The 69,890-nt window shown below is 46.6% G+C and overlaps 2 protein-coding genes and 2 long non-coding RNA genes across 6 annotated transcripts; all 4 read right to left on the bottom strand.

Moving 5' to 3' along the window:
* Positions 1–14,670: 14,670 nt before the first annotated feature.
* On the bottom strand, positions 14,671–18,404 carry LOC148394743 (uncharacterized). Its single transcript, XR_015859585.1, has 4 exons — positions 18,338–18,404; positions 16,603–16,773; positions 16,402–16,479; positions 14,671–14,837 (listed from the first exon to the last, which is right to left on the bottom strand). It is a non-coding gene; the product is annotated as an uncharacterized LOC148394743 (long non-coding RNA).
* Positions 18,405–20,268: 1,864 nt separating this feature from the next.
* LOC148394742 (janus kinase and microtubule-interacting protein 3-like) lies at positions 20,269–25,481 on the bottom strand. Its single transcript, XM_088381851.1, has 16 exons — positions 25,280–25,481; positions 24,828–25,021; positions 24,590–24,703; positions 23,242–24,358; positions 23,087–23,157; positions 22,846–22,950; positions 22,588–22,701; positions 22,390–22,506; positions 22,107–22,169; positions 21,922–22,020; positions 21,595–21,828; positions 21,409–21,474; positions 21,279–21,347; positions 21,125–21,202; positions 20,835–21,068; positions 20,269–20,755 (listed from the first exon to the last, which is right to left on the bottom strand). Exons 8-16 carry the CDS (start codon positions 22,456–22,458, stop codon positions 20,639–20,641), a joined length of 1,029 nt encoding a protein of 342 aa, XP_088237977.1. The 5' UTR covers positions 22,459–22,506; positions 22,588–22,701; positions 22,846–22,950; positions 23,087–23,157; positions 23,242–24,358; positions 24,590–24,703; positions 24,828–25,021; positions 25,280–25,481; the 3' UTR covers positions 20,269–20,638.
* Positions 25,482–42,668: 17,187 nt separating this feature from the next.
* On the bottom strand, positions 42,669–47,237 carry LOC148394741 (uncharacterized). The gene is made up of 5 exons (XR_015859578.1): positions 46,537–47,237; positions 46,336–46,413; positions 44,601–44,771; positions 44,400–44,477; positions 42,669–42,835 (listed from the first exon to the last, which is right to left on the bottom strand). It is a non-coding gene; the product is annotated as an uncharacterized LOC148394741 (long non-coding RNA).
* Positions 47,238–48,266: 1,029 nt separating this feature from the next.
* Positions 48,267–51,163, bottom strand: LOC148394740 (janus kinase and microtubule-interacting protein 3-like). Of its 3 annotated transcripts, XM_088381871.1 has the most exons (11): positions 50,847–51,163; positions 50,589–50,702; positions 50,391–50,430; positions 50,109–50,171; positions 49,924–50,022; positions 49,593–49,826; positions 49,407–49,472; positions 49,277–49,345; positions 49,123–49,200; positions 48,833–49,066; positions 48,267–48,753 (listed from the first exon to the last, which is right to left on the bottom strand). In XM_088381871.1, exons 1-11 carry the CDS (start codon positions 51,041–51,043, stop codon positions 48,637–48,639), a joined length of 1,311 nt encoding a protein of 436 aa, XP_088237997.1. In that variant the 5' UTR covers positions 51,044–51,163; the 3' UTR covers positions 48,267–48,636. The 3 variants fall into 3 exon arrangements, with proteins under 3 accessions (XP_088237997.1, XP_088237999.1, XP_088237998.1); XM_088381873.1 differs by lacking the exon at positions 50,847–51,163 and having other exon boundaries at positions 49,587–49,826; positions 50,391–50,507; positions 50,589–50,701; XM_088381872.1 differs by lacking the exons at positions 50,589–50,702; positions 50,847–51,163 and having other exon boundaries at positions 49,587–49,826; positions 50,391–50,577.
* Positions 51,164–69,890: the final 18,727 nt, after the last annotated feature.

The following is a 69,890-nucleotide window of genomic DNA, read 5'->3' as shown; positions in this document are numbered from 1 at the left end:
CGCTCGTAGCGTTTGACGTACCTCCTCAGTCATCCAGGGTCGTTGGTTGCCCCGGGTGATGATATTCTAAGTGGTGCTGACGTCCTCGGTGCATTTGTTGATGTAGGCTGACACAGTCATGGCACACGCATGTCTAATCTACATCGGGAAAACTGGGAGGGAGGGAGGCAGGCAGGGAGGCAGGCAGGGAGGCAGGCAGGGAGGCAGGCAGTGTCTGTCTGTTGAGATTTTCATCTTGTTCTTCTCCTGCTGAAGTTCTAACTGGACGTCCATCAGTTTGGTTCTCAGCTCGTCATTGGCGGCCTGAAGGGCGTCCGTTCGCTCCGCCTTGGCCCGCCCTGCCGGAGCTCGTTTGGACATCTCTTACTCGAGTCTCGCCCGGTCGTCAGTCAGAGATCACAACATTTGTACCTGGAGAGCACAAACGCAGCGCTGTTTTCCACTGGCTTCGAACTCAACTTCAATCGGTACCGTAACTTACAACATCATAAACATAGAACTAGCTTGACTTATTCATTGAATAAATGCATTTGGTTCTTCAAAACTGCATCACGCAACATAGCGTGACCGAGACGGCCGTTATCCACCTGCGTGAAGTTATTTGGTGAAATGAATGAGATGTTTAAGACACCATCGTTCTGTCTCTATGTAGATGAAGGTAAATAATCGATTGCTGAAGGTCCAAAGGTGTTGTGATAAACAAATAAACATATTAGTGATTAGTGACATATTTGTGATAAACATATTAGGCAGGATAATCACATATGTTAACGTGACTGCCCACACTGTATTTATTTATGGTTATTTGTTAAATCGAGTACTGTTAGACATGAAATAGGAAGTGTTTAACATAAATGGAAGACGAAAGGGGTACTCACCATTGTAGCTCCTGCTGGTCAATGATACGAGCCTCTTCTTGCAGTGGAAAACATACAGCCAACAAACACCGTGGAACCTAAAGGAATGAAATTAAACATTAACATTTAGCCTCAACCAACATTCACAGATACAACGCAACGCAAACTACACAAACGTAAATCTTTTTAAACACAATGAGTTGTACTTACCGTGTACGCTCTAGACGGTCCACTTGCAAGCGGAAAATAAAGATATTTCTGTTGATAATCGTCGTGTTTGTATCCGGTGTCTCGCTCAAGGCCATTGCGCCCACAGATTTGAATTTTGGCGAGAGTTCAGCCTATTGACGTCATTTCCGCGGTGTAATACCCGCATATCTGAAACGGCAAAGTTAAGAGTAGAGTTAAATAAAGTTTTTAGTCAACGCAATAATTTACAACCGTTGACCAGTCGAAATAATCGTCGAAATTTGGCGTCTGTGGCTGGAAGCAGACGCCGAGTTCGACATTCCTCCCAAACGCCACACTCCCTTGCTTTTCAGGGCTAAAAAAAAACAGTTGTAATTACCTTGTACGCTCTAGACGGTCAAGTTGCAAGCTGAAAACAAAAATATTTGCCTTGTTAGTCATCGTGTTACTAACAGCTGTGTCTTGTTTGCCAGAACTGCCGCTTTCCTACTTCCTGTTGCAAGCCACGCCCACGGATTATAATTTTGCCGTGAGTTCCGCCTATTGACGTCATGTCCGCGTCACATGACTGCGACGTAATATTATCTAAAACTGTTTGTGCGGTATTGTGTTGTTCTGTGCGGTATTGTGTTATTCTGTGCGGCGTCGTGTTGTTCTGTGCGGCGTCGTGTTGTTCAGTGCGACGTCGTGTTGTTCAGTGCGGCATGGTGTTGTTCAGTGCGGCATGGTGTTGTTCAGTGCGGCATGGTGTTGTTCAGTGCGGCATAATGTTGTTCAGTGCGGCATAATGTTGTTCAGTGCGGCATGGTGTTGTTCAGTGCGGCATGGTGTTGTTCAGTGCGGCATGGTGTTGTTCAGTGCGGCATAATGTTGTTCAGTGCGCCATAATGTTGTTCAGTGCGGCATGGTGTTGTTCAGTGCGGGATGGTGTTGTTCAGTGCAGGATGGTGTTGTTCAGTGCGGCACGGTGTTGTTCAATGCGGCATGGTGTTGTTCAGTGCGGGATGGTGTTGTTCAGTGCGGCATGGTGTTGTTCAGTGCGGCATAATGTTGTTCAGTGCGGCATGGTGTTGTTCAGTGCCGCATGGTGTTGTTCAGTGCGGCATGGTGTTGTTCAGTGCGGCATGGTGTTGTTCAGTGCGGAATGGTGTTGTTCAGTGCGGCATGGTGTTGTTCAGTCCGGGATGGTGTTGTTCAATGCGGGATCGTGTTGTTCAGTGCGGGGTGGTGTTGTTCAGTGTGGGATGGTGTTGTTCAGTGCGGCATGGTGTTGTTCAATGCGGCATGGTGTTGTTCAGTGCGGGATGGTGTTGTTCATTGCGGCATGGTGTTGTTCAGTGCGGCATGGTGTTGTTCAGTGCGGCATGGTGTTGTTCAGTGCGGCATGGTGTTGTTCAGTGCGGCATAATGTTGTTCAGTGCGGCATGGTGTTGTTCAGTGTGGAAAGGTGTTGTTCAGTGCAGGATGGTGTTGTTCAGTGCGGCATGGTGTTGTTCAATGCAGGATCGTGTTGTTCAGTGCAGCATAATGTTGTTCAGTGCAGCATGGTGTTGTTCAGTGCGGCATGGTGTTGTTCAATGCGGCATGGTGTTGTTCACTGCGGGATGGTGTTGTTCAATGCGGGATCGTGTTGTTCAGTGCGGCATAATGTTGTTCAGTGCAGCATGGTGTTGTTCAGTGCGGCATGGTGTTGTTCAGTGCGACATAATGTTGTTTAGTGCGGCATAATGTTGTTCAGTGCGGCATAATGTTGTTCAGTGCGGCATGGTGTTGTTCAGTGCGGCATGGTGTTGTTCAGTGCGGCATGGTGTTGTTCAGTGCAGGATGGTGTTGTTCAGTGCGGCATGGTGTTGTTCAATGCGGCATGGTGTTGTTCAGTGCGGGATGGTGTTGTTCAGTGCAGGATGGTGTTGTTCAGTGCGGCATGGTGTTGTTCAGTGCGGAATGGTGTTGTTCAGTGCGGCATGGTGTTGTTCAGTGCGGCATGGTGTTGTTCAGTGCAGGATGGTGTTGTTCAATGCGGGATCGTGTTGTTCAGTGCGGCATGGTGTTGTTCAGTGCGGCATGGTGTTGTTCAGTGCGGCATAATGTTAGTCAGTGCGGCATGGTGTTGTTCAGTGCGGCATGGTGTTGTTCAGTGCGGCATGGTGTTGTTCAGTGCGGCATGGTGTTGTTCAGTGCGGCATAATGTTGTCCAGTGCGCCATAATGTTGTTCAGTGCGGCATGGTGTTGTTTAGTGCGGGATGGTGTTGTTCAGTGCAGGATGGTGTTGTTCAGTGCGGCATGGTGTTGTTCAATGCGGCATGGTGTTGTTCAGTGCGGGATGGTGTTGTTCAGTGCGGCATGGTGTTGTTCAGTGCGGCATAATGTTGTTCAGTGCGGCATGGTGTTGTTCAGTGCGGCATGGTGTTGTTCAGTGCGGCATGGTGTTGTTCAGTGCGGCATGGTGTTGTTCAGTGCGGAATGGTGTTGTTCAGTGCGGCATGGTGTTGTTCAGTGCGGGATGGTGTTGTTCAATGCGGGATCGTGTTGTTCAGTGCGGGGTGGTGTTGTTCAGTGCAGGATGGTGTTGTTCAGTGCAGGATGGTGTTGTTCAGTGCGGCATGGTGTTGTTCAATGCAGGATCGTGTTGTTCAGTGCAGCATAATGTTGTTCAGTGCAGCATGGTGTTGTTCAGTGCAGCATGGTGTTGTTCAGTGCGGCATGGTGTTGTTCAATGCGGCATGGTGTTGTTCAGTGCGGGATGGTGTTGTTCAGTGCGGCATGGTGTTTTTCAGTGCGGCATAATGTTGTTCAGTGCGGCATGGTGTTCAGTGCGGCATGGTGTTGTTCAGTGCAGGATGGTGTTGTTCAGTGCGGCATGGTGTTGTTCAATGCAGGATCGTGTTGTTCAGTGCAGCATAATGTTGTTCAGTGCAGCATGGTGTTGTTCAGTGCGGCATGGTGTTGTTCAATGCGGCATGGTGTTGTTCACTGCGGGATGGTGTTGTTCAATGCGGGATCGTGTTGTTCAGTGCGGCATAATGTTGTTCAGTGCAGCATGGTGTTGTTCAGTGCGGCATGGTGTTGTTCAGTGCGACATAATGTTGTTTAGTGCGGCATAATGTTGTTCAGTGCGGCATAATGTTGTTCAGTGCGGCATGGTGTTGTTCAGTGCGGCATGGTGTTGTTCAGTGCGGCATGGTGTTGTTCAGTGCAGGATGGTGTTGTTCAGTGCGGCATGGTGTTGTTTAATGCGGCATGGTGTTGTTCAGTGCGGGATGGTGTTGTTCAGTGCAGGATGGTGTCGTTCAAGATTCAAGATTCAAGAGTTTTTTATTCGCCACGTTTGAGCGTGCCAAACAAGGAATTTGACTTCGGTAAATCACAGCCTCTGTTCAACATTTAGGTGACTAACAACAACACTCAGCACATGTGAAGAACGAAAGATATTCTCAAGCATCCCCAGATCTTAAACTCCCAAGAGGGCAAGGGAAAACTCAAAACTCCAGCTATGGGAAATGAGAAACCTTGAGAAAAGTCCACAGATGGGAGGGTCCCTCTTCTAGGATGACCAGGCTGCAATGGATGCAGAGAGGACACATAGTACAAACAGTGTAAACAAAAAAGGTGTGGAAAGCAGGATGTTATTGCACAGTAATGACTCTGAGACTCTAAGAGTGGTGTGAGTTCATCAGAGCGACAGCCTGGGGGAAGAAGCTGTCTCTGTGTCTGCTGGTTTTAGTGTACAGAGCTCTATAACGGCGTCCGGAGGGGAGTAGTTCAAACAGGCTGCAACCTGGGTGCGAAGGGTCTGTTGAGATGTTACTTGCACGTTTCCTGGTCCTGGTCAGGTACAAGTCTTGAATAGATGGGAGGTTGATTCCAATTATCTTTTCTGCAGTCCTTATTGTCCGTTGCAGTCTGTGCTTGTCTTGTTTGGAGGCCGATCCAAACCAGACAGTGATGGAGGTGCAGAGGACAGACTGGATGATGGCAGTGTAGAAGGTCTTCAGCAGCTCCCGCGGCAGGTTGAACTTCTTGAGCTGTCTCAGGAAGTACAGCCTCTGCTGGGCCTTCTTCCGGACAGAGTCTATGTGGCCGGTCCATTTCAGGTCCCGAGAGATTGTGGTTCCCAGGAACTTGAAGGTGTCTGATGAGAGAATAGTATTACTGCGGATAGTGAGGGGTGAAAGTGGTGAAGGGCCTCGCCTGAAGTCCACTGTCATCTCCACGGTCTTGAGCGGGTTCAGGTCCAGGTGGTTTTGGCTGCACCAGTGGACCAGCTGCTCCACCTCCTGTCTGTATGCAGTCTCATCACCGTTCTGGATCAGTCCGATGAGAGTGGTGTCGTCTGCATACTTCAGGAGCTTCACAGAAGAGTCACTTGCGGAGAAATCGTTGGTGTAGAGGGAGAAGAGCAGTGGGGAGAGGACGCACCCCTGAGGGGCTCCAGTGTTGGTAGTCAGAGTGTCAGATGTGATGCTCCCCAGCCTCACACGCTGTCTCCTGTTGGTCAGGAAGCTGGTGATCCACTGACAGGTGGAGGCAGGCACCGCGAGCTGGATGAGCTTCTGTTGGAGGATGTCAGGAGCGATGGTGTTGAACGCCGAGCTGAAGTCCACAAACAGGATCCTGGCGTACTTTCCTGGGGTGTCCAGGTGTTGCAGGATGTAGTGCAGACCCATGTTGACCGCATCATCCACCGACCTGTTTGCCCGGTAGGCAAACTGGAGGGGGTCCAGCAGGGGGCCCGTGACATCCTTCAGGTGGTTCAGCACTAACCTCTCGAAAGATTTCATGACCACAGATGTCAGTGCAACAGGTCTATAGTCATTCAGACCTGTGATGGCGGGCTTCTTGGCCACTGGAACGATGGTGGAGCTCTTGAAGCACGCGGGCACCTCACACAGCTCCAGGGAACGATTGAAGATCCGTGCAAAGGTGGGTGCCAGCTGCTCAGCGCAAACTTTCAAGCAGGAAGGTGACACGCCGTCTGGGCCCGGTGCCTTCCTGATCTTTTGTCTTCGGAACATCTGGCGCACTTCCTCCTCGCGAATCTGGAGTGCGGGCGCGGCCTCTGCAAGAGAGAGAGTCGGTGACCACGGTGATGGAGGTGTGGACAGAGCAGTTGTGGGGGGAGGTGAGTATGTGGATTGTGCTGCAGGAAGTCCCGTTGTGTGGGAAGACCGATCAAACCTGCAGTAGAACCTGTTTAGCTGGTTAGCGAGCCTTGGGCTCTCCACAGGACGGGGGGTTCGTTTCTTGAAGCCCGTGATGCTCTGCAGGCCTTTCCACACTGTTGAGGGATCAGGATTGGCAGAGAGGTGTCTCTCCAGGCTCTCCCCGTAACACCTCCTGGCTTTCCTGACCTCTCGGTTCAGTGTGTTTCTGGTCTGCTTGAACAGGTCCCGGTCGCCGCTCCTGTAGGCCTCCTCCTTGACTTTGCGCAGCCTCCTAAGGTTCGGTGTAAACCAAGGTTTGTCGTTGTTGTACGTGCAGAAGGTCTTAGTCTGCACACACAGATCCTCACAAAAACTGATGTATGATGTGACAGTGTCAGTGAGTTCATGCAAGTCTGAATCTGCAGCTTCGAAAACTCTCCAATCGGTGCAGTCAAAGCAGGCTTGGAGGTTCTGCCTTGACTCCACTGTCCACTTCCTGACAGTCCTTACCACAGGCTTAGAAGTTTTTAGTTTCTGTCTGTAGGCAGGGATCAGATGAACTAGACAGTGGTCCGAGAGTCCTAAAGCTGCACGAGCCACAGAGTGGTATGCATCCTTAATTACGGTGTAGCAGTGGTCCAGTGTCTGTGCCCCTCTGGTGGGACACGTTATGTGCTGTCTGTATCTGGGGAGTTCGTGTGCGAGGTTCGCCCTGTTAAGATCACCCAGAACAATGATTAGTGAATTTGGTAGAAGTTTCTCCATGTCTGTCACCTGGTCAGCCAGCATCTGCGTGGCTTCACTCGCACGTGCGTGTGGTGGGATGTAAACAGCAGCCATGACGATCGAGGAGAACTCCCGTGGTGAATAGAACGGCCGGCAGTTTATGAAAAGTGTTTCTAGGAGAGGGCTGCAAAACTCTTTCAACACCATGACATCGGTACACCAACGTTCATTAATGTAGAAACAGAGACCACCTCCCTTTGATTTTCCGGAGAGCTCCGCGCTGCGATCTGCACGCGTTAGCCGAAACCCAGCTAACTCCATGGCGTGGTGGGGGGTTCGTTCGCTAAGCCACGTTTCAACAAAACACAGCGCGGCGGATCTGCTGAAGTCCGTGTTCCTTGAAGTGAGGAGCAGCAGTTCGTCCATCTTGTTCGCCAGGGAGCGGACATTCGCCAGATGAATTGACGGTAGGGCAGAACGGAACCCTTTCTGCCTCAGCTTTACGAGGGCTCCGGCTCGTTTTCCGCGTCGCCGCCGTCGCGCTAGCTTGTATAGCACCGCCGCTCCGGCTAAAATCTCCGACAAACAGTCTGAATCAGAGAAAACAGGAGAGAAAATACCAGAAGAAGACTGACCGATGTTTAACAGTACTTCTCTAGTAAAAGTGATCCGGGATGGACAGCAGAAGACGCAGAAAACACACAAAATAAGACAAAGAAACAGAGAGCGACTCACCGTGGCAGCCATCCGCGGCGCCATCAGATGACGTCCGGTGCGGCATGGTGTTGTTCAGTGCGGAATGGTGTTGTTCAGTGCGGCATGGTGTTGTTCAGTGCGGCATGGTGTTGTTCAGTGCAGGATGGTGTTGTTCAATGCGGGATCGTGTTGTTCAGTGCGGCATGGTGTTGTTCAGTGCGGCATGGTGTTGTTCAGTGCGGCATAATGTTGTTCAGTGCGGCATGGTGTTGTTCAGTGCGGCATGGTGTTCAGTGCGGCATGGTGTTGTTCAGTGCGGCATGGTGTTGTTCAGTGCGGCATAATGTTGTCCAGTGCGCCATAATGTTGTTCAGTGCGGCATGGTGTTGTTTAGTGCGGGATGGTGTTGTTCAGTGCAGGATGGTGTTGTTCAGTGCGGCATGGTGTTGTTCAATGCGGCATGGTGTTGTTCAGTGCGGGATGGTGTTGTTCAGTGCGGCATGGTGTTGTTCAGTGCGGCATAATGTTGTTCAGTGCGGCATGGTGTTGTTCAGTGCGGCATGGTGTTGTTCAGTGCGGCATGGTGTTGTTCAGTGCGGCATGGTGTTGTTCAGTGCGGAATGGTGTTGTTCAGTGCGGCATGGTGTTGTTCAGTGCGGGATGGTGTTCAATGCGGGATCGTGTTGTTCAGTGCGGGGTGGTGTTGTTCAGTGCAGGATGGTGTTGTTCAGTGCAGGATGGTGTTGTTCAGTGCGGCATGGTGTTGTTCAATGCAGGATCGTGTTGTTCAGTGCAGCATAATGTTGTTCAGTGCAGCATGGTGTTGTTCAGTGCGGCATGGTGTTGTTCAATGCGGCATGGTGTTGTTCAGTGCGGGATGGTGTTGTTCAGTGCGGCATGGTGTTTTTCAGTGCGGCATAATGTTGTTCAGTGCGGCATGGTGTTGTTCAGTGCGGCATGGTGTTGTTCAGTGCGACATAATGTTGTTCAGTGCGGCATAATGTTGTTCAGTGCGGCATGGTGTTGTTCAGTGCGGCATGGTGTTGTTCAGTGCGGCATGGTGTTGTTCAGTGCGGCATGGTGTTGTTCAGTGCAGGATGGTGTTGTTCAGTGCAGGATGGTGTTGTTCAATGCGGCATGGTGTTGTTCAGTGCGGGATGGTGTTGTTCAGTGCAGGATGGTGTTGTTCAGTGCGGCATGGTGTTGTTCAGTGCGGAATGGTGTTGTTCAGTGCGGCATGGTGTTGTTCAGTGCGGCATGGTGTTGTTCAGTGCAGGATGGTGTTGTTCAATGCGGGATGGTGTTGTTCAGTGCGGGATGGTGTTGTTCAGTGCAGGATGGTGTTGTTCAGTGCGGCATGGTGTTGTTCAATGCGGCATGGTGTTGTTCAGTGCAGGATGGTGTTGTTCAGTGCGGCATGGTGTTGTTCAATGCGGCATGGTGTTGTTCAATGCGGCATGGTGTTGTTCAGTGCGGCATGGTGTTGTTCAGTGCGGCATGGTGTTGTTCAGTGCAGCGTAATGTTGTTCAGTGCGGCATGGTGTTGTTCAGTGCGGAATGGTGTTGTTCAGTGCGGCATGGTGTTGTTCAGTGCAGGATGGTGTTGTTCAGTGCGGCATGGTGTTGCTCAGTGCGGCATGGTGTTGTTCAGTGCGGGATGGTGTTGTTCATTGCGGCATGGTGTTGTTCAGTGCGGCATGGTGTTGTTCAGTGCGGCATGGTGTTGTTCAGTGCGGCATAATGTTGTTCAGTGCGGCATGGTGTTGTTCAGTGCGGGATGGTGTTGTTCAGTGCGGGATGGTGTTGTTCAGTGCAGGATGGTGTTGTTCAGTGCGGCATGGTGTTGTTCAGTGCGGCATGGTGTTGTTCAGTGCGGCATAATGTTGTTCAGTGCGGCATAATGTTGTTCAGTGCGGGATGGTGTTGTTCATTGCGGCATGGTGTTGTTCAGTGCGGCATGGTGTTGTTCAGTGCGGCATGGTGTTGTTCAGTGCGGGATGGTGTTGTTCAGTGCAGGATGGTGTTGTTCAGTGCGGCATGGTGTTGTTCAGTGCGGCATGGTGTTGTTCATTTCGGCATAATGTTGTTCAGTGCGGCATAATGTTGTTTAGTGCGGCATGGTGTTGTTCAGTGCGGGATGGTGTTGTTCAGTGCGTTATAATGTTGTTCAGTGCGGCATGGTGTTGTTCAGTGCGGCATGGTGTTGTTCAGTGCGGCATGGTGTTGTTCAGTGCGGCATAATGTTGTTCAGTGCGGCATAATGTTGTTCAGTGCGGCATGGTGTTGTTCAGTGCGGGATGGTGTTGTTCAGTGCGGGATGGTGTTGTTCAGTGCGGCATGGTGTTCAATGCGGAATGGTGTTGTTCAGTGCAGGATGGTGTATTTCAGTGCGGCATGGTGTTGTTCAGTGCGGCATAATGTTGTTCAGTGCGGCATGGTGTTGTTCAGTGCGGCATGGTGTTGTTCAGTGCGGCATGGTGTTGTTCAGTGCGGCATAATGTTGTTCAGTGCGGCATGGTGTTGTTCAGTGCGGCATGGTGTTGTTCAGTGCGGGATGGTGTTGTTCAGTGCAGGATGGTGTTGTTCAGTGCGGCATGGTGTTCAGTGCGGGATGGTGTCTTTCAGTGCGGCATGGTGTCGTTCAGTGCGGCATGGTGTCTTTCAGTGCGGCATGGTGTCGTTCAGTGAGGCATGGTGTTGTTCAGTGCGGCATGGTGTTGTTTAGTGCGGCATGGTGTTGTTCAGTGCGGGATGGTGTTGTTCAGTGTGGCATGGTGTTCAGTGCGGCATGGTGTTGTTCAGTGCGGTATCGTGTTGTTCAGTGCGGTATCGTGTTTCTCAGTGCGGTATCGTGTTGTTCAGTGCAGTATCGTTGTGTTGTTCGTATTGTGTTTAACACTTAGCCTCTAACACTTAGCCTCTAACACTTAGCCTCTAGCATCTAGAAGGTAAATAAATAGGAAGGAAGGACTCACCGGTGATGTCTTCGCCCACGTCCAAGCGTTGTACTTTGTATTTTCATCCTTCTGACAGTGGAAAACATAGCCAACAAACACCGTGGAACCTAAACGAATGAAAGAAAACTATCATTTGGCCACAACCAACATTCACAGATACAACACAATGTGACGTGCGGGGTTGAGGTTAAAGGTTGAGTGAAGGGCCCTCGTTTTAAACTACTTTTTTGAAAAGGATTGGGAACAAGTAAGACGTATTTAATTTATTTAATGGGAAGTAGTAAGAGCTATTGAATTTAATCTATGTATTATATTCTATTGTATTGTATTCTGTTGTATTCTTTTGGATTGTATTCACACTAACCCCACTAAAACTTCAGCCCACAAAAACTCGCCTCTGGCGCCTAGCCTCTGGCACTTAGCCTCTAACACTTAGCCTTTAACACTTAGCCTTTAACACTTAGCCTTTAACACTTAGCCTAGAAGGTGAATAAATAGGGTTAAAGGTTGAGTGAAGGGCCCTCGTTTTAAACTACTTTTTTGTAAAGGAGTGGGAACAAGTAAGACGTATTTAATTTATTTAATGGGAAGTAGTAAGACTTATTAAATTTATTTAATCTACTTTTCTTCCCAGGCAAAATTTGATGTGCTGCAATTCCAAATTTCCAAAGTGAATGAAGGAATGAAGTCCTTTAAATTATGATTTTGTATAAATACTAGGCATTAACACAAAATCGACGGCACAAAATGGGCAGACTTTACTTGTTTGAAAAGGACTGGTTACAAGACAGACTTTTTTAATTTATTTAATGGGAAGAAGACTTATTTAGTTTAATTGATCTATTTTTGTTCCCTGGCAAAATTCGATTTGCTGCAATTCCAAATTTCCAAAGTGAATGAAGGAAAGAAGTCGTTTAAATTATGATTTTGTTTAAATACTAGGCATAGACACAAAATCTACGGCACAAAATGGGCAGACTTTACTTGTTTGAAGAGGACTGGTTACAAGACAGACCTTTCTGATTTATTTAATGGGAAGAAGACTTATTTAGTTTATTTAATCTATTTTTGTTCCCTGGCAAAATTGGATTTGCTGAAATTGTATTTTGCCAAATCTTCCCTTGAGACATGATAGGAAGTATTAAACGCTTAGTTAAATCAATACAAGTTGGTAATAAGAGCGAGTAATGTTGGTTGAACCGATGAATGAAGGTTGAAAGCAATTTAAATTATGACTTTGTATAAATACTAGATATTAACAGAACATCTACTGCGCGAAATGGGCAGAGTTTACTTGTTTGAGAAGGAGTGGCTTATTCAAAACTAAGATTTATTTAATCTGTTTGTTCCCAGGCAAAATTGGATGTGATGCAATTCCAAATTTCACCACATGATGGTGCCCAATTTTGACTTCATAGGACATATTAAACACTTAGCTTGTTATTATGTTCAAGGTAATCAGATTTGTTTATTATTCTAATGGCCTCTTCAAAACTATTCTGGATTACTACTTTGGATCTATTCTACATTACTTGGCAACAACATACTCTGTAACAGATTAGGCAGTATAATCATATCTGTTAACTTGAGAGTGCCCACACTCAATCTACTTATCGTGATGTGTTAAATCAATTACTGTTAGACATTATTTGTCTGATAATCTACCAAATCTTTGAATTGAAGAATTTGTGATTTAATTAATAGCTTGTTGTTATGTTAAGGGTAATCAGACTTGTATATAATTCTAATGGCCTTCTTTTGAAAACTATTCTGAATTACAACTTTGGATCTTATATTACTTTGCAACAATCTACTCCGTGACAGATTAGGCAGTATAATCACATATGTTAACTTCAGTGCCCACACTGTATTTATTTATGGTTATTTGTTAAATCAAGTACTGTTAGACATGAAATAGGAAGTGTTTAACATAAATGTTATGGCTACTCACCATTGTAGCTCGCTCCTGGTCAATGATACGAGCCTCTTCTTGCAGTGGAAAACTTGCAGCCAACAAACACCGTGGAACCTAAAGGAATGAAATTAAACATTAACATTTCGCCTCGACCAATTTTCACACGTACAACGCAACGCGGCTACACTTCTGCTATTACAAACGTAAATCTCCTTAAACACAATGAGTGTTACTTACCGTGTACGCTCTAGACGGTCCAGTTGCAAGCAGAAAATAAAGATATTTCTGTTGATAATCGTCGCTGCTCAGTGGCTCACGGCCATCGCGCCAACAGATTTGAATTTTGGCGGAGGTTCGGGCAATTACGTCATATCCACGGCACATGACTGCGACGTAATACCCGCTTATCTGAAACGGCAGTTAAAAGTAGAGTTACATCAAGTTTTCTTGGAACCTAAACGAATGAAAGAAAACTATCATTTGGCCACAACCAACATTCACAGATACAACACAACGTGCGGGGTTGGGGTTAAAGATTGAGTGAAGGGCCCTCGTTTTAAACTACTGTTTTGAAAAGGAGTGGGAACAAGTAAGACGTATTTAATTTATTTAATGGGAAGTAGTAAGACTTATTAAATTTATTTAATCTACTTTTCTTCCCAGGCAAAATTTGATGTGCTGCAATTCCAAATTTCCAAAGTGAATGAAGGAATGAAGTCCTTTAAATTATGATTTTGTATAAATACTAGGCATTAACACAAAATCGACGGCACAAAATGGGCAGACTTTACTTGTTTGAAAAGGACTGGTTACAAGACAGACTTTTTTAATTTATTTAATGGGAAGAAGACTTATTTAGTTTAATTGATCTATTTTTGTTCCCTGGCAAAATTCGATTTGCTGCAATTCCAAATTTCCAAAGTGAATGAAGGAAAGAAGTCGTTTAAATTATGATTTTGTTTAAATACTAGGCATAGACACAAAATCTACGGCACAAAATGGGCAGACTTTACTTGTTTGAAGAGGACTGGTTACAAGACAGACCTTTCTGATTTATTTAATGGGAAGAAGACTTATTTAGTTTATTTAATCTATTTTTGTTCCCTGGCAAAATTGGATTTGCTGAAATTGTATTTTGCCAAATCTTGCCTTGAGACATGATAGGAAGTATTAAACGCTTAGTTAAATCAATACAAGTTGGTAATAAGAGCGAGTAATGTTGGTTGAACCGATGAATGAAGGTTGAAAGCAATTTAAATTATGACTTTGTATAAATACTAGATATTAACAGAACATCTACTGCGCGAAATGGGCAGAGTTTACTTGTTTGAGAAGGAGTGGCTTATTCAAAACTAAGATTTATTTAATCTGTTTGTTCCCAGGCAAAATTGGATGTGATGCAATTCCAAATTTCACCACATGATGGTGCCCAATTTTGACTTCATAGGACATATTAAACACTTAGCTTGTTATTATGTTCAAGGTAATCAGATTTGTTTATTATTCTAATGGCCTCTTCAAAACTATTCTGGATTACTACTTTGGATCTATTCTACATTACTTGGCAACAACATACTCTGTAACAGATTAGGCAGTATAATCATATCTGTTAACTTGAGAGTGCCCACACTCAATCTACTTATCGTGATGTGTTAAATCAATTACTGTTAGACATTATTTGTCTGATAATCTACCAAATCTTTGAATTGAAGAATTTGTGATTTAATTAATAGCTTGTTGTTATGTTAAGGGTAATCAGACTTGTATATAATTCTAATGGCCTTCTTTTGAAAACTATTCTGAATTACAACTTTGGATCTTATATTACTTTGCAACAATCTACTCCGTGACAGATTAGGCAGTATAATCACATATGTTAACTTCAGTGCCCACACTGTATTTATTTATGGTTATTTGTTAAATCAAGTACTGTTAGACATGAAATAGGAAGTGTTTAACATAAATGTTATGGCTACTCACCATTGTAGCTCGCTCCTGGTCAATGATACGAGCCTCTTCTTGCAGTGGAAAACTTGCAGCCAACAAACACCGTGGAACCTAAAGGAATGAAATTAAACATTAACATTTCGCCTCGACCAATTTTCACACGTACAACGCAACGCGGCTACACTTCTGCTATTACAAACGTAAATCTCCTTAAACACAATGAGTGTTACTTACCGTGTACGCTCTAGACGGTCCAGTTGCAAGCAGAAAATAAAGATATTTCTGTTGATAATCGTCGCTGCTCAGTGGCTCACGGCCATCGCGCCAACAGATTTGAATTTTGGCGGAGGTTCGGGCAATTACGTCATATCCACGGCACATGACTGCGACGTAATACCCGCTTATCTGAAACGGCAGTTAAAAGTAGAGTTACATCAAGTTTTCTTGGAACCTAAACGAATGAAAGAAAACTATCATTTGGCCACAACCAACATTCACAGATACAACACAACGTGCGGGGTTGGGGTTAAAGATTGAGTGAAGGGCCCTCGTTTTAAACTACTGTTTTGAAAAGGAGTGGGAACAAGTAAGACGTATTTAATTTATTTAATGGGAAGTAGTAAGACTTATTAAATTTATTTAATCTACTTTTCTTCCCAGGCAAAATTTGATGTGCTGCAATTCCAAATTTCCAAAGTGAATGAAGGAATGAAGTCCTTTAAATTATGATTTTGTATAAATACTAGGCATTAACACAAAATCGACGGCACAAAATGGGCAGACTTTACTTGTTTGAAAAGGACTGGTTACAAGACAGACTTTTTTAATTTATTTAATGGGAAGAAGACTTATTTAGTTTAATTGATCTATTTTTGTTCCCTGCCAAAATTCGATTTGCTGCAATTCCAAATTTCCAAAGTGAATGAAGGAAAGAAGTCGTTTAAATTATGATTTTGTTTAAATACTAGGCATAGACACAAAATCTACGGCACAAAATGGGCAGACTTTACTTGTTTGAAGAGGACTGGTTACAAGACAGACTTTTCTGATTTATTTAATAGGAAGAGGACTTATTTAGTTTATTTAATCTATTTTTGTTCCCTGGCAAAATTGGATTTGCTGAAATTGTATTTTGCCAAATCTCGATTTGAGACCTGATAGGAAGTATTAAACGCTTAGTTAAATCAATACAAGTTGGTAATAAGAGCGAGTAATGTTGGTTGAACCGATGAATGAAGGTTGAAAGCAATTTAAATTATGACTTTGTATAAATACTAGATATTAACAGAACATCTACTGCGCAAAATGGGCAGAGTTTACTTGTTTGAGAAGGAGTGGCTTATTCAAAACTAAGATTTATGTAATCTGTTTGTTCCCAGGCAAAATTGGATGTGATGCAATTCCAAATTTCACCACATGATGGTGCCCAATTTTGACTTCATAGGACATATTAAACACTTAGCTTGTTATTATGTTCAAGGTAATTAGATTTGTTTATCATTCTAATGGCCTCTTCAAAACTATTCTGGATTACTACTTTGGATCTATTCTACATTACTTGGCAACAACATACTCTGTAACAGATTAGGCAGTATAATCACATATGTTAACTTGAGAGTGCCCACACTCAATCTACTTATCGTGATGTGTTAAATCAATTACTGTTAGACATTATTTGTCTGATAATCTACCAAATCTTTGAATTGAAGAATTTGTGATTTAATTAATAGCTTGTTCAGGGTAATCAGACTTGTATATAACTCTAATGGCCTTCTTTTGAAAACTATTCTGAATTACAACTTTGGATCTTATATTACTTTGCAACAATCTACTCCGTGACAGATTAGGCAGTATAATCACATATGTTAACTTCAGTGCCCACACTGTATTTATTTATGGTTATTTGTTAAATCAAGTACTGTTAGACATGAAATAGGAAGTGTTTAACATAAATGTTATGGCTACTCACCATTGTAGCTCGCTCCTGGTCAATGATACGAGCCTCCTCTTGCAGTGGAAAACTTGCAGCCAACAAACACCGTGGAACCTAAAGGAATGAAATTAAACATTAACATTTCGCCTCGACCAATTTTCACACGTACAACGCAACGCGGCTACACTTCTGCTATTACAAACGTAAATCTCCTTAAACACAATGAGTGTTACTTACCGTGTACGCTCTAGACGGTCCAGTTGCAAGCAGAAAATAAAGATATTTCTGTTGATAATCGTCGCTGCTCAGTGGCTCACGGCCATCGCGCCAACAGATTTGAATTTTGGCGGAGGTTCGGGCAATTACGTCATATCCGCGGCATTTGACTGCGACGTAATACCCGCTTATCTGAAACGGCAGTTAAAAGTAGAGTTACATCAAGTTTTCTTGGAACCTAAACGAATGAAAGAAAACTATCATTTGGCCACAACCAACATTCACAGATACAACACAACGTGCGGGGTTGAGGTTAAAGATTGAGTGAAGGGCCCTCGTTTTAAACTACTGTTTTGAAAAGGAGTGGGAACAAGTAAGACGTATTTAATTTATTTAATGGGAAGTAGTAAGACTTATTAAATTTATTTAATCTACTTTTCTTCCCAGGCAAAATTTGATGTGCTGCAATTCCAAATTTCCAAAGTGAATGAAGGAATGAAGTCCTTTAAATTATGATTTTGTATAAATACTAGGCATTAACACAAAATCGACGGCACAAAATGGGCAGACTTTACTTGTTTGAAAAGGACTGGTTACATGACAGACTTTTTTAATTTATTTAATGGGAAGAAGACTTATTTAGTTTAATTGATCTATTTTTGTTCCCTGCCAAAATTCGATTTGCTGCAATTCCAAATTTCCAAAGTGAATGAAGGAAAGAAGTCGTTTAAATTATGATTTTGTTTAAATACTAGGCATAGACACAAAATCTACGGCACAAAATGGGCAGACTTTACTTGTTTGAAGAGGACTGGTTACAAGACAGACTTTTCTGATTTATTTAATGGGAAGAGGACTTATTTAGTTTATTTAATCTATTTTTGTTCCCTGGCAAAATTGGATTTGCTGAAATTGTATTTTGCCAAATCTCGATTTGAGACCTGATAGGAAGTATTAAACGCTTAGTTAAATCAATACAAGTTGGTAAGAAGAGCGAGTAATGTTGGTTGAACCGATGAATGAAGGTTGAAAGCAATTTAAATTATGACTTTGTATAAATACTAGATATTAACAGAACATCTACTGCGCAAAATGGGCAGAGTTTACTTGTTTGAGAAGGAGTGGCTTATTCAAAACTAAGATTTATGTAATCTGTTTGTTCCCAGGCAAAATTGGATGTGATGCAATTCCAAATTTCACCACATGATGGTGCCCAATTTTGACTTCATAGGACATATTAAACACTTAGCTTGTTATTATGTTCAAGGTAATCAGATTTGTTTATCATTCTAATGGCCTCTTCAAAACTATTCTGGATTACTACTTTGGATCTATTCTACATTACTTGGCAACAACATACTCTGTAACAGATTAGGCAGTATAATCACATATGTTAACTTGAGAGTGCCCATACTCAATCTACTTATCGTGATGTGTTAAATCAATTACTGTTAGACATTATTTGTCTGATAATCTACCAAATCTTTGAATTGAAGAATTTGTGATTTAATTAATAGCTTGTTCGGGGTAATCAGACTTGTATATAATTCTAATGGCCTTCTTTTGAAAACTATTCTGAATTACAACTTTGGATCTTATATTACTTTGCAACAATCTACTCGGTGACAGATTAGGCAGTATAATCACATATGTTAACTTCAGTGCCCACACTGTATTTATTTATGGTTATTTGTTAAATCAAGTACTGTTAGACATGAAATAGGAAGTGTTTAACATAAATGTTATGGCTACTCACCATTGTAGCTCGCTCCTGGTCAATGATATGAGCCTCTTCTTGCAGTGGAAAACTTGCAGCCAACAAACACCGTGGAACCTAAAGGAATGAAATTAAACATTAACATTTCGCCCGGACCAACATTCACACGTACAACGCAACGCGGCTACACTTCTGCTATTACAAACGTAAATCTCCTTAAACACAACGAGTGTTACTTACCGTGTACGCTCTAGGCAAAATTGGATGTGATGCAATTCCAAATCTATCTGAAACGGCAGTTAAAAGTAGAGTTACATCAAGTTTTCTTTTTTAATCAACACAATCATTTACAACCGTTGACCAGAAAGAATCGTCGAAATTCGACGTCCCCCACAAACGCCACGCTCACTCGCTTTTCAGGGCAACAAAAGTACTTCTTTTTAAAAACGATGAGTTGTACTTACCGTGTACGCTCTGGACGGTCCAGTTGCAAGCAGAAAATAAAAATATTTCTCTTGTTAGTCGTATGTTACCATCCGCTGTGTCTTTGTCAACATCGCCGCCATTTTCCTACTTCCTGCTGCGAGCCACGCCCACGGATTTAAATTTGGGCGGAAGCTCTTTCCATTGGCGTCGTTTTCGCGTATAGCAAATCCGATTGGTTGGGAAGGGGGCACGGTTATGCAGCCGAGGAGTCCTGTGATCGGTGGGATGTAAAGTAGGCGTCGACGTCACGTCCGCGTCACGTGACCACGACGTGGCAGACGTCAAATAGCAACCGCTGTTTTGTTTAGTAGACTTACAGTTGTTATGCATTGACATAATGGCGCACACACCAAATAGATTTAAATAAATTAAATAATTCTTCTGCCCACTCTCTTTTAAACAAGTTAACTCTCCCCGCGGATTTGAATTCCGGCGAAAGTTACGCCCATCGACGTCACGTATGTCACGTGACCACGACGTGGCAGATGTCATATAGCAACCGCTGTTTTGTTTAGTAGATTTACAGTTGTTATGCATTGGCATAATGGTGTGCACTCAAAATAGATTTAAATAAATTAAATATTTCTTCTGCCTACTCCCTTTTAAACAAGTTAACTCTGCCCACGTCCATTGACGTCTTGTCTGCGTCACGTGACCACGACGTAGCGACGTCATATAGTAACCGCTGTTTTGACCAGTAGACTTAGTTATTATGCGTTGACATAATGGCGCACTGGTTAGCATGGCCACCTCTTAAGCATGATGATGCGGGTTCGACGCCTGATCAACGTTAGCATGGAGTGAGCTGAAGTGCATGGCGCTGAAGATTTGAATCTTTGAAATGCGCTGAGGTCTGACATATCAGGCAGAATGGTTTGCCATCACGTTCAACAAAAAATAGAAACTTTCCCACTCTGATTAAAACGTCCTGTGTTCATCTACGTATTTTCGTTTTGCTGTGCATCTTTTCCCTGCCATTTCGAGAGCCCAATTGACACTCATAGTTTAAAGAAATGTGTTTGCCCATCCTACTTTGTGGAATTTCACCACATGCGCTTTTGACCAAAATACCAAATTGAACTCAAGTGAAGCCAACACGCACAACCCCCCCCCCCCCCCCCCCCACACACACACACACAAATGTTGATATGAACATAAAAGAGCCGCATGCGGTTCGGGAGTTGCGGCTTGGCCAAACCTGTACTATACAACTTTATTTGTATAAAATTTTCACAACAGCTGTCACACAAACAAAGCGGGAAAAACCGAAGACGTGCGTGTTCCGCCCACGCTGGATTTATTTGCACCTTTGAAAAGACACCGTATTGCCGCAGATGTGGCAAAGAGTACTTTTGGGCATCTGAGACGGAAGGATGTCCAAAGCATCACGTCACCTGCTCTGGTAGGCATGGTGGTGGGACGTTGAGGTCAACCGCTTTGGGGTTGGCTGACTCTTTGATCGCAGGATGCCACACACTTGAAGACAGAAGCAGAAAAGCAGAGCTAAATGCAAAATGTACTCACCGGTGACTCCAATTTTTTTCCCCCCTGAAGAAACAGCTGGACGGGTGGCCCCGGCTGGCCAGTGGGACTCTTGTTATTCTGACCCTTTTTAGTGCGCGTTTGGGGCAACAACCGTTTTTTGTGGCGCTCTCTTCTGGTTCAAAAGTGCCCTGCATGTGAATTTGCTTTTCCTGCCTTCTGATTGGATGAGCGCCGGTGTGACGCGGTGCCTCTGTCACCGTGGCGGGGGGTATACGTTGGCATCGGAGCGTCTGCCAACGTCTGAGACCGGCTGGCAGTGTATCGGAGGTGTCGAGTGCGGTGCCGCTGGAGCTCACTCACCAGCTGGTGTTAGGGCCACAGAATGAAGGCCAAGGAGAAGAATAGAAAGAGAAACAGAAACTTCTCCTCCAATTGTTTGATTTGTCTCTTCTGAGCTTCGATGAATTCTTTCAGCTCTTTGTTCCTCTAGGACGGACAAATGGAAAGTGGCATTCAAAAGCCAGTAAGCGTGCAAGTAAGTGCCGGGCTGGCTTTGGGCCCTTACCTGTTGCGCGCTGTGCAGCAGATCCATTCTCTCTTGGAGGATGCAAGCGTCGCGCTCCCTCAACTCGCACATCAGGGCTCGCTTCCATTGGTCCACGGCGCTCCTAAGCTCTTCTCTCTGATCCGCCGTCAGCACGTCATTCACGCCAGCGTGGCTGGCTTTTTCGCCGTCCGTGGCGGGGCAGTCCCGCTGCGGTAGCGCCTCGTACAACATGGCCTCCAGCTCCAGGATCCTCTGGGCCGCAATCCTCGTCCATCAGTGGTCCGGCGGGAGATTTGAGGGCGGCTTACCTTATGAGCCTGGTCCATGGAACACTTCCTGAAGTCCAACTCTTCATCCAGGTAGCCCTTCTGCTTGCAGAACATATCCTAGCACAGCTCAAGGTCAGAATTGTTGGGGCACATTGCCGGAGTTCCCCTTGGCTGATGTCGCGTGTCTGTCTACCTTCTCACTTTCAATGTCCAACATCTTCTGTTGAAGTGCTGACTTGGTCACTTTGATGTATTCTAACCACTGAGGAAAGGCTGCTGTCACATAAGCAGAATGCGAGAGCGTGCGTGGACGTGCGCGTTACCTTCTCGGCTAGGGTGAGAAGGGTCCTGGCGTGAATCACGACCACCTGCTCCTCGTTGGTGAGATTCTGCAAGAGCCCAAAGGCACAGCGTCAACAAGCTTCTTTCAGCGCAAAGCCTTCCAAAAGTCACATTTGAGCCGCCGAGTCTCGTGGAGTGCGAACATAAGGAGTTCGACATACACTTACGGCGTTATAGCCCAGGATGTCCAGCTTCTTCATCAGATCACTGATGACGATGTCCGGGGGAAAGGCGCAAGGAGCAATGTAAGGTGTTCTGGGACCTCGGGTTAAGGTTAGGGTTGCGAGGGACGCCTTACGTACGCTCACGCCCTCGGCCTCGCAGTAGATCTGCAAAGGGCTGAGGCCGTCTGGGAAACGGACTTGCAGAAACTTCAAGACGGGGGAGCGCCACTCCCTCTCCTGAAAGGCAGAGGCATGCATCCGTCCGTCCGTCCGTCCGTCCGTCCGTCCGTCACATCTCTGGCCTCAACACGCTTGTGCGAGTCTTCCCACCTCCAGCTCCAGGATGCGGAACTCAAGCAGTTCGTTTTGGTCTCGGATATCCTGGATGTGCTCTTTCAGACGCGCTTCTTCCGCCTCCATCCGCCTGACCTGAAAAGACAGTCAGACCTCATCTGCGGGGCTTCCCGACAGGTGTGACGCCAAGCGACTCCGCCCAGCGCCTTTCTTTCCGTCACCTTTTCGGCCAACTGCTGATTGCTCTGACGCAGCAGCTGCTTCTCCTCCACCCACTTGACATTCTAGAAGAGACAAACGCGTGGACAGCTTTGGAATGTTGTGTCATTTTCATCCACAAATTCTTTGGTTGACTGGAAAATGACATTTGCTTTTCTCCGCATTTTCCCAGCCACGTTCGGGGGGGGGGGGGTGGGGGGTTGGTCCAGTAATGCCAGACGGATGAGTGACTGAAGAATGTAGCTATTTTGTCTGAGAAAAAGGTGTGCTCATTGATGAGCTTACCTGTCCTTGTTGCTTCAGCGCTGACTCCAGATCTGCTACTCTGCTTTGATAGTGACCCATTTCTACCATCAGCTTTTCTCTGGTCTGAAAGGAGGAGGAGGGAGGCTCCTCCTCCTCCTTTCAGACCAGAGAACACCCGAGGCTGGGTGAGAACGGGGAGGCTGCGACCCGGCCGGGGGTTGCGGGAAGGGGCGCCACCTTGATCTCCTTCTCGGCGTCGTAGTCCCCTTTCGCTGGTCTGGGCTAGCAGAGCGTAGGCTCGTTGCAGCGCTTGATATTCTTGCGTCAGCTGGCGGTAGCGAAGCTCCGCCTCTTCATGCACACACCAATGCAACACAGCACTAGTACCAGAATCAGTCAGACCGGCGACAAAGCACCCGCGACGCAAAGACGAGTCCGATTCCAGGCTGAAGAGGAATGTTTGGTGTCAATACGCTGGCAGAAATGGCGGGCTACCTCTTCGGGTTCCGTGTCGGGGGTTCTGTCGGTGTGAAAAGACAAGGACGATCCGTCCGAGTCCACCAACACGTCTTCGTCGTAGCCGTAAAATGTTTCGATGACCTGCGGGCGCGGAAGCAAACATCTCTCTGAACAAACTGAAGCGACACCTCACGATGAATCGACGAGAGGAACGATAGCGAGAAAAAGGCCATTTCATTTTGCGCAACACCAAGCAGCCGCAAACAAACAGACTCACCTTGCAGGACCTCACGCTTTGTTCCTCCTCAGAGATTCTCGACGTCGGTATCGTAGCAGCAAATCTCTCTCCTGTCGACACAAATAATCCGCCTTTGAGATTCTTTGGATGCAAAGGGAACGAACGGCTCCGGCGCAGAAACAAACGCGACTCACAATGACATTTCTGACATGAGCTCCTGTCTCCAGAGCCTGAAAAACACGTCACCGGCGATGATTGGAGGGACGCTCGTCTTTTCCAAAAGTGACAACTACAGGGTGTGTCAGGGTTTTCCAGATTATCTTTATCGTATCATTGTGTTGCTTTGACTTTGACTGCGACCTGTAATAAATAATATTATTTATCCCTTATTTATCCCTATCGCTTATCCCTTCCTACACAAAGTCGTAAAACACCCCTTGCTATGTTTTGACTAGAGGTCAAGGGCTTCCTCTATTCAATCCACTCTTACACCCACCCTGTTTCTCTTAATTAAAATGCTCGTGCAGGAGCCGAGAGTCAGACTTCATTCGTACAACGGATGGACTCTCCACCTGCAGGTGTCCAAAAGAACTTACTTGTCTCCCGTGTGGTTCTTGCAAAATAAGTTGGAGCGAGCGCAACTCTAACAGGGTGCATTTTGCCACTAGCTGCCTACGGACAATGACGTCGCGCTCGCGGCTCATGGTTGACGGGCTGAGCAGCCGGGCAAGTCCGTTGTTTTCAGCGCACAGCGAGTGGCAAAGGCGCTGACAAAACGGGAGCTTTGAGCTGCTGAAAACGGCAAAACAAGTCTAAAGCGTGTTCAAACGCGTGCGCACAATGCTCCTGCTTGAAAGGTCGGAATTTAAGGGGCCAATTTTTTGGATGGCGGCCGCCGGCCAAGCTTTGGACGGAAAAGGTTTCCTGGCGACAGCGAGCGAGCGCGGCGCTGCCGTACGTGCATCGAGTCGCCTGCCTGAAGACCTTGGACAAGTCGTCGATGATGTGCCGCTGCTCCACAACTTGAAGGAACTCCATTTCACCGTCCTGCTGGCCGCAACCGCGGTCCAGGTCATTGAGCGAACTAGGCCTTCTCTGTGGAACACAAATGCAGTGGACTCTGTTGGCACGCCGCCGTTGTCCGCGTCGACTTACCAAGCTTGCCATCTCCTCGTTCTCCTGGGTGACAAAGCGCACTTTGTTTTCAAGGCGACACAGCACCAGCGAGAGTTCTTCATTCTTCCTGCTCAGGCGTTTGTTTTTGTACAGGAGTGGCAGAAACTGGCTTTCTGTTTCTCTCAGTCGCTTTAGCTGCAAGCATGAAGTGCGGGATGTGAAAGACGCACAACACGCGGGCCAGAACGTATCCATTCCTTTTGCATCGGTTTGAACGGAATCGTGGCTTTGGCTCCCAATAAAAGACATCTACCAGGCAACCGACTCGCTGCGCCGCTCAACTAATAAGCAAGCGCAATGGGTGCCTCGCTGGATGGCGCGCATCAAACGTAGCGCAAACCTTCAAGCGTGCCGTCAATAAATTACCAGTTCATTGCGCTCTTCAGAAAGCAGGGCGTTTCGATCCTCCAGTTTCCTGATGACTGCGCTGAGCTCAGCGATTTTCAGATGAAACCGTCGCGTGTCCCGATCCTCCTGAGACTGAAAACGCCCCGCAACACACACACACAAGCACTCGTTCAAAGTTCAAAACTGTTTTTGTGCTACCTTCCTCCAGCAACGAACTAAGTCATGCGTACTGCAAGTGTGTGATGAGGTGGCTTACGCAATGAAGAGGATTGCTAGTAGCGGCGTTGACCCCACTTCCAGGGTAGTTTAGGCCCGCCCTTTGGGAATCCCTCAGGGCAGCGATCTGCTGCTCGGCAGCCTGAGTCTGCAGCTGAAGGCGGTGGACGTGGCCGGCCCCAGGGCTTCATCCAAAACACTAACCGCTCTGTCTTTCAGCTTGATCTCATCCGTCTGGATGTACAAACGGGGAGCGCTCAGGCAGGCGGGCAAACTCATTTGCCAGAATTGTGACAAAAACAAAGAGAGCAACCGGCCAATTTTTTTCTTGAATCGACTAGAACACCTTTGCTGTGACAAAAGCGAAGCGAGCAACCGGACATTTTCTTCTTGTGAAATAGAATAGAATAGAATGCCTTAGGTGTCATTGCACTGCAGGTATACAACGAAATTGGGAACATAGCCACGCACCGCGCATCTGATCAGTCCTACCAGTCGGCGGATCTCCCTCTCGCAGTCTCTCTTGGTTCGGCTCAGCTCCTCCCGATGCTGGTGATGAGCCGATCGGAGCTCGGCCGCTCGGGACTGCCAGGCCTGCTGGGCCGCTGCCAGGGCTTCTTCCGCGCTCCTGGTGGAGGCGACACCGCTCGGTCTCCCGACACCGCCGCGTCTCCTCCACCTCCGCCAGCAAAGCGCCCCCCCTCCTCACCTGAGCAGACATTGCGCCACACCGGGCCGTTGAGACCGCAACGGAGCGCCGCGACGCTTACTGGGGACAAGCTACACAATACGGTAGCGGCCGCATCGAAGCCCGACGTGGCGTGCGGATAGTCAGACACGGATAGAGCGGATCACCTTGTCCATGGAGCCGTCCCTCAGGCTGAGGACCAAGGCATTCAGTCGCTGGATCTCTCCATCTTTGATTTTGATCACTCTCATCAGCTCCATTTCATGCTGCCGCAGTAATGTCTCCCTGGTAATGGCTAACTCTTTCTGCTTCTCCTCATGGAGTTTGCTTTTGAGTTCCGTCATGGCGGCGGTGGCACGGTGGTGCTCCGCCCGCAGGTCCTGACTTCTCTCTCTCTCCAGACAGCTGACCTGACATGACTTAGACTTAGACAAACTTTATTGTCATCTTGTCTGCACATGGTGCATACAAAACGAAATTCCGTTGCATACGTCTTACAACAAAGTAGTGATATTGCAGTTGAATAGAAGTAACATATCCTATGAAAATATATATATATACATATATACTATATATATATATATATATATATATATATATTAAAAATAAGTATAAAGTGCAGCAGTGATAATTATGCAATAGTGCAAGTAGGCAAAACAGTATTCAAGAGTGTGCAGAGGAATGCTAAACCATGTATTAAACTTCTATTTAAAGGGTTTATACAAGTTCAGTAAAGTTGGTAGTGCGAGATAGTGCAAGATAGAGGTCCGTAGTGTCATAAAGTACAGTTCTGTGAATGTGTGATGCAGAGTTCAGTTTAGAGCTCAACAGTTCTAGTGTTCAACAGTCTGATGACAGCAGGGAAAAAGCTGTTGCAGAACCTGGTGGACCTGCAGCGGATGCTGCAAACCTCTTCCCAGAGGGCAGCAGGGAGAACAGTCCATGGTGGGGGTGTGATGGGTCATTGATGATGTTACGGGCACGGGACATGCAGCGCTGAGATGAAATGTCCTGAATGGAGGGAAGAGGAGCCCCTATGATCCTCTCTGCTGTCCTCACCACTCTCCTCACGTTCTTCCAATCGGAGGCGGTGCAGCCTCCACACCACACAGAGAGACAGCTTGTCAGAATGCTCTCTATGGTGCTCCTGTAGAACGTCCTCATGATGGGTGGGGGCAGGTGGGCTCTCCTCATCCTCCGCAGGAAGTACAAGCGCTTCTGTGCCCTCTTGACCAGTGCCGTAGTGTTCATAGTCCAGGTGAGGTCTTCTGTGATGTGGACCCCCAGGAATTTGGTGGTGCTGACCACCTCCACAGCTGAGCTGTTGATGATCAGTGGAGCGTGGTGAGGCTGTTTTTTCCTGAAGTCGACGATGATCTCCTTCATCTTCTCCTCATTCAGGATCAGGCTGTTTTCTCTGCACCAGCCCACCAGCTGCTCCACCTCCTCTCTGTAGTCCAGGTCGTTGTTGTCTCTGATGAGCCCCACCACCGTTGTGTCGTCTGCTGACTTCACGATGTGATTGGTGGTGAACCTGAGGACGCAGTCGTGTGTCATCAGGGTGCACAGCAGGGGGCTCAGGACGCAGCCCTGAAGGGAGCCTGTGCTGAGGGTGATGACATCAGAGGTGTTCTGTCCGACCCGGACTGACTGAGGTCTGTTGGTGAGGAAGTCTAGCAGCCAGTTGCGAAGGGGGGTGTTGAAGCCCAGGTGTTCCAATTTTCCTACCAGATGCTGTGGGATGATGGTGTTAAACGCTGAGCTGAAGTCCAGGAACAGCCTCCGCACATGGGTGTTCTTCTCCTCCAGGTGAGCCAGGCTCAGGTGAAGAACGGAGGAGATGGCGTCCTGAGTGGAGCGGTTTTGCCGGTCGGCAAACTGGAACGGGTCAAATAATAGGGGGAGTCTGGAAACGATGTGACCTTTAAGCAGCCTTTCGAAGCACTTCATCATAACCGGAGTCAGTGCAACAGGCCGGTAATCATTAAATGAGGTGATTTGAGGTTTCTTCGGCACCGGAATGATGGAGGCAGTCTTAAAGCACGCCGGCACTGTGGCTTGGCCCAGCGAGGTGTTAAAAATGTCTGTGATGACCCCAGCCAGATGACTTGCACATTCCCTGAACACACGCCCAGGAATGTTGTCGGGGCCAGGGGCCTTACAGGGGTTGACTCTCCTCAGGGTCTTCAACTCATCGGCGGAGTCAAGGCAGAGTACCTCCTCTTCCTGATGGGGGACAGTTTTAACTGCTGGAGTGCCGTTTAGTGCCTCGAACCTCCCAAAGAAGTTATTTAGACCATTTAGAAAGTCAGCATCAACTACACCCACCGGGGGGGGGGAGGGTGAGTTGTAGTCTGTAATCGCCCGTATGCCTTGCCACATACTCCTGATGTTTTTGACGTCGTGGAAACGATCCTGAAATTTTCGACTGCGGTCTCGCTTCGCTATCCTGATGGCACGGTTCAAGTTGGCTCTCGCTGTCCTCAGTGTCTCCTTGTCGCCAGACTTGAAGGCAGAGTTCCGCGCTCGTAGCGTTTGACGTACCTCCTCAGTCATCCAGGGTCGTTGGTTGCCCCGGGTGATGATATTCTAAGTGGTGCTGACGTCCTCGGTGCATTTGTTGATGTAGGCTGACACAGTCATGGCACACGCATGTCTAATCTACATCGGGAAAACTGGGAGGGAGGGAGGCAGGCAGGGAGGCAGGCAGGGAGGCAGGCAGGGAGGCAGGCAGTGTCTGTCTGTTGAGATTTTCATCTTGTTCTTCTCCTGCTGAAGTTCTAACTGGACGTCCATCAGTTTGGTTCTCAGCTCGTCATTGGCGGCCTGAAGGGCGTCCGTTCGCTCCGCCTTGGCCCGCCCTGCCGGAGCTCGTTTGGACATCTCTTACTCGAGTCTCGCCCGGTCGTCAGTCAGAGATCACAACATTTGTACCTGGAGAGCACAAACGCAGCGCTGTTTTCCACTGGCTTCGAACTCAACTTCAATCGGTACCGTAACTTACAACATCATAAACATAGAACTAGCTTGACTTATTCATTGAATAAATGCATTTGGTTCTTCAAAACTGCATCACGCAACATAGCGTGACCGAGACGGCCGTTATCCACCTGCGTGAAGTTATTTGGTGAAATGAATGAGATGTTTAAGACACCATCGTTCTGTCTCTATGTAGATGAAGGTAAATAATCGATTGCTGAAGGTCCAAAGGTGTTGTGATAAACAAATAAACATATTAGTGATTAGTGACATATTTGTGATAAACATATTAGGCAGGATAATCACATATGTTAACGTGACTGCCCACACTGTATTTATTTATGGTTATTTGTTAAATCGAGTACTGTTAGACATGAAATAGGAAGTGTTTAACATAAATGGAAGACGAAAGGGGTACTCACCATTGTAGCTCCTGCTGGTCAATGATACGAGCCTCTTCTTGCAGTGGAAAACATACAGCCAACAAACACCGTGGAACCTAAAGGAATGAAATTAAACATTAACATTTAGCCTCAACCAACATTCACAGATACAACGCAACGCAAACTACACAAACGTAAATCTTTTTAAACACAATGAGTTGTACTTACCGTGTACGCTCTAGACGGTCCACTTGCAAGCGGAAAATAAAGATATTTCTGTTGATAATCGTCGTGTTTGTATCCGGTGTCTCGCTCAAGGCCATTGCGCCCACAGATTTGAATTTTGGCGAGAGTTCAGCCTATTGACGTCATTTCCGCGGTGTAATACCCGCATATCTGAAACGGCAAAGTTAAGAGTAGAGTTAAATAAAGTTTTTAGTCAACGCAATAATTTACAACCGTTGACCAGTCGAAATAATCGTCGAAATTTGGCGTCTGTGGCTGGAAGCAGACGCCGAGTTCGACATTCCTCCCAAACGCCACACTCCCTTGCTTTTCAGGGCTAAAAAAAAACAGTTGTAATTACCTTGTACGCTCTAGACGGTCAAGTTGCAAGCTGAAAACAAAAATATTTGCCTTGTTAGTCATCGTGTTACTAACAGCTGTGTCTTGTTTGCCAGAACTGCCGCTTTCCTACTTCCTGTTGCAAGCCACGCCCACGGATTATAATTTTGCCGTGAGTTCCGCCTATTGACGTCATGTCCGCGTCACATGACTGCGACGTAATATTATCTAAAACTGTTTGTGCGGTATTGTGTTGTTCTGTGCGGTATTGTGTTATTCTGTGCGGCGTCGTGTTGTTCTGTGCGGCGTCGTGTTGTTCAGTGCGACGTCGTGTTGTTCAGTGCGGCATGGTGTTGTTCAGTGCGGCATGGTGTTGTTCAGTGCGGCATGGTGTTGTTCAGTGCGGCATAATGTTGTTCAGTGCGGCATAATGTTGTTCAGTGCGGCATGGTGTTGTTCAGTGCGGCATGGTGTTGTTCAGTGCGGCATGGTGTTGTTCAGTGCGGCATAATGTTGTTCAGTGCGCCATAATGTTGTTCAGTGCGGCATGGTGTTGTTCAGTGCGGGATGGTGTTGTTCAGTGCAGGATGGTGTTGTTCAGTGCGGCACGGTGTTGTTCAATGCGGCATGGTGTTGTTCAGTGCGGGATGGTGTTGTTCAGTGCGGCATGGTGTTGTTCAGTGCGGCATAATGTTGTTCAGTGCGGCATGGTGTTGTTCAGTGCCGCATGGTGTTGTTCAGTGCGGCATGGTGTTGTTCAGTGCGGCATGGTGTTGTTCAGTGCGGAATGGTGTTGTTCAGTGCGGCATGGTGTTGTTCAGTCCGGGATGGTGTTGTTCAATGCGGGATCGTGTTGTTCAGTGCGGGGTGGTGTTGTTCAGTGTGGGATGGTGTTGTTCAGTGCGGCATGGTGTTGTTCAATGCGGCATGGTGTTGTTCAGTGCGGGATGGTGTTGTTCATTGCGGCATGGTGTTGTTCAGTGCGGCATGGTGTTGTTCAGTGCGGCATGGTGTTGTTCAGTGCGGCATGGTGTTGTTCAGTGCGGCATAATGTTGTTCAGTGCGGCATGGTGTTGTTCAGTGTGGAAAGGTGTTGTTCAGTGCAGGATGGTGTTGTTCAGTGCGGCATGGTGTTGTTCAATGCAGGATCGTGTTGTTCAGTGCAGCATAATGTTGTTCAGTGCAGCATGGTGTTGTTCAGTGCGGCATGGTGTTGTTCAATGCGGCATGGTGTTGTTCACTGCGGGATGGTGTTGTTCAATGCGGGATCGTGTTGTTCAGTGCGGCATAATGTTGTTCAGTGCAGCATGGTGTTGTTCAGTGCGGCATGGTGTTGTTCAGTGCGACATAATGTTGTTTAGTGCGGCATAATGTTGTTCAGTGCGGCATAATGTTGTTCAGTGCGGCATGGTGTTGTTCAGTGCGGCATGGTGTTGTTCAGTGCGGCATGGTGTTGTTCAGTGCAGGATGGTGTTGTTCAGTGCGGCATGGTGTTGTTCAATGCGGCATGGTGTTGTTCAGTGCGGGATGGTGTTGTTCAGTGCAGGATGGTGTTGTTCAGTGCGGCATGGTGTTGTTCAGTGCGGAATGGTGTTGTTCAGTGCGGCATGGTGTTGTTCAGTGCGGCATGGTGTTGTTCAGTGCAGGATGGTGTTGTTCAATGCGGGATCGTGTTGTTCAGTGCGGCATGGTGTTGTTCAGTGCGGCATGGTGTTGTTCAGTGCGGCATAATGTTAGTCAGTGCGGCATGGTGTTGTTCAGTGCGGCATGGTGTTGTTCAGTGCGGCATGGTGTTGTTCAGTGCGGCATGGTGTTGTTCAGTGCGGCATAATGTTGTCCAGTGCGCCATAATGTTGTTCAGTGCGGCATGGTGTTGTTTAGTGCGGGATGGTGTTGTTCAGTGCAGGATAGTGTTGTTCAGTGCGGCATGGTGTTGTTCAATGCGGCATGGTGTTGTTCAGTGCGGGATGGTGTTGTTCAGTGCGGCATGGTGTTGTTCAGTGCGGCATAATGTTGTTCAGTGCGGCATGGTGTTGTTCAGTGCGGCATGGTGTTGTTCAGTGCGGCATGGTGTTGTTCAGTGCGGCATGGTGTTGTTCAGTGCGGAATGGTGTTGTTCAGTGCGGCATGGTGTTGTTCAGTGCGGGATGGTGTTGTTCAATGCGGGATCGTGTTGTTCAGTGCGGGGTGGTGTTGTTCAGTGCAGGATGGTGTTGTTCAGTGCAGGATGGTGTTGTTCAGTGCGGCATGGTGTTGTTCAATGCAGGATCGTGTTGTTCAGTGCAGCATAATGTTGTTCAGTGCAGCATGGTGTTGTTCAGTGCAGCATGGTGTTGTTCAGTGCGGCATGGTGTTGTTCAATGCGGCATGGTGTTGTTCAGTGCGGGATGGTGTTGTTCAGTGCGGCATGGTGTTTTTCAGTGCGGCATAATGTTGTTCAGTGCGGCATGGTGTTCAGTGCGGCATGGTGTTGTTCAGTGCAGGATGGTGTTGTTCAGTGCGGCATGGTGTTGTTCAATGCAGGATCGTGTTGTTCAGTGCAGCATAATGTTGTTCAGTGCAGCATGGTGTTGTTCAGTGCGGCATGGTGTTGTTCAATGCGGCATGGTGTTGTTCACTGCGGGATGGTGTTGTTCAATGCGGGATCGTGTTGTTCAGTGCGGCATAATGTTGTTCAGTGCAGCATGGTGTTGTTCAGTGCGGCATGGTGTTGTTCAGTGCGACATAATGTTGTTTAGTGCGGCATAATGTTGTTCAGTGCGGCATAATGTTGTTCAGTGCGGCATGGTGTTGTTCAGTGCGGCATGGTGTTGTTCAGTGCGGCATGGTGTTGTTCAGTGCAGGATGGTGTTGTTCAGTGCGGCATGGTGTTGTTTAATGCGGCATGGTGTTGTTCAGTGCGGGATGGTGTTGTTCAGTGCAGGATGGTGTCGTTCAAGATTCAAGATTCAAGAGTTTTTTATTCGCCATGTTTGAGCGTGCCAAACAAGGAATTTGACTTCGGTAAATCACAGCCTCTGTTCAACATTTAGGTGACTAACAACAACACTCAGCACATGTGAAGAACGAAAGATATTCTCAAGCATCCCCAGATCTTAAACTCCCAAGAGGGCAAGGGAAAACTCAAAACTCCAGCTATGGGAAATGAGAAACCTTGAGAAAAGTCCACAGATGGGAGGGTCCCTCTTCTAGGATGACCAGGCTGCAATGGATGCAGAGAGGACACATAGTACAAACAGTGTAAACAAAAAAGGTGTGGAAAGCAGGATGTTATTGCACAGTAATGACTCTGAGACTCTAAGAGTGGTGTGAGTTCATCAGAGCGACAGCCTGGGGGAAGAAGCTGTCTCTGTGTCTGCTGGTTTTAGTGTACAGAGCTCTATAACGGCGTCCGGAGGGGAGTAGTTCAAACAGGCTGCAACCTGGGTGCGAAGGGTCTGTTGAGATGTTACTTGCACGTTTCCTGGTCCTGGTCAGGTACAAGTCTTGAATAGATGGGAGGTTGATTCCAATTATCTTTTCTGCAGTCCTTATTGTCCGTTGCAGTCTGTGCTTGTCTTGTTTGGAGGCCGATCCAAACCAGACAGTGATGGAGGTGCAGAGGACAGACTGGATGATGGCAGTGTAGAAGGTCTTCAGCAGCTCCCGCGGCAGGTTGAACTTCTTGAGCTGTCTCAGGAAGTACAGCCTCTGCTGGGCCTTCTTCCGGACAGAGTCTATGTGGCCGGTCCATTTCAGGTCCCGAGAGATTGTGGTTCCCAGGAACTTGAAGGTGTCTGATGAGAGAATAGTATTACTGCGGATAGTGAGGGGTGAAAGTGGTGAAGGGCCTCGCCTGAAGTCCACTGTCATCTCCACGGTCTTGAGCGGGTTCAGGTCCAGGTGGTTTTGGCTGCACCAGTGGACCAGCTGCTCCACCTCCTGTCTGTATGCAGTCTCATCACCGTTCTGGATCAGTCCGATGAGAGTGGTGTCGTCTGCATACTTCAGGAGCTTCACAGAAGAGTCACTTGCGGAGAAATCGTTGGTGTAGAGGGAGAAGAGCAGTGGGGAGAGGACGCACCCCTGAGGGGCTCCAGTGTTGGTAGTCAGAGTGTCAGATGTGATGCTCCCCAGCCTCACACGCTGTCTCCTGTTGGTCAGGAAGCTGGTGATCCACTGACAGGTGGAGGCAGGCACCGCGAGCTGGATGAGCTTCTGTTGGAGGATGTCAGGAGCGATGGTGTTGAACGCCGAGCTGAAGTCCACAAACAGGATCCTGGCGTACTTTCCTGGGGTGTCCAGGTGTTGCAGGATGTAGTGCAGACCCATGTTGACCGCATCATCCACCGACCTGTTTGCCCGGTAGGCAAACTGGAGGGGGTCCAGCAGGGGGCCCGTGACATCCTTCAGGTGGTTCAGCACTAACCTCTCGAAAGATTTCATGACCACAGATGTCAGTGCAACAGGTCTATAGTCATTCAGACCTGTGATGGCGGGCTTCTTGGCCACTGGAACGATGGTGGAGCTCTTGAAGCACGCGGGCACCTCACACAGCTCCAGGGAACGATTGAAGATCCGTGCAAAGGTGGGTGCCAGCTGCTCAGCGCAAACTTTCAAGCAGGAAGGTGACACGCCGTCTGGGCCCGGTGCCTTCCTGATCTTTTGTCTTCGGAACATCTGGCGCACTTCCTCCTCGCGAATCTGGAGTGCGGGCGCGGCCTCTGCAAGAGAGAGAGTCGGTGACCACGGTGATGGAGGTGTGGACAGAGCAGTTGTGGGGGGAGGTGAGTATGTGGATTGTGCTGCAGGAAGTCCCGTTGTGTGGGAAGACCGATCAAACCTGCAGTAGAACCTGTTTAGCTGGTTAGCGAGCCTTGGGCTCTCCACAGGACGGGGGGTTCGTTTCTTGAAGCCCGTGATGCTCTGCAGGCCTTTCCACACTGTTGAGGGATCAGGATTGGCAGAGAGGTGTCTCTCCAGGCTCTCCCCGTAACACCTCCTGGCTTTCCTGACCTCTCGGTTCAGTGTGTTTCTGGTCTGCTTGAACAGGTCCCGGTCGCCGCTCCTGTAGGCCTCCTCCTTGACTTTGCGCAGCCTCCTAAGGTTCGGTGTAAACCAAGGTTTGTCGTTGTTGTACGTGCAGAAGGTCTTAGTCTGCACACACAGATCCTCACAAAAACTGATGTATGATGTGACAGTGTCAGTGAGTTCATGCAAGTCTGAATCTGCAGCTTCGAAAACTCTCCAATCGGTGCAGTCAAAGCAGGCTTGGAGGTTCTGCCTTGACTCCACTGTCCACTTCCTGACAGTCCTTACCACAGGCTTAGAAGTTTTTAGTTTCTGTCTGTAGGCAGGGATCAGATGAACTAGACAGTGGTCCGAGAGTCCTAAAGCTGCACGAGCCACAGAGTGGTATGCATCCTTAATTACGGTGTAGCAGTGGTCCAGTGTCTGTGCCCCTCTGGTGGGACACGTTATGTGCTGTCTGTATCTGGGGAGTTCGTGTGCGAGGTTCGCCCTGTTAAGATCACCCAGAACAATGATTAGTGAATTTGGTAGAAGTTTCTCCATGTCTGTCACCTGGTCAGCCAGCATCTGCGTGGCTTCACTCGCACGTGCGTGTGGTGGGATGTAAACAGCAGCCATGACGATCGAGGAGAACTCCCGTGGTGAATAGAACGGCCGGCAGTTTATGAAAAGTGTTTCTAGGAGAGGGCTGCAAAACTCTTTCAACACCATGACATCGGTACACCAACGTTCATTAATGTAGAAACAGAGACCACCTCCCTTTGATTTTCCGGAGAGCTCCGCGCTGCGATCTGCACGCGTTAGCCGAAACCCAGCTAACTCCATGGCGTGGTGGGGGGTTCGTTCGCTAAGCCACGTTTCAACAAAACACAGCGCGGCGGATCTGCTGAAGTCCGTGTTCCTTGAAGTGAGGAGCAGCAGTTCGTCCATCTTGTTCGCCAGGGAGCGGACATTCGCCAGATGAATTGACGGTAGGGCAGAACGGAACCCTTTCTGCCTCAGCTTTACGAGGGCTCCGGCTCGTTTTCCGCGTCGCCGCCGTCGCGCTAGCTTGTATAGCACCGCCGCTCCGGCTAAAATCTCCGACAAACAGTCTGAATCAGAGAAAACAGGAGAGAAAATACCAGAAGAAGACTGACCGATGTTTAACAGTACTTCTCTAGTAAAAGTGATCCGGGATGGACAGCAGAAGACGCAGAAAACACACAAAATAAGACAAAGAAACAGAGAGCGACTCACCGTGGCAGCCATCCGCGGCGCCATCAGATGACGTCCGGTGCGGCATGGTGTTGTTCAGTGCGGAATGGTGTTGTTCAGTGCGGCATGGTGTTGTTCAGTGCGGCATGGTGTTGTTCAGTGCAGGATGGTGTTGTTCAATGCGGGATCGTGTTGTTCAGTGCGGCATGGTGTTGTTCAGTGCGGCATGGTGTTGTTCAGTGCGGCATAATGTTGTTCAGTGCGGCATGGTGTTGTTCAGTGCGGCATGGTGTTCAGTGCGGCATGGTGTTGTTCAGTGCGGCATGGTGTTGTTCAGTGCGGCATAATGTTGTCCAGTGCGCCATAATGTTGTTCAGTGCGGCATGGTGTTGTTTAGTGCGGGATGGTGTTGTTCAGTGCAGGATGGTGTTGTTCAGTGCGGCATGGTGTTGTTCAATGCGGCATGGTGTTGTTCAGTGCGGGATGGTGTTGTTCAGTGCGGCATGGTGTTGTTCAGTGCGGCATAATGTTGTTCAGTGCGGCATGGTGTTGTTCAGTGCGGCATGGTGTTGTTCAGTGCGGCATGGTGTTGTTCAGTGCGGCATGGTGTTGTTCAGTGCGGAATGGTGTTGTTCAGTGCGGCATGGTGTTGTTCAGTGCGGGATGGTGTTCAATGCGGGATCGTGTTGTTCAGTGCGGGGTGGTGTTGTTCAGTGCAGGATGGTGTTGTTCAGTGCAGGATGGTGTTGTTCAGTGCGGCATGGTGTTGTTCAATGCAGGATCGTGTTGTTCAGTGCAGCATAATGTTGTTCAGTGCAGCATGGTGTTGTTCAGTGCGGCATGGTGTTGTTCAATGCGGCATGGTGTTGTTCAGTGCGGGATGGTGTTGTTCAGTGCGGCATGGTGTTTTTCAGTGCGGCATAATGTTGTTCAGTGCGGCATGGTGTTGTTCAGTGCGGCATGGTGTTGTTCAGTGCGACATAATGTTGTTCAGTGCGGCATAATGTTGTTCAGTGCGGCATGGTGTTGTTCAGTGCGGCATGGTGTTGTTCAGTGCGGCATGGTGTTGTTCAGTGCGGCATGGTGTTGTTCAGTGCAGGATGGTGTTGTTCAGTGCAGGATGGTGTTGTTCAATGCGGCATGGTGTTGTTCAGTGCGGGATGGTGTTGTTCAGTGCAGGATGGTGTTGTTCAGTGCGGCATGGTGTTGTTCAGTGCGGAATGGTGTTGTTCAGTGCGGCATGGTGTTGTTCAGTGCGGCATGGTGTTGTTCAGTGCAGGATGGTGTTGTTCAATGCGGGATGGTGTTGTTCAGTGCGGGATGGTGTTGTTCAGTGCAGGATGGTGTTGTTCAGTGCGGCATGGTGTTGTTCAATGCGGCATGGTGTTGTTCAGTGCAGGATGGTGTTGTTCAGTGCGGCATGGTGTTGTTCAATGCGGCATGGTGTTGTTCAATGCGGCATGGTGTTGTTCAGTGCGGCATGGTGTTGTTCAGTGCGGCATGGTGTTGTTCAGTGCAGCGTAATGTTGTTCAGTGCGGCATGGTGTTGTTCAGTGCGGAATGGTGTTGTTCAGTGCGGCATGGTGTTGTTCAGTGCAGGATGGTGTTGTTCAGTGCGGCATGGTGTTGCTCAGTGCGGCATGGTGTTGTTCAGTGCGGGATGGTGTTGTTCATTGCGGCATGGTGTTGTTCAGTGCGGCATGGTGTTGTTCAGTGCGGCATGGTGTTGTTCAGTGCGGCATAATGTTGTTCAGTGCGGCATGGTGTTGTTCAGTGCGGGATGGTGTTGTTCAGTGCGGGATGGTGTTGTTCAGTGCAGGATGGTGTTGTTCAGTGCGGCATGGTGTTGTTCAGTGCGGCATGGTGTTGTTCAGTGCGGCATAATGTTGTTCAGTGCGGCATAATGTTGTTCAGTGCGGGATGGTGTTGTTCATTGCGGCATGGTGTTGTTCAGTGCGGCATGGTGTTGTTCAGTGCGGCATGGTGTTGTTCAGTGCGGGATGGTGTTGTTCAGTGCAGGATGGTGTTGTTCAGTGCGGCATGGTGTTGTTCAGTGCGGCATGGTGTTGTTCATTTCGGCATAATGTTGTTCAGTGCGGCATAATGTTGTTTAGTGCGGCATGGTGTTGTTCAGTGCGGGATGGTGTTGTTCAGTGCGTTATAATGTTGTTCAGTGCGGCATGGTGTTGTTCAGTGCGGCATGGTGTTGTTCAGTGCGGCATGGTGTTGTTCAGTGCGGCATAATGTTGTTCAGTGCGGCATAATGTTGTTCAGTGCGGCATGGTGTTGTTCAGTGCGGGATGGTGTTGTTCAGTGCGGGATGGTGTTGTTCAGTGCGGCATGGTGTTCAATGCGGAATGGTGTTGTTCAGTGCAGGATGGTGTATTTCAGTGCGGCATGGTGTTGTTCAGTGCGGCATAATGTTGTTCAGTGCGGCATGGTGTTGTTCAGTGCGGCATGGTGTTGTTCAGTGCGGCATGGTGTTGTTCAGTGCGGCATAATGTTGTTCAGTGCGGCATGGTGTTGTTCAGTGCGGCATGGTGTTGTTCAGTGCGGGATGGTGTTGTTCAGTGCAGGATGGTGTTGTTCAGTGCGGCATGGTGTTCAGTGCGGGATGGTGTCTTTCAGTGCGGCATGGTGTCGTTCAGTGCGGCATGGTGTCTTTCAGTGCGGCATGGTGTCGTTCAGTGAGGCATGGTGTTGTTCAGTGCGGCATGGTGTTGTTTAGTGCGGCATGGTGTTGTTCAGTGCGGGATGGTGTTGTTCAGTGTGGCATGGTGTTCAGTGCGGCATGGTGTTGTTCAGTGCGGTATCGTGTTGTTCAGTGCGGTATCGTGTTTCTCAGTGCGGTATCGTGTTGTTCAGTGCAGTATCGTTGTGTTGTTCGTATTGTGTTTAACACTTAGCCTCTAACACTTAGCCTCTAACACTTAGCCTCTAGCATCTAGAAGGTAAATAAATAGGAAGGAAGGACTCACCGGTGATGTCTTCGCCCACGTCCAAGCGTTGTACTTTGTATTTTCATCCTTCTGACAGTGGAAAACATAGCCAACAAACACCGTGGAACCTAAACGAATGAAAGAAAACTATCATTTGGCCACAACCAACATTCACAGATACAACACAATGTGACGTGCGGGGTTGAGGTTAAAGGTTGAGTGAAGGGCCCTCGTTTTAAACTACTTTTTTGAAAAGGATTGGGAACAAGTAAGACGTATTTAATTTATTTAATGGGAAGTAGTAAGAGCTATTGAATTTAATCTATGTATTATATTCTATTGTATTGTATTCTGTTGTATTCTTTTGGATTGTATTCACACTAACCCCACTAAAACTTCAGCCCACAAAAACTCGCCTCTGGCGCCTAGCCTCTGGCACTTAGCCTCTAACACTTAGCCTTTAACACTTAGCCTTTAACACTTAGCCTTTAACACTTAGCCTAGAAGGTGAATAAATAGGGTTAAAGGTTGAGTGAAGGGCCCTCGTTTTAAACTACTTTTTTGTAAAGGAGTGGGAACAAGTAAGACGTATTTAATTTATTTAATGGGAAGTAGTAAGACTTATTAAATTTATTTAATCTACTTTTCTTCCCAGGCAAAATTTGATGTGCTGCAATTCCAAATTTCCAAAGTGAATGAAGGAATGAAGTCCTTTAAATTATGATTTTGTATAAATACTAGGCATTAACACAAAATCGACGGCACAAAATGGGCAGACTTTACTTGTTTGAAAAGGACTGGTTACAAGACAGACTTTTTTAATTTATTTAATGGGAAGAAGACTTATTTAGTTTAATTGATCTATTTTTGTTCCCTGGCAAAATTCGATTTGCTGCAATTCCAAATTTCCAAAGTGAATGAAGGAAAGAAGTCGTTTAAATTATGATTTTGTTTAAATACTAGGCATAGACACAAAATCTACGGCACAAAATGGGCAGACTTTACTTGTTTGAAGAGGACTGGTTACAAGACAGACCTTTCTGATTTATTTAATGGGAAGAAGACTTATTTAGTTTATTTAATCTATTTTTGTTCCCTGGCAAAATTGGATTTGCTGAAATTGTATTTTGCCAAATCTTCCCTTGAGACATGATAGGAAGTATTAAACGCTTAGTTAAATCAATACAAGTTGGTAATAAGAGCGAGTAATGTTGGTTGAACCGATGAATGAAGGTTGAAAGCAATTTAAATTATGACTTTGTATAAATACTAGATATTAACAGAACATCTACTGCGCGAAATGGGCAGAGTTTACTTGTTTGAGAAGGAGTGGCTTATTCAAAACTAAGATTTATTTAATCTGTTTGTTCCCAGGCAAAATTGGATGTGATGCAATTCCAAATTTCACCACATGATGGTGCCCAATTTTGACTTCATAGGACATATTAAACACTTAGCTTGTTATTATGTTCAAGGTAATCAGATTTGTTTATTATTCTAATGGCCTCTTCAAAACTATTCTGGATTACTACTTTGGATCTATTCTACATTACTTGGCAACAACATACTCTGTAACAGATTAGGCAGTATAATCATATCTGTTAACTTGAGAGTGCCCACACTCAATCTACTTATCGTGATGTGTTAAATCAATTACTGTTAGACATTATTTGTCTGATAATCTACCAAATCTTTGAATTGAAGAATTTGTGATTTAATTAATAGCTTGTTGTTATGTTAAGGGTAATCAGACTTGTATATAATTCTAATGGCCTTCTTTTGAAAACTATTCTGAATTACAACTTTGGATCTTATATTACTTTGCAACAATCTACTCCGTGACAGATTAGGCAGTATAATCACATATGTTAACTTCAGTGCCCACACTGTATTTATTTATGGTTATTTGTTAAATCAAGTACTGTTAGACATGAAATAGGAAGTGTTTAACATAAATGTTATGGCTACTCACCATTGTAGCTCGCTCCTGGTCAATGATACGAGCCTCTTCTTGCAGTGGAAAACTTGCAGCCAACAAACACCGTGGAACCTAAAGGAATGAAATTAAACATTAACATTTCGCCTCGACCAATTTTCACACGTACAACGCAACGCGGCTACACTTCTGCTATTACAAACGTAAATCTCCTTAAACACAATGAGTGTTACTTACCGTGTACGCTCTAGACGGTCCAGTTGCAAGCAGAAAATAAAGATATTTCTGTTGATAATCGTCGCTGCTCAGTGGCTCACGGCCATCGCGCCAACAGATTTGAATTTTGGCGGAGGTTCGGGCAATTACGTCATATCCACGGCACATGACTGCGACGTAATACCCGCTTATCTGAAACGGCAGTTAAAAGTAGAGTTACATCAAGTTTTCTTGGAACCTAAACGAATGAAAGAAAACTATCATTTGGCCACAACCAACATTCACAGATACAACACAACGTGCGGGGTTGGGGTTAAAGATTGAGTGAAGGGCCCTCGTTTTAAACTACTGTTTTGAAAAGGAGTGGGAACAAGTAAGACGTATTTAATTTATTTAATGGGAAGTAGTAAGACTTATTAAATTTATTTAATCTACTTTTCTTCCCAGGCAAAATTTGATGTGCTGCAATTCCAAATTTCCAAAGTGAATGAAGGAATGAAGTCCTTTAAATTATGATTTTGTATAAATACTAGGCATTAACACAAAATCGACGGCACAAAATGGGCAGACTTTACTTGTTTGAAAAGGACTGGTTACAAGACAGACTTTTTTAATTTATTTAATGGGAAGAAGACTTATTTAGTTTAATTGATCTATTTTTGTTCCCTGGCAAAATTCGATTTGCTGCAATTCCAAATTTCCAAAGTGAATGAAGGAAAGAAGTCGTTTAAATTATGATTTTGTTTAAATACTAGGCATAGACACAAAATCTACGGCACAAAATGGGCAGACTTTACTTGTTTGAAGAGGACTGGTTACAAGACAGACCTTTCTGATTTATTTAATGGGAAGAAGACTTATTTAGTTTATTTAATCTATTTTTGTTCCCTGGCAAAATTGGATTTGCTGAAATTGTATTTTGCCAAATCTTGCCTTGAGACATGATAGGAAGTATTAAACGCTTAGTTAAATCAATACAAGTTGGTAATAAGAGCGAGTAATGTTGGTTGAACCGATGAATGAAGGTTGAAAGCAATTTAAATTATGACTTTGTATAAATACTAGATATTAACAGAACATCTACTGCGCGAAATGGGCAGAGTTTACTTGTTTGAGAAGGAGTGGCTTATTCAAAACTAAGATTTATTTAATCTGTTTGTTCCCAGGCAAAATTGGATGTGATGCAATTCCAAATTTCACCACATGATGGTGCCCAATTTTGACTTCATAGGACATATTAAACACTTAGCTTGTTATTATGTTCAAGGTAATCAGATTTGTTTATTATTCTAATGGCCTCTTCAAAACTATTCTGGATTACTACTTTGGATCTATTCTACATTACTTGGCAACAACATACTCTGTAACAGATTAGGCAGTATAATCATATCTGTTAACTTGAGAGTGCCCACACTCAATCTACTTATCGTGATGTGTTAAATCAATTACTGTTAGACATTATTTGTCTGATAATCTACCAAATCTTTGAATTGAAGAATTTGTGATTTAATTAATAGCTTGTTGTTATGTTAAGGGTAATCAGACTTGTATATAATTCTAATGGCCTTCTTTTGAAAACTATTCTGAATTACAACTTTGGATCTTATATTACTTTGCAACAATCTACTCCGTGACAGATTAGGCAGTATAATCACATATGTTAACTTCAGTGCCCACACTGTATTTATTTATGGTTATTTGTTAAATCAAGTACTGTTAGACATGAAATAGGAAGTGTTTAACATAAATGTTATGGCTACTCACCATTGTAGCTCGCTCCTGGTCAATGATACGAGCCTCTTCTTGCAGTGGAAAACTTGCAGCCAACAAACACCGTGGAACCTAAAGGAATGAAATTAAACATTAACATTTCGCCTCGACCAATTTTCACACGTACAACGCAACGCGGCTACACTTCTGCTATTACAAACGTAAATCTCCTTAAACACAATGAGTGTTACTTACCGTGTACGCTCTAGACGGTCCAGTTGCAAGCAGAAAATAAAGATATTTCTGTTGATAATCGTCGCTGCTCAGTGGCTCACGGCCATCGCGCCAACAGATTTGAATTTTGGCGGAGGTTCGGGCAATTACGTCATATCCACGGCACATGACTGCGACGTAATACCCGCTTATCTGAAACGGCAGTTAAAAGTAGAGTTACATCAAGTTTTCTTGGAACCTAAACGAATGAAAGAAAACTATCATTTGGCCACAACCAACATTCACAGATACAACACAACGTGCGGGGTTGGGGTTAAAGATTGAGTGAAGGGCCCTCGTTTTAAACTACTGTTTTGAAAAGGAGTGGGAACAAGTAAGACGTATTTAATTTATTTAATGGGAAGTAGTAAGACTTATTAAATTTATTTAATCTACTTTTCTTCCCAGGCAAAATTTGATGTGCTGCAATTCCAAATTTCCAAAGTGAATGAAGGAATGAAGTCCTTTAAATTATGATTTTGTATAAATACTAGGCATTAACACAAAATCGACGGCACAAAATGGGCAGACTTTACTTGTTTGAAAAGGACTGGTTACAAGACAGACTTTTTTAATTTATTTAATGGGAAGAAGACTTATTTAGTTTAATTGATCTATTTTTGTTCCCTGGCAAAATTCGATTTGCTGCAATTCCAAATTTCCAAAGTGAATGAAGGAAAGAAGTCGTTTAAATTATGATTTTGTTTAAATACTAGGCATAGACACAAAATCTACGGCACAAAATGGGCAGACTTTACTTGTTTGAAGAGGACTGGTTACAAGACAGACTTTTCTGATTTATTTAATAGGAAGAGGACTTATTTAGTTTATTTAATCTATTTTTGTTCCCTGGCAAAATTGGATTTGCTGAAATTGTATTTTGCCAAATCTCGATTTGAGACCTGATAGGAAGTATTAAACGCTTAGTTAAATCAATACAAGTTGGTAATAAGAGCGAGTAATGTTGGTTGAACCGATGAATGAAGGTTGAAAGCAATTTAAATTATGACTTTGTATAAATACTAGATATTAACAGAACATCTACTGCGCAAAATGGGCAGAGTTTACTTGTTTGAGAAGGAGTGGCTTATTCAAAACTAAGATTTATGTAATCTGTTTGTTCCCAGGCAAAATTGGATGTGATGCAATTCCAAATTTCACCACATGATGGTGCCCAATTTTGACTTCATAGGACATATTAAACACTTAGCTTGTTATTATGTTCAAGGTAATCAGATTTGTTTATCATTCTAATGGCCTCTTCAAAACTATTCTGGATTACTACTTTGGATCTATTCTACATTACTTGGCAACAACATACTCTGTAACAGATTAGGCAGTATAATCACATATGTTAACTTGAGAGTGCCCACACTCAATCTACTTATCGTGATGTGTTAAATCAATTACTGTTAGACATTATTTGTCTGATAATCTACCAAATCTTTGAATTGAAGAATTTGTGATTTAATTAATAGCTTGTTCAGGGTAATCAGACTTGTATATAACTCTAATGGCCTTCTTTTGAAAACTATTCTGAATTACAACTTTGGATCTTATATTACTTTGCAACAATCTACTCCGTGACAGATTAGGCAGTATAATCACATATGTTAACTTCAGTGCCCACACTGTATTTATTTATGGTTATTTGTTAAATCAAGTACTGTTAGACATGAAATAGGAAGTGTTTAACATAAATGTTATGGCTACTCACCATTGTAGCTCGCTCCTGGTCAATGATACGAGCCTCCTCTTGCAGTGGAAAACTTGCAGCCAACAAACACCGTGGAACCTAAAGGAATGAAATTAAACATTAACATTTCGCCTCGACCAATTTTCACACGTACAACGCAACGCGGCTACACTTCTGCTATTACAAACGTAAATCTCCTTAAACACAATGAGTGTTACTTACCGTGTACGCTCTAGACGGTCCAGTTGCAAGCAGAAAATAAAGATATTTCTGTTGATAATCGTCGCTGCTCAGTGGCTCACGGCCATCGCGCCAACAGATTTGAATTTTGGCGGAGGTTCGGGCAATTACGTCATATCCGCGGCATTTGACTGCGACGTAATACCCGCTTATCTGAAACGGCAGTTAAAAGTAGAGTTACATCAAGTTTTCTTGGAACCTAAACGAATGAAAGAAAACTATCATTTGGCCACAACCAACATTCACAGATACAACACAACGTGCGGGGTTGAGGTTAAAGATTGAGTGAAGGGCCCTCGTTTTAAACTACTGTTTTGAAAAGGAGTGGGAACAAGTAAGACGTATTTAATTTATTTAATGGGAAGTAGTAAGACTTATTAAATTTATTTAATCTACTTTTCTTCCCAGGCAAAATTTGATGTGCTGCAATTCCAAATTTCCAAAGTGAATGAAGGAATGAAGTCCTTTAAATTATGATTTTGTATAAATACTAGGCATTAACACAAAATCGACGGCACAAAATGGGCAGACTTTACTTGTTTGAAAAGGACTGGTTACATGACAGACTTTTTTAATTTATTTAATGGGAAGAAGACTTATTTAGTTTAATTGATCTATTTTTGTTCCCTGCCAAAATTCGATTTGCTGCAATTCCAAATTTCCAAAGTGAATGAAGGAAAGAAGTCGTTTAAATTATGATTTTGTTTAAATACTAGGCATAGACACAAAATCTACGGCACAAAATGGGCAGACTTTACTTGTTTGAAGAGGACTGGTTACAAGACAGACTTTTCTGATTTATTTAATGGGAAGAGGACTTATTTAGTTTATTTAATCTATTTTTGTTCCCTGGCAAAATTGGATTTGCTGAAATTGTATTTTGCCAAATCTCGATTTGAGACCTGATAGGAAGTATTAAACGCTTAGTTAAATCAATACAAGTTGGTAAGAAGAGCGAGTAATGTTGGTTGAACCGATGAATGAAGGTTGAAAGCAATTTAAATTATGACTTTGTATAAATACTAGATATTAACAGAACATCTACTGCGCAAAATGGGCAGAGTTTACTTGTTTGAGAAGGAGTGGCTTATTCAAAACTAAGATTTATGTAATCTGTTTGTTCCCAGGCAAAATTGGATGTGATGCAATTCCAAATTTCACCACATGATGGTGCCCAATTTTGACTTCATAGGACATATTAAACACTTAGCTTGTTATTATGTTCAAGGTAATCAGATTTGTTTATCATTCTAATGGCCTCTTCAAAACTATTCTGGATTACTACTTTGGATCTATTCTACATTACTTGGCAACAACATACTCTGTAACAGATTAGGCAGTATAATCACATAGGTTAACTTGAGAGTGCCCACACTCAATCTACTTATCGTGATGTGTTAAATCAATTACTGTTAGACATTATTTGTCTGATAATCTACCAAATCTTTGAATTGAAGAATTTGTGATTTAATTAATAGCTTGTTCGGGGTAATCAGACTTGTATATAATTCTAATGGCCTTCTTTTGAAAACTATTCTGAATTACAACTTTGGATCTTATATTACTTTGCAACAATCTACTCGGTGACAGATTAGGCAGTATAATCACATATGTTAACTTCAGTGCCCACACTGTATTTATTTATGGTTATTTGTTAAATCAAGTACTGTTAGACATGAAATAGGAAGTGTTTAACATAAATGTTATGGCTACTCACCATTGTAGCTCGCTCCTGGTCAATGATTTGAGCCTCTTCTTGCAGTGGAAAACTTGCAGCCAACAAACACCGTGGAACCTAAAGGAATGAAATTAAACATTAACATTTCGCCCGGACCAACATTCACACGTACAACGCAACGCGGCTACACTTCTGCTATTACAAACGTAAATCTCCTTAAACACAACGAGTGTTACTTACCGTGTACGCTCTAGGCAAAATTGGATGTGATGCAATTCCAAATCTATCTGAAACGGCAGTTAAAAGTAGAGTTACATCAAGTTTTCTTTTTTAATCAACACAATCATTTACAACCGTTGACCAGAAAGAATCGTCGAAATTCGACGTCCCCCACAAACGCCACGCTCACTCGCTTTTCAGGGCAACAAAAGTACTTCTTTTTAAAAACGATGAGTTGTACTTACCGTGTACGCTCTGGACGGTCCAGTTGCAAGCAGAAAATAAAAATATTTCTCTTGTTAGTCGTATGTTACCATCCGCTGTGTCTTTGTCAACATCGCCGCCATTTTCCTACTTCCTGCTGCGAGCCACGCCCACGGATTTAAATTTGGGCGGAAGCTCTTTCCATTGGCGTCGTTTTCGCGTATAGCAAATCCGATTGGTTGGGAAGGGGGCACGGTTATGCAGCCGAGGAGTCCTGTGATCGGTGGGATGTAAAGTAGGCGTCGACGTCACGTCCGCGTCACGTGACCACGACGTGGCAGACGTCAAATAGCAACCGCTGTTTTGTTTAGTAGACTTACAGTTGTTATGCATTGACATAATGGCGCACACACCAAATAGATTTAAATAAATTAAATAATTCTTCTGCCCACTCTCTTTTAAACAAGTTAACTCTCCCCGCGGATTTGAATTCCGGCGAAAGTTACGCCCATCGACGTCACGTATGTCACGTGACCACGACGTGGCAGATGTCATATAGCAACCGCTGTTTTGTTTAGTAGATTTACAGTTGTTATGCATTGGCATAATGGTGTGCACTCAAAATAGATTTAAATAAATTAAATATTTCTTCTGCCTACTCCCTTTTAAACAAGTTAACTCTGCCCACGTCCATTGACGTCTTGTCTGCGTCACGTGACCACGACGTAGCGACGTCATATAGTAACCGCTGTTTTGACCAGTAGACTTAGTTATTATGCGTTGACATAATGGCGCACTGGTTAGCATGGCCACCTCTTAAGCATGATGATGCGGGTTCGACGCCTGATCAACGTTAGCATGGAGTGAGCTGAAGTGCATGGCGCTGAAGATTTGAATCTTTGAAATGCGCTGAGGTCTGACATATCAGGCAGAATGGTTTGCCATCACGTTCAACAAAAAATAGAAACTTTCCCACTCTGATTAAAACGTCCTGTGTTCATCTACGTATTTTTGTTTTGCTGTGCATCTTTTCCCTGCCATTTCGAGAGCCCAATTGACACTCATAGTTTAAAGAAATGTGTTTGCCCATCCTACTTTGTGGAATTTCACCACATGCGCTTTTGACCAAAATACCAAATTGAACTCAAGTGAAGCCAACACGCACAACCCCCCCCCCCCCCCCCCCCACACACACACACACAAATGTTGATATGAACATAAAAGAGCCGCATGCGGTTCGGGAGTTGCGGCTTGGCCAAACCTGTACTATACAACTTTATTTGTATAAAATTTTCACAACAGCTGTCACACAAACAAAGCGGGAAAAACCGAAGACGTGCGTGTTCCGCCCACGCTGGATTTATTTGCACCTTTGAAAAGACACCGTATTGCCGCAGATGTGGCAAAGAGTACTTTTGGGCATCTGAGACGGAAGGATGTCCAAAGCATCACGTCACCTGCTCTGGTAGGCATGGTGGTGGGACGTTGAGGTCAACCGCTTTGGGGTTGGCTGACTCTTTGATCGCAGGATGCCACACACTTGAAGACAGAAGCAGAAAAGCAGAGCTAAATGCAAAATGTACTCACCGGTGACTCCAATTTTTTTCCCCCCTGAAGAAACAGCTGGACGGGTGGCCCCGGCTGGCCAGTGGGACTCTTGTTATTCTGACCCTTTTTAGTGCGCGTTTGGGGCAACAACCGTTTTTTGTGGCGCTCTCTTCTGGTTCAAAAGTGCCCTGCATGTGAATTTGCTTTTCCTGCCTTCTGATTGGATGAGCGCCGGTGTGACGCGGTGCCTCTGTCACCGTGGCGGGGGGTATACGTTGGCATCGGAGCGTCTGCCAACGTCTGAGACCGGCTGGCAGTGTATCGGAGGTGTCGAGTGCGGTGCCGCTGGAGCTCACTCACCAGCTGGTGTTAGGGCCACAGAATGAAGGCCAAGGAGAAGAATAGAAAGAGAAACAGAAACTTCTCCTCCAATTGTTTGATTTGTCTCTTCTGAGCTTCGATGAATTCTTTCAGCTCTTTGTTCCTCTAGGACGGACAAATGGAAAGTGGCATTCAAAAGCCAGTAAGCGTGCAAGTAAGTGCCGGGCTGGCTTTGGGCCCTTACCTGTTGCGCGCTGTGCAGCAGATCCATTCTCTCTTGGAGGATGCAAGCGTCGCGCTCCCTCAACTCGCACATCAGGGCTCGCTTCCATTGGTCCACGGCGCTCCTAAGCTCTTCTCTCTGATCCGCCGTCAGCACGTCATTCACGCCAGCGTGGCTGGCTTTTTCGCCGTCCGTGGCGGGGCAGTCCCGCTGCGGTAGCGCCTCGTACAACATGGCCTCCAGCTCCAGGATCCTCTGGGCCGCAATCCTCGTCCATCAGTGGTCCGGCGGGAGATTTGAGGGCGGCTTACCTTATGAGCCTGGTCCATGGAACACTTCCTGAAGTCCAACTCTTCATCCAGGTAGCCCTTCTGCTTGCAGAACATATCCTAGCACAGCTCAAGGTCAGAATTGTTGGGGCACATTGCCGGAGTTCCCCTTGGCTGATGTCGCGTGTCTGTCTACCTTCTCACTTTCAATGTCCAACATCTTCTGTTGAAGTGCTGACTTGGTCACTTTGATGTATTCTAACCACTGAGGAAAGGCTGCTGTCACATAAGCAGAATGCGAGAGCGTGCGTGGACGTGCGCGTTACCTTCTCGGCTAGGGTGAGAAGGGTCCTGGCGTGAATCACGACCACCTGCTCCTCGTTGGTGAGATTCTGCAAGAGCCCAAAGGCACAGCGTCAACAAGCTTCTTTCAGCGCAAAGCCTTCCAAAAGTCACATTTGAGCCGCCGAGTCTCGTGGAGTGCGAACATAAGGAGTTCGACATACACTTACGGCGTTATAGCCCAGGATGTCCAGCTTCTTCATCAGATCACTGATGACGATGTCCGGGGGAAAGGCGCAAGGAGCAATGTAAGGTGTTCTGGGACCTCGGGTTAAGGTTAGGGTTGCGAGGGACGCCTTACGTACGCTCACGCCCTCGGCCTCGCAGTAGATCTGCAAAGGGCTGAGGCCGTCTGGGAAACGGACTTGCAGAAACTTCAAGACGGGGGAGCGCCACTCCCTCTCCTGAAAGGCAGAGGCATGCATCCGTCCGTCCGTCCGTCCGTCCGTCCGTCCGTCCGTCACATCTCTGGCCTCAACACGCTTGTGCGAGTCTTCCCACCTCCAGCTCCAGGATGCGGAACTCAAGCAGTTCGTTTTGGTCTCGGATATCCTGGATGTGCTCTTTCAGACGCGCTTCTTCCGCCTCCATCCGCCTGACCTGAAAAGACAGTCAGACCTCATCTGCGGGGCTTCCCGACAGGTGTGACGCCAAGCGACTCCGCCCAGCGCCTTTCTTTCCGTCACCTTTTCGGCCAACTGCTGATTGCTCTGACGCAGCAGCTGCTTCTCCTCCACCCACTTGACATTCTAGAAGAGACAAACGCGTGGACAGCTTTGGAATGTTGTGTCATTTTCATCCACAAATTCTTTGGTTGACTGGAAAATGACATTTGCTTTTCTCCGCATTTTCCCAGCCACGTTCGGGGGGGGGGGGGGGGGGGTTGGTCCAGTAATGCCAGACGGATGAGTGACTGAAGAATGTAGCTATTTTGTCTGAGAAAAAGGTGTGCTCATTGATGAGCTTACCTGTCCTTGTTGCTTCAGCGCTGACTCCAGATCTGCTACTCTGCTTTGATAGTGACCCATTTCTACCATCAGCTTTTCTCTGGTCTGAAAGGAGGAGGAGGGAGGCTCCTCCTCCTCCTTTCAGACCAGAGAACACCCGAGGCTGGGTGAGAACGGGGAGGCTGCGACCCGGCCGGGGGTTGCGGGAAGGGGCGCCACCTTGATCTCCTTCTCGGCGTCGTAGTCCCCTTTCGCTGGTCTGGGCTAGCAGAGCGTAGGCTCGTTGCAGCGCTTGATATTCTTGCGTCAGCTGGCGGTAGCGAAGCTCCGCCTCTTCATGCACACACCAATGCAACACAGCACTAGTACCAGAATCAGTCAGACCGGCGACAAAGCACCCGCGACGCAAAGACGAGTCCGATTCCAGGCTGAAGAGGAATGTTTGGTGTCAATACGCTGGCAGAAATGGCGGGCTACCTCTTCGGGTTCCGTGTCGGGGGTTCTGTCGGTGTGAAAAGACAAGGACGATCCGTCCGAGTCCACCAACACGTCTTCGTCGTAGCCGTAAAATGTTTCGATGACCTGCGGGCGCGGAAGCAAACATCTCTCTGAACAAACTGAAGCGACACCTCACGATGAATCGACGAGAGGAACGATAGCGAGAAAAAGGCCATTTCATCTTGCGCAACACCAAGCAGCCGCAAACAAACAGACTCACCTTGCAGGACCTCACGCTTTGTTCCTCCTCAGAGATTCTCGACGTCGGTATCGTAGCAGCAAATCTCTCTCCTGTCGACACAAATAATCCGCCTTTGAGATTCTTTGGATGCAAAGGGAACGAACGGCTCCGGCGCAGAAACAAACGCGACTCACAATGACATTTCTGACATGAGCTCCTGTCTCCAGAGCCTGAAAAACACGTCACCGGCGATGATTGGAGGGACGCTCGTCTTTTCCAAAAGTGACAACTACAGGGTGTGTCAGGGTTTTCCAGATTATCTTTATCGTATCATTGTGTTGCTTTGACTTTGACTGCGACCTGTAATAAATAATATTATTTATCCCTTATTTATCCCTATCGCTTATCCCTTCCTACACAAAGTCGTAAAACACCCCTTGCTATGTTTTGACTAGAGGTCAAGGGCTTCCTCTATTCAATCCACTCTTACACCCACCCTGTTTCTCTTAATTAAAATGCTCGTGCAGGAGCCGAGAGTCAGACTTCATTCGTACAACGGATGGACTCTCCACCTGCAGGTGTCCAAAAGAACTTACTTGTCTCCCGTGTGGTTCTTGCAAAATAAGTTGGAGCGAGCGCAACTCTAACAGGGTGCATTTTGCCACTAGCTGCCTACGGACAATGACGTCGCGCTCGCGGCTCATGGTTGACGGGCTGAGCAGCCGGGCAAGTCCGTCGTTTTCAGCGCACAGCGAGTGGCAAAGGCGCTGACAAAACGGGAGCTTTGAGCTGCTGAAAACGGCAAAACAAGTCTAAAGCGTGTTCAAACGCGTGCGCACAATGCTCCTGCTTGAAAGGTCGGAATTTAAGGGGCCAATTTTTTGGATGGCGGCCGCCGGCCAAGCTTTGGACGGAAAAGGTTTCCTGGCGACAGCGAGCGAGCGCGGCGCTGCCGTACGTGCACCGAGTCGCCTGCCTGAAGACCTTGGACAAGTCGTCGATGATGTGCCGCTGCTCCACAACTTGAAGGAACTCCATTTCACCGTCCTGCTGGCCGCAACCGCGGTCCAGGTCATTGAGCGAACTAGGCCTTCTCTGTGGAACACAAATGCAGTGGACTCTGTTGGCACGCCGCCGTTGTCCGCGTCGACTTACCAAGCTTGCCATCTCCTCGTTCTCCTGGGTGACAAAGCGCACTTTGTTTTCAAGGCGACACAGCACCAGCGAGAGTTCTTCATTCTTCCTGCTCAGGCGTTTGTTTTTGTACAGGAGTGGCAGAAACTGGCTTTCTGTTTCTCTCAGTCGCTTTAGCTGCAAGCATGAAGTGCGGGATGTGAAAGACGCACAACACGCGGGCCAGAACGTATCCATTCCTTTTGCATCGGTTTGAACGGAATCGTGGCTTTGGCTCCCAATAAAAGACATCTACCAGGCAACCGACTCGCTGCGCCGCTCAACTAATAAGCAAGCGCAATGGGTGCCTCGCTGGATGGCGCGCATCAAACGTAGCGCAAACCTTCAAGCGTGCCGTCAATAAATTACCAGTTCATTGCGCTCTTCAGAAAGCAGGGCGTTTCGATCCTCCAGTTTCCTGATGACTGCGCTGAGCTCAGCGATTTTCAGATGAAACCGTCGCGTGTCCCGATCCTCCTGAGACTGAAAACGCCCCGCAACACACACACACAAGCACTCGTTCAAAGTTCAAAACTGTTTTTGTGCTACCTTCCTCCAGCAACGAACTAAGTCATGCGTACTGCAAGTGTGTGATGAGGTGGCTTACGCAATGAAGAGGATTGCTAGTAGCGGCGTTGACCCCACTTCCAGGGTAGTTTAGGCCCGCCCTTTGGGAATCCCTCAGGGCAGCGATCTGCTGCTCGGCAGCCTGAGTCTGCAGCTGAAGGCGGTGGACGTGGCCGGCCCCAGGGCTTCATCCAAAACACTAACCGCTCTGTCTTTCAGCTTGATCTCATCCGTCTGGATGTACAAACGGGGAGCGCTCAGGCAGGCGGGCAAACTCATTTGCCAGAATTGTGACAAAAACAAAGAGAGCAACCGGCCAATTTTTTTCTTGAATCGACTAGAACACCTTTGCTGTGACAAAAGCGAAGCGAGCAACCGGACATTTTCTTCTTGTGAAATAGAATAGAATAGAATGCCTTAGGTGTCATTGCACTGCAGGTATACAACGAAATTGGGAACATAGCCACGCACCGCGCATCTGATCAGTCCTACCAGTCGGCGGATCTCCCTCTCGCAGTCTCTCTTGGTTCGGCTCAGCTCCTCCCGATGCTGGTGATGAGCCGATCGGAGCTCGGCCGCTCGGGACTGCCAGGCCTGCTGGGCCGCTGCCAGGGCTTCTTCCGCGCTCCTGGTGGAGGCGACACCGCTCGGTCTCCCGACACCGCCGCGTCTCCTCCACCTCCGCCAGCAAAGCGCCCCCCCTCCTCACCTGAGCAGACATTGCGCCACACCGGGCCGTTGAGACCGCAACGGAGCGCCGCGACGCTTACTGGGGACAAGCTACACAATACGGTAGCGGCCGCATCGAAGCCCGACGTGGCGTGCGGATAGTCAGACACGGATAGAGCGGATCACCTTGTCCATGGAGCCGTCCCTCAGGCTGAGGACCAAGGCATTCAGTCGCTGGATCTCTCCATCTTTGATTTTGATCACTCTCATCAGCTCCATTTCATGCTGCCGCAGTAATGTCTCCCTGGTAATGGCTAACTCTTTCTGCTTCTCCTCATGGAGTTTGCTTTTGAGTTCCGTCATGGCGGCGGTGGCACGGTGGTGCTCCGCCCGCAGGTCCTGACTTCTCTCTCTCTCCAGACAGCTGACCTGACATGACTTAGACTTAGACAAACTTTATTGTCATCTTGTCTGCACATGGTGCATACAAAACGAAATTCCGTTGCATACGTCTTACAACAAAGTAGTGATATTGCAGTTGAATAGAAGTAACATATCCTATGAAAATATATATATATACATATATACTATATATATATATATATATATATATATATATATATATATTAAAAATAAGTATAAAGTGCAGCAGTGATAATTATGCAATAGTGCAAGTAGGCAAAACAGTATTCAAGAGTGTGCAGAGGAATGCTAAACCATGTATTAAACTTCTATTTAAAGGGTTTATACAAGTTCAGTAAAGTTGGTAGTGCGAGATAGTGCAAGATAGAGGTCCGTAGTGTCATAAAGTACAGTTCTGTGAATGTGTGATGCAGAGTTCAGTTTAGAGCTCAACAGTTCTAGTGTTCAACAGTCTGATGACAGCAGGGAAAAAGCTGTTGCAGAACCTGGTGGACCTGCAGCGGATGCTGCAAACCTCTTCCCAGAGGGCAGCAGGGAGAACAGTCCATGGTGGGGGTGTGATGGGTCATTGATGATGTTACGGGCACGGGACATGCAGCGCTGAGATGAAATGTCCTGAATGGAGGGAAGAGGAGCCCCTATGATCCTCTCTGCTGTCCTCACCACTCTCCTCACGTTCTTCCAATCGGAGGCGGTGCAGCCTCCACACCACACAGAGAGACAGCTTGTCAGAATGCTCTCTATGGTGCTCCTGTAGAACGTCCTCATGATGGGTGGGGGCAGGTGGGCTCTCCTCATCCTCCGCAGGAAGTACAAGCGCTTCTGTGCCCTCTTGACCAGTGCCGTAGTGTTCATAGTCCAGGTGAGGTCTTCTGTGATGTGGACCCCCAGGAATTTGGTGGTGCTGACCACCTCCACAGCTGAGCTGTTGATGATCAGTGGAGCGTGGTGAGGCTGTTTTTTCCTGAAGTCGACGATGATCTCCTTCATCTTCTCCTCATTCAGGATCAGGCTGTTTTCTCTGCACCAGCCCACCAGCTGCTCCACCTCCTCTCTGTAGTCCAGGTCGTTGTTGTCTCTGATGAGCCCCACCACCGTTGTGTCGTCTGCTGACTTCACGATGTGATTGGTGGTGAACCTGAGGACGCAGTCGTGTGTCATCAGGGTGCACAGCAGGGGGCTCAGGACGCAGCCCTGAAGGGAGCCTGTGCTGAGGGTGATGACATCAGAGGTGTTCTGTCCGACCCGGACTGACTGAGGTCTGTTGGTGAGGAAGTCTAGCAGCCAGTTGCGAAGGGGGGTGTTGAAGCCCAGGTGTTCCAATTTTCCTACCAGATGCTGTGGGATGATGGTGTTAAACGCTGAGCTGAAGTCCAGGAACAGCCTCCGCACATGGGTGTTCTTCTCCTCCAGGTGAGCCAGGCTCAGGTGAAGAACGGAGGAGATGGCGTCCTGAGTGGAGCGGTTTTGCCGGTCGGCAAACTGGAACGGGTCAAATAATAGGGGGAGTCTGGAAACGATGTGACCTTTAAGCAGCCTTTCGAAGCACTTCATCATAACCGGAGTCAGTGCAACAGGCCGGTAATCATTAAATGAGGTGATTTGAGGTTTCTTCGGCACCGGAATGATGGAGGCAGTCTTAAAGCACGCCGGCACTGTGGCTTGGCCCAGCGAGGTGTTAAAAATGTCTGTGATGACCCCAGCCAGATGACTTGCACATTCCCTGAACACACGCCCAGGAATGTTGTCGGGGCCAGGGGCCTTACAGGGGTTGACTCTCCTCAGGGTCTTCAACACATCGGCGGAGTCAAGGCAGAGTACCTCCTCTTCCTGATGGGGGACAGTTTTAACTGCTGGAGTGCCGTTTAGTGCCTCGAACCTCCCAAAGAAGTTATTTAGACCATTTAGAAAGTCAGCATCAACTACACCCACCGGGGGGGGGGAGGGTGAGTTGTAGTCTGTAATCGCCCGTATGCCTTGCCACATACTCCTGATGTTTTTGACGTCGTGGAAACGATCCTGAAATTTTCGACTGCGGTCTCGCTTCGCTATCCTGATGGCACGGTTCAAGTTGGCTCTCGCTGTCCTCAGTGTCTCCTTGTCGCCAGACTTGAAGGCAGAGTTCCGCGCTCGTAGCGTTTGACGTACCTCCTCAGTCATCCAGGGTCGTTGGTTGCCCCGGGTGATGATATTCTTAGTGGTGCTGACGTCCTCGGTGCATTTGTTGATGTAGGCTGACACAGTCATGGCACACGCATGTCTAATCTACATCGGGAAAACTGGGAGGGAGGGAGGCAGGCAGGGAGGCAGGCAGGGAGGCAGGCAGTGTCTGTCTGTTGAGGTTTTCACCTTGTTCTTCTCCTGCTGAAGTTCTAACTGGACGTCCATCAGTTTGGTTCTCAGCTCGTCATTGGCGGCCTGAAGGGCGTCCGTTCGCTCCGCCTTGGCCCGCCCTGCCGGAGCTCGTTTGGACATCTCTTACTCGAGTCTCGCCCGGTCGTCAGTCAGAGATCACAACATTTGTACCTGGAGAGCACAAACGCAGCGCTGTTTTCCACTGGCTTCGAACTCAACTTCAATCGGTACCGTAACTTACAACATCATAAACATAGAACTAGCTTGACTTATTCATTGAATAAATGCATTTGGTTCTTCAAAACTGCATCACGCAACATAGCGTGACCGAGACGGCCGTGATCCACCTGCGTGAAGTTATTTGGTGAAATGAATGAGATGTTTAAGACACCATCGTTCTGTCTCTATGTAGATGAAGGTAAATAATCGATTGCTGAAGGTCCAAAGGTGTTGTGATAAACAAATAAACATATTAGTGATTAGTGACATATTTGTGATAAACATATTAGGCAGGATAATCACATATGTTAACGTGACTGCCCACACTGTATTTATTTATGGTTATTTGTTAAATCGAGTACTGTTAGACATGAAATAGGAAGTGTTTAACATAAATGGAAGACGAAAGGGGTACTCACCATTGTAGCTCCTGCTGGTCAATGATACGAGCCTCTTCTTGCAGTGGAAAACATACAGCCAACAAACACCGTGGAACCTAAAGGAATGAAATTAAACATTAACATTTAGCCTCAACCAACATTCACAGATACAACGCAACGCAAACTACACAAACGTAAATCTTTTTAAACACAATGAGTTGTACTTACCGTGTACACTCTAGACGGTCCACTTGCAAGCGGAAAATAAAGATATTTCTGTTGATAATCGTCGTGTTTGTATCCGGTGTCTCGCTCAAGGCCATTGCGCCCACAGATTTGAATTTTGGCGAGAGTTCAGCCTATTGACGTCATTTCCGCGGTGTAATACCCGCATATCTGAAACGGCAAAGTTAAGAGTAGAGTTAAATAAAGTTTTTAGTCAACGCAATAATTTACAACCGTTGACCAGTCGAAATAATCGTCGAAATTTGGCGTCTGTGGCTGGAAGCAGACGCCGAGTTCGACATTCCTCCCAAACGCCACACTCCCTTGCTTTTCAGGGCTAAAAAAAAAACAGTTGTAATTACCTTGTACGCTCTAGACGGTCAAGTTGCAAGCTGAAAACAAAAATATTTGCCTTGTTAGTCATCGTGTTACTAACAGCTGTGTCTTGTTTGCCAGAACTGCCGCTTTCCTACTTCCTGTTGCAAGCCACGCCCACGGATTATAATTTTGCCGTGAGTTCCGCCTATTGACGTCATGTCCGCGTCACATGACTGCGACGTAATATTATCTAAAACTGTTTGTGCGGTATTGTGTTGTTCTGTGCGGTATTGTGTTATTCTGTGCGGCGTCGTGTTGTTCTGTGCGACGTCGTGTTGTTCAGTGCGACGTCGTGTTGTTCAGTGCGGCATGGTGTTGTTCAGTGCGGCATGGTGTTGTTCAGTGCGGCATGGTGTTGTTCAGTGCGGCATAATGTTGTTCAGTGCGGCATAATGTTGTTCAGTGCGGCATGGTGTTGTTCAGTGCGGCATGGTGTTGTTCAGTGCGGCATGGTGTTGTTCAGTGCGGCATAATGTTGTTCAGTGCGCCATAATGTTGTTCAGTGCGGCATGGTGTTGTTCAGTGCGGGATGGTGTTGTTCAGTGCAGGATGGTGTTGTTCAGTGCGGCACGGTGTTGTTCAATGCGGCATGGTGTTGTTCAGTGCGGGATGGTGTTGTTCAGTGCGGCATGGTGTTGTTCAGTGCGGCATAATGTTGTTCAGTGCGGCATGGTGTTGTTCAGTGCGGCATGGTGTTGTTCAGTGCGGCATGGTGTTGTTCAGTGCGGCATGGTGTTGTTCAGTGCGGAATGGTGTTGTTCAGTGCGGCATGGTGTTGTTCAGTCCGGGATGGTGTTGTTCAATGCGGGATCGTGTTGTTCAGTGCGGGGTGGTGTTGTTCAGTGCGGGATGGTGTTGTTCAGTGCGGCATGGTGTTGTTCAATGCGGCATGGTGTTGTTCAGTGCGGGATGGTGTTGTTTATTGCGGCATGGTGTTGTTCAGTGCGGCATGGTGTTGTTCAGTGCGGCATGGTGTTGTTCAGTGCGGCATGGTGTTGTTCAGTGCGGCATAATGTTGTTCAGTGCGGCATGGTGTTGTTCAGTGTGGAAAGGTGTTGTTCAGTGCAGGATGGTGTTGTTCAGTGCGGCATGGTGTTGTTCAATGCAGGATCGTGTTGTTCAGTGCAGCATAATGTTGTTCAGTGCAGCATGGTGTTGTTCAGTGCGGCATGGTGTTGTTCAATGCGGCATGGTGTTGTTCACTGCGGGATGGTGTTGTTCAATGCGGGATCGTGTTGTTCAGTGCGGCATAATGTTGTTCAGTGCAGCATGGTGTTGTTCAGCGCGGCATGGTGTTGTTCAGTGCGACATAATGTTGTTTAGTGCGGCATAATGTTGTTCAGTGCGGCATAATGTTGTTCAGTGCGGCATGGTGTTGTTCAGTGCGGCATGGTGTTGTTCAGTGCGGCATGGTGTTGTTCAGTGCAGGATGGTGTTGTTCAGTGCGGCATGGTGTTGTTCAATGCGGCATGGTGTTGTTCAGTGCGGGATGGTGTTGTTCAGTGCAGGATGGTGTTGTTCAGTGCGGCATGGTGTTGTTCAGTGCGGAATGGTGTTGTTCAGTGCGGCATGGTGTTGTTCAGTGCGGCATGGTGTTGTTCAGTGCAGGATGGTGTTGTTCAATGCGGGATCGTGTTGTTCAGTGCGGCATGGTGTTGTTCAGTGCGGCATGGTGTTGTTCAGTGCGGCATAATGTTGTTCAGTGCGGCATGGTGTTGTTCAGTGCGGCATGGTGTTGTTCAGTGCGGCATGGTGTTGTTCAGTGCGGCATGGTGTTGTTCAGTGCGGCATAATGTTGTCCAGTGCGCCATAATGTTGTTCAGTGCGGCATGGTGTTGTTTAGTGCGGGATGGTGTTGTTCAGTGCAGGATGGTGTTGTTCAGTGCGGCATGGTGTTGTTCAATGCGGCATGGTGTTGTTCAGTGCGGGATGGTGTTGTTCAGTGCGGCATGGTGTTGTTCAGTGCGGCATAATGTTGTTCAGTGCGGCATGGTGTTGTTCAGTGCGGCATGGTGTTGTTCAGTGCGGCATGGTGTTGTTCAGTGCGGCATGGTGTTGTTCAGTGCGGAATGGTGTTGTTCAGTGCGGCATGGTGTTGTTCAGTGCGGGATGGTGTTGTTCAATGCGGGATCGTGTTGTTCAGTGCGGGGTGGTGTTGTTCAGTGCAGGATGGTGTTGTTCAGTGCAGGATGGTGTTGTTCAGTGCGGCATGGTGTTGTTCAATGCAGGATCATGTTGTTCAGTGCAGCATAATGTTGTTCAGTGCAGCATGGTGTTGTTCAGTGCGGCATGGTGTTGTTCAATGCGGCATGGTGTTGTTCAGTGCGGGATGGTGTTGTTCAGTGCGGCATGGTGTTTTTCAGTGCGGCATAATGTTGTTCAGTGCGGCATGGTGTTGTTCAGTGCGGCATGGTGTTGTTCAGTGCGGCATGGTGTTGTTCAGTGCGGCATAATGTTGTTCAGTGCGGCATAATGTTGTTCAGTGCGGCATGGTGTTGTTCAGTGCGGCATGGTGTTGTTCAGTGCGGCATGGTGTTGTTCAGTGCGGCATAATGTTGTTCAGTGCGCCATGGTGTTGTTCAGTGCGGCATGGTGTTGTTCAGTGCGGGATGGTGTTGTTCAGTGCAGGATGGTGTTGTTCAGTGCGGCACGGTGTTGTTCAATGCGGCATGGTGTTGTTCAGTGCGGGATGGTGTTGTTCAGTGCGGCATGGTGTTGTTCAGTGCGGCATAATGTTGTTCAGTGCGGCATGGTGTTGTTCAGTGCGGCATGGTGTTGTTCAGTGCGGCATGGTGTTGTTCAGTGCGGAATGGTGTTGTTCAGTGCGGCATGGTGTTGTTCAGTCCGGGATGGTGTTGTTCAATGCGGGATCGTGTTGTTCAGTGCGGGGTGGTGTTGTTCAGTGCGGGATGGTGTTGTTCAGTGCGGCATGGTGTTGTTCAATGCGGCATGGTGTTGTTCAGTGCGGGATGGTGTTGTTCATTGCGGCATGGTGTTGTTCAGTGCGGCATGGTGTTGTTCAGTGCGGCATGGTGTTGTTCAGTGCGGCATGGTGTTGTTCAGTGCGGCATAATGTTGTTCAGTGCGGCATGGTGTTGTTCAGTGTGGAAAGGTGTTGTTCAGTGCAGGATGGTGTTGTTCAGTGCGGCATGGTGTTGTTCAATGCAGGATCGTGTTGTTCAGTGCAGCATAATGTTGTTCAGTGCAGCATGGTGTTGTTCAGTGCGGCATGGTGTTGTTCAATGCGGCATGGTGTTGTTCACTGCGGGATGGTGTTGTTCAATGCGGGATCGTGTTGTTCAGTGCGGCATAATGTTGTTCAGTGCAGCATGGTGTTGTTCAGTGCGGCATGGTGTTGTTCAGTGCGACATAATGTTGTTTAGTGCGGCATAATGTTGTTCAGTGCGGCATAATGTTGTTCAGTGCGGCATGGTGTTGTTCAGTGCGGCATGGTGTTGTTCAGTGCGGCATGGTGTTGTTCAGTGCAGGATGGTGTTGTTCAGTGCGGCATGGTGTTGTTCAATGCGGCATGGTGTTGTTCAGTGCGGGATGGTGTTGTTCAGTGCAGGATGGTGTTGTTCAGTGCGGCATGGTGTTGTTCAGTGCGGAATGGTGTTGTTCAGTGCGGCATGGTGTTGTTCAGTGCGGCATGGTGTTGTTCAGTGCAGGATGGTGTTGTTCAATGCGGGATCGTGTTGTTCAGTGCGGCATGGTGTTGTTCAGTGCGGCATGGTGTTGTTCAGTGCGGCATAATGTTGTTCAGTGCGGCATGGTGTTGTTCAGTGCGGCATGGTGTTGTTCAGTGCGGCATGGTGTTGTTCAGTGCGGCATGGTGTTGTTCAGTGCGGCATAATGTTGTCCAGTGCGCCATAATGTTGTTCAGTGCGGCATGGTGTTGTTTAGTGCGGGATGGTGTTGTTCAGTGCAGGATGGTGTTGTTCAGTGCGGCATGGTGTTGTTCAATGCGGCATGGTGTTGTTCAGTGCGGGATGGTGTTGTTCAGTGCGGCATGGTGTTGTTCAGTGCGGCATAATGTTGTTCAGTGCGGCATGGTGTTGTTCAGTGCGGCATGGTGTTGTTCAGTGCGGCATGGTGTTGTTCAGTGCGGCATGGTGTTGTTCAGTGCGGAATGGTGTTGTTCAGTGCGGCATGGTGTTGTTCAGTGCGGGATGGTGTTGTTCAATGCGGGATCGTGTTGTTCAGTGCGGGGTGGTGTTGTTCAGTGCAGGATGGTGTTGTTCAGTGCAGGATGGTGTTGTTCAGTGCGGCATGGTGTTGTTCAATGCAGGATCGTGTTGTTCAGTGCAGCATAATGTTGTTCAGTGCAGCATGGTGTTGTTCAGTGCGGCATGGTGTTGTTCAATGCGGCATGGTGTTCAGTGCGGGATGGTGTTGTTCAGTGCGGCATGGTGTTTTTCAGTGCGGCATAATGTTGTTCAGTGCGGCATGGTGTTGTTCAGTGCGGCATGGTGTTGTTCAGTGCAGGATGGTGTTGTTCAGTGCGGCATGGTGTTGTTCAATGCAGGATCGTGTTGTTCAGTGCAGCATAATGTTGTTCAGTGCAGCATGGTGTTGTTCAGTGCGGCATGGTGTTGTTCAATGCGGCATGGTGTTGTTCACTGCGGGATGGTGTTGTTCAATGCGGGATCGTGTTGTTCAGTGCGGCATAATGTTGTTCAGTGCAGCATGGTGTTGTTCAGTGCGGCATGGTGTTGTTCAGTGCGACATAATGTTGTTTAGTGCGGCATAATGTTGTTCAGTGCGGCATAATGTTGTTCAGTGCGGCATGGTGTTGTTCAGTGCGGCATGGTGTTGTTCAGTGCGGCATGGTGTTGTTCAGTGCAGGATGGTGTTGTTCAGTGCGGCATGGTGTTGTTCAGTGCGGCATGGTGTTGTTCAGTGCGGGATGGTGTTGTTCAGTGCAGGATGGTGTCGTTCAGTGCGGCATGGTGTTGTTCAGTGCGGAATGGTGTTGTTCAGTGCGGCATGGTGTTGTTCAGTGCGGCATGGTGTTGTTCAGTGCAGGATGGTGTTGTTCAATGCGGGATCGTGTTGTTCAGTGCGGCATGGTGTTGTTCAGTGCGGCATGGTGTTGTTCAGTGCGGCATAATGTTGTTCAGTGCGGCATGGTGTTGTTCAGTGCGGCATGGTGTTGTTCAGTGCGGCATGGTGTTGTTCAGTGCGGCATGGTGTTGTCCAGTGCGGCATAATGTTGTCCAGTGCGCCATAATGTTGTTCAGTGCGGCATGGTGTTGTTTAGTGCGGGATGGTGTTGTTCAGTGCAGGATGGTGTTGTTCAGTGCGGCATGGTGTTGTTCAATGCGGCATGGTGTTGTTCAGTGCGGGATGGTGTTGTTCAGTGCGGCATGGTGTTGTTCAGTGCGGCATAATGTTGTTCAGTGCGGCATGGTGTTGTTCAGTGCGGCATGGTGTTGTTCAGTGCGGCATGGTGTTGTTCAGTGCGGCATGGTGTTGTTCAGTGCGGCATGGTGTTGTTCAGTGCGGAATGGTGTTGTTCAGTGCGGCATGGTGTTGTTCAGTGCGGGATGGTGTTCAATGCGGGATCGTGTTGTTCAGTGCGGGGTGGTGTTGTTCAGTGCAGGATGGTGTTGTTCAGTGCAGGATGGTGTTGTTCAGTGCGGCATGGTGTTGTTCAATGCAGGATCGTGTTGTTCAGTGCAGCATAATGTTGTTCAGTGCAGCATGGTGTTGTTCAGTGCGGCATGGTGTTGTTCAATGCGGCATGGTGTTGTTCAGTGCGGGATGGTGTTGTTCAGTGCGGCATGGTGTTTTTCAGTGCGGCATAATGTTGTTCAGTGCGGCATGGTGTTGTTCAGTGCGGCATGGTGTTGTTCAGTGCGACATAATGTTGTTCAGTGCGGCATAATGTTGTTCAGTGCGGCATGGTGTTGTTCAGTGCGGCATGGTGTTGTTCAGTGCGGCATGGTGTTGTTCAGTGCAGGATGGTCTTGTTCAGTGCAGGATGGTGTTGTTCAATGCGGCATGGTGTTGTTCAGTGCGGGATGGTGTTGTTCAGTGCAGGATGGTGTTGTTCAGTGCGGCATGGTGTTGTTCAGTGCGGAATGGTGTTGTTCAGTGCGGCATGGTGTTGTTCAGTGCGGCATGGTGTTGTTCAGTGCAGGATGGTGTTGTTCAATGCGGGATGGTGTTGTTCAGTGCGGGATGGTGTTGTTCAGTGCAGGATGGTGTTGTTCAGTGCGGCATGGTGTTGTTCAATGCGGCATGGTGTTGTTCAGTGCAGGATGGTGTTGTTCAGTGCGGCATGGTGTTGTTCAATGCGGCATGGTGTTGTTCAATGCGGCATGGTGTTGTTCAGTGCGGCATGGTGTTGTTCAGTGCGGCATGGTGTTGTTCAGTGCAGCGTAATGTTGTTCAGTGCGGCATGGTGTTGTTCAGTGCGGAATGGTGTTGTTCAGTGCGGCATGGTGTTGTTCAGTGCAGGATGGTGTTGTTCAGTGCGGCATGGTGTTGCTCAGTGCGGCATGGTGTTGTTCAGTGCGGGATGGTGTTGTTCATTGCGGCATGGTGTTGTTCAGTGCGGCATGGTGTTGTTCAGTGCGGCATGGTGTTGTTCAGTGCGGCATAATGTTGTTCAGTGCGCCATAATGTTGTTCAGTGCGGCATGGTGTTGTTCAGTGCGGGATGGTGTTGTTCAGTGCAGGATGGTGTTGTTCAGTGCGGCATGGTGTTGTTCAGTGCGGCATGGTGTTGTTCAGTGCGGCATAATGTTGTTCAGTGCGGCATAATGTTGTTCAGTGCGGGATGGTGTTGTTCATTGCGGCATGGTGTTGTTCAGTGCGGCATGGTGTTGTTCAGTGCGGCATGGTGTTGTTCAGTGCGGGATGGTGTTGTTCAGTGCAGGATGGTGTTGTTCAGTGCGGCATGGTGTTGTTCAGTGCGGCATGGTGTTGTTCATTTCGGCATAATGTTGTTCAGTGCGGCATAATGTTGTTTAGTGCGGCATGGTGTTGTTCAGTGCGGGATGGTGTTGTTCAGTGCGTTATAATGTTGTTCAGTGCGGCATGGTGTTGTTCAGTGCGGCATGGTGTTGTTCAGTGCGGCATGGTGTTGTTCAGTGCGGCATAATGTTGTTCAGTGCGGCATAATGTTGTTCAGTGCGGCATGGTGTTGTTCAGTGCGGGATGGTGTTGTTCAGTGCGGGATGGTGTTGTTCAGTGCGGCATGGTGTTCAATGCGGAATGGTGTTGTTCAGTGCAGGATGGTGTTGTTCAGTGCGGCATGGTGTTGTTCAGTGCGGCATAATGTTGTTCAGTGCGGCATGGTGTTGTTCAGTGCGGCATGGTGTTGTTCAGTGCGGCATGGTGTTGTTCAGTGCGGCATAATGTTGTTCAGTGCGGCATGGTGTTGTTCAGTGCGGCATGGTGTTGTTCAGTGCGGCATAATGTTCAGTGCGGCATAATGTTGTTCAGTGCGGCATGGTGTTGTTCAGTGCGGGATGGTGTTGTTCAGTGCAGGATGGTGTTGTTCAGTGCGGCATGGTGTTCAGTGCGGGATGGTGTCTTTCAGTGCGGCATGGTGTCGTTCAGTGCGGCATGGTGTCTTTCAGTGCGGCATGGTGTCGTTCAGTGAGGCATGGTGTTGTTCAGTGCGGCATGGTGTTGTTTAGTGCGGCATGGTGTTGTTCAGTGCGGGATGGTGTTGTTCAGTGTGGCATGGTGTTCAGTGCGGCATGGTGTTGTTCAGTGCGGTATCGTGTTGTTCAGTGCGGTATCGTGTTTCTCAGTGCGGTATCGTGTTGTTCAGTGCAGTATCGTTGTGTTGTTCGTATTGTGTTTAACACTTAGCCTCTAACACTTAGCCTCTAACACTTAGCCTCTAGCATCTAGAAGGTAAATAAATAGGAAGGAAGGACTCACCGGTGACGTCTTCGCCCACGTCCAAGCGTTGTACTTTGTATTTTCATCCTTCTGACAGTGGAAAACATAGCCAACAAACACCGTGGAACCTAAACGAATGAAAGAAAACTATCATTTGGCCACAACCAACATTCACAGATACAACACAATGTGACGTGCGGGGTTGAGGTTAAAGGTTGAGTGAAGGGCCCTCGTTTTAAACTACTTTTTTGAAAAGGATTGGGAACAAGTAAGACGTATTTAATTTATTTAATGGGAAGTAGTAAGAGCTATTGAATTTAATCTATGTATTATATTCTATTGTATTGTATTCTGTTGTATTCTTTTGGATTGTATTCACACTAACCCCACTAAAACTTCAGCCCACAAAAACTCGCCTCTGGCGCCTAGCCTCTGGCACTTAGCCTCTAACACTTAGCCTTTAACACTTAGCCTTTAACACTTAGCCTTTAACACTTAGCCTAGAAGGTGAATAAATAGGGTTAAAGGTTGAGTGAAGGGACCTCGTTTTAAACTACTTTTTTGTAAAGGAGTGGGAACAAGTAAGACGTATTTAATTTATTTAATGGGAGGTAGTAAGACTTATTAAATTTATTTAATCTACTTTTCTTCCCAGGCAAAATTTGATGTGCTGCAATTCCAAATTTCCAAAGTGAATGAAGGAATGAAGTCCTTTAAATTATGATTTTGTATAAATACTAGGCATTAACACAAAATCGACGGCACAAAATGGGCAGACTTTACTTGTTTGAAAAGGACTGGTTACAAGACAGACTTTTTTAATTTATTTAATGGGAAGAAGACTTATTTAGTTTAATTGATCTATTTTTGTTCCCTGGCAAAATTCGATTTGCTGCAATTCCAAATTTCCAAAGTGAATGAAGGAAAGAAGTCGTTTAAATTATGATTTTGTTTAAATACTAGGCATAGACACAAAATCTACGGCACAAAATGGGCAGACTTTACTTGTTTGAAGAGGACTGGTTACAAGACAGACCTTTCTGATTTATTTAATGGGAAGAAGACTTATTTAGTTTATTTAATCTATTTTTGTTCCCTGGCAAAATTGGATTTGCTGAAATTGTATTTTGCCAAATCTTGCCTTGAGACCTGATAGGAAGTATTAAACGCTTAGTTAAATCAATACAAGTTGGTAATAAGAGCGAGTAATGTTGGTTGAACCGATGAATGAAGGTTGAAAGCAATTTAAATTATGACTTTGTATAAATACTAGATATTAACAGAACATCTACTGCGCGAAATGGGCAGAGTTTACTTGTTTGAGAAGGAGTGGCTTATTCAAAACTAAGATTTATTTAATCTGTTTGTTCCCAGGCAAAATTGGATGTGATGCAATTCCAAATTTCACCACATGATGGTGCCCAATTTTGACTTCATAGGACATATTAAACACTTAGCTTGTTGTTATGTTCAAGGTAATCAGATTTGTTTATTATTCTAATGGCCTCTTCAAAACTATTCTGGATTACTACTTTGGATCTATTCTACATTACTTGGCAACAACATACTCTGTAACAGATTAGGCAGTATAATCATATCTGTTAACTTGAGAGTGCCCACACTCAATCTACTTATCGTGATGTGTTAAATCAATTACTGTTAGACATTATTTGTCTGATAATCTACCAAATCTTTGAATTGAAGAATTTGTGATTTAATTAATAGCTTGTTGTTATGTTAAGGGTAATCAGACTTGTATATAATTCTAATGGCCTTCTTTTGAAAACTATTCTGAATTACAACTTTGGATCTTATATTACTTTGCAACAATCTACTCCGTGACAGATTAGGCAGTATAATCACATATGTTAACTTCAGTGCCCACACTGTATTTATTTATGGTTATTTGTTAAATCAAGTACTGTTAGACATGAAATAGGAAGTGTTTAACATAAATGTTATGGCTACTCACCATTGTAGCTCGCTCCTGGTCAATGATACGAGCCTCTTCTTGCAGTGGAAAACTTGCAGCCAACAAACACCGTGGAACCTAAAGGAATGAAATTAAACATTAACATTTCGCCTCGACCAATTTTCACACGTACAACGCAACGCGGCTACACTTCTGCTATTACAAACGTAAATCTCCTTAAACACAATGAGTGTTACTTACCGTGTACGCTCTAGACGGTCCAGTTGCAAGCAGAAAATAAAGATATTTCTGTTGATAATCGTCGCTGCTCAGTGGCTCACGGCCATCGCGCCAACAGATTTGAATTTTGGCGGAGGTTCGGGCAATTACGTCATATCCACGGCACATGACTGCGACGTAATACCCGCTTATCTGAAACGGCAGTTAAAAGTAGAGTTACATCAAGTTTTCTTGGAACCTAAACGAATGAAAGAAAACTATCATTTGGCCACAACCAACATTCACAGATACAACACAACGTGCGGGGTTGGGGTTAAAGATTGAGTGAAGGGCCCTCGTTTTAAACTACTGTTTTGAAAAGGAGTGGGAACAAGTAAGACGTATTTAATTTATTTAATGGGAAGTAGTAAGACTTATTAAATTTATTTAATCTACTTTTCTTCCCAGGCAAAATTTGATGTGCTGCAATTCCAAATTTCCAAAGTGAATGAAGGAATGAAGTCCTTTAAATTATGATTTTGTATAAATACTAGGCATTAACACAAAATCGACGGCACAAAATGGGCAGACTTTACTTGTTTGAAAAGGACTGGTTACAAGACAGACTTTTTTAATTTATTTAATGGGAAGAAGACTTATTTAGTTTAATTGATCTATTTTTGTTCCCTGCCAAAATTCGATTTGCTGCAATTCCAAATTTCCAAAGTGAATGAAGGAAAGAAGTCGTTTAAATTATGATTTTGTTTAAATACTAGGCATAGACACAAAATCTACGGCACAAAATGGGCAGACTTTACTTGTTTGAAGAGGACTGGTTACAAGACAGACTTTTCTGATTTATTTAATGGGAAGAGGACTTATTTAGTTTATTTAATCTATTTTTGTTCCCTGGCAAAATTGGATTTGCTGAAATTGTATTTTGCCAAATCTCGATTTGAGACCTGATAGGAAGTATTAAACGCTTAGTTAAATCAATACAAGTTGGTAATAAGAGCGAGTAATGTTGGTTGAACCGATGAATGAAGGTTGAAAGCAATTTAAATTATGACTTTGTATAAATACTAGATATTAACAGAACATCTACTGCGCAAAATGGGCAGAGTTTACTTGTTTGAGAAGGAGTGGCTTATTCAAAACTAAGATTTATGTAATCTGTTTGTTCCCAGGCAAAATTGGATGTGATGCAATTCCAAATTTCACCACATGATGGTGCCCAATTTTGACTTCATAGGACATATTAAACACTTAGCTTGTTATTATGTTCAAGGTAATCAGATTTGTTTATCATTCTAATGGCCTCTTCAAAACTATTCTGGATTACTACTTTGGATCTATTCTACATTACTTGGCAACAACATACTCTGTAACAGATTAGGCAGTATAATCACATATGTTAACTTGAGAGTGCCCACACTCAATCTACTTATCGTGATGTGTTAAATCAATTACTGTTAGACATTATTTGTCTGATAATCTACCAAATCTTTGAATTGAAGAATTTGTGATTTAATTAATAGCTTGTTCCGCTATTCCTCCCCCGGTTGGGAGTCGTCGGAAACGGTGTGCGAGGAAGCAGAAGAGGGGCAAGCGCGGAGGCGTCCGGGCCAGGCTGGCGGCCAACCCAGCGCGACCGGCGGTGCCCTCCATTCTTCTGGCGAATGTTCGATCGCTGGACAACAAAATGGATTACGTTCGCCTGCTGAGGTCTACGAACCGGACGGTGCGGAACTGCTGTGTGCTCGTGTTCACCGAGACCTGGTTGAGTGACAACATTCCGGACTCTGCGGTGCATCTGGAGCGGCTAGCGTGCTATCGGGCGGACCGTGCCATTGTACGAGGGGGAAAGTCGCGAGGAGGTGGAATATGCGTCTACATCCGAGAAGAATGGTGCCGGGACTCTGTGATGGTATGTAAGCACTGCTCGCCGCTTGTGGAGTTTGTGATCATTAAGTGCCGTCCTTTTTATCTGCCGAGGGAATTTACCGCGATTCTGCTAGTCGCGGTATACATCCCGCCTTCCAACATCGAAGGAGACAGGACCGCGGCGCTTGGCGAACTGTACCAGGCCGTCAGTGAACAGCAAACGGCGCACCCTGACGGTTTCACCATCTTCGCTGGAGACTTCAATCATGCCAACCTGAAGTCTGTTTTCCCGAGGCTTCACCAGCATGTTCCTTTTCCGACACGTGGAGACAGCTTCCTGGACCTGGTCTACTCGGCGCAAAAGGGAGCCTTCAAAGCCACCCCCCTCCCCCATCTGGGGCTTTCTGACCATCTCACCGTTTTGCTTTTGCCCGCATACAGACAATTGGTAAAGGCATCCAGGCCGGTTCGGAGGCAGGTTCGAGTGTGGCCTGAGGGTGCCTCCGATGCACTTCGTGACTGCTTCGACACCACTGACTGGGACTTGTTTAAGCAGGCAGCCACCTACAACGATTGGAC

Source organism: Syngnathus floridae, chromosome 7 (assembly GCF_059516105.1).
Source record: "Syngnathus floridae isolate MCC-2025c chromosome 7, RoL_Sflo_1.0, whole genome shotgun sequence".
Lineage (NCBI taxonomy): Eukaryota > Metazoa > Chordata > Actinopteri > Syngnathiformes > Syngnathidae > Syngnathus > Syngnathus floridae.
The sequence above is the reverse complement of the archived record's forward strand: the minus strand, read 5'-3'. Positions and strand labels throughout refer to the sequence as shown.

Bases quoted from the DNA above. Each gene is read 5' to 3' on its own strand.
- LOC148394742 (XM_088381851.1), bottom strand. From the start codon at position 22,458: ATGGTAGAAATGGGTCACTATCAAAGCAGAGTAGCAGATCTGGAGTCA. The intron at 21,348-21,408 runs GTAACGCGCACG...GCCTTTCCTCAG, and splicing joins TTCTCACCCTAGCCGAGAAG to TGGTTAGAATACATCAAAGT. The intron at 21,203-21,278 runs GTAGACAGACAC...GAGCTGTGCTAG, and splicing joins TGGACATTGAAAGTGAGAAG to GATATGTTCTGCAAGCAGAA.
- LOC148394740 (XM_088381871.1), bottom strand. From the start codon at position 51,043: ATGGCCTTTTTCTCGCTATCGTTCCTCTCGTCGATTCATCGTGAGGTG. The intron at 49,827-49,923 runs GTGGGAAGACTC...TCTGCCTTTCAG, and splicing joins TCCGCATCCTGGAGCTGGAG to GAGAGGGAGTGGCGCTCCCC. The intron at 49,346-49,406 runs GTAACGCGCACG...GCCTTTCCTCAG, and splicing joins TTCTCACCCTAGCCGAGAAG to TGGTTAGAATACATCAAAGT.